This window comes from Lactuca sativa, chromosome 4, assembly GCF_002870075.4.
Source record: "Lactuca sativa cultivar Salinas chromosome 4, Lsat_Salinas_v11, whole genome shotgun sequence".
Taxonomy (NCBI): Eukaryota; Viridiplantae; Streptophyta; class Magnoliopsida; order Asterales; family Asteraceae; genus Lactuca; species Lactuca sativa.
In genome coordinates this window covers 176197300-176269388 of record NC_056626.2, presented here as the reverse complement: position 1 = coordinate 176269388, position 72089 = coordinate 176197300, and the positions used below count along the sequence as shown (strand labels likewise).

The following is a 72089-nucleotide window of genomic DNA, read 5'->3' as shown; positions in this document are numbered from 1 at the left end:
GTTCATCGACAAGGTCTGAGATCGACAGAAGCTTTTGAGAGCTACGATTGCTAGTTGGGTTCTGAAGTCATACTTGCAATAATAGTTTTAGACTTATCCAAGTGGGAGACTGTTGGATTAATATCTAAGTCCATAACTATAATTGGTAAGACTTGACCCGACCCGGCATGGTCCATTTGGGTTGCATGGCATCATGCACTTGGATAGACTAAAATGAGAGAAATAACACTTAAGGTTTATTAATATATTATAAGTTATAATATATTAGTAAGATTCTTTAATTAGTATTGATCAATAATTAATTTAGAATTAATTATGTGATCAAACGAAGACTAATTAAATATATGGGTTGATTGTGTAAATCATCCATACTTATATAGTGGGCTAATGCTCCATGGATTATCAAGTTGGGCTCAAACCCATTGGATGCTCCATGGTGTATTTGAACCCATGGATCCATGGAAATGGATAGCCATGACAATTAGGGTTTACCCTAATTGTAACACACTATATAATGATCTCTTTCTTGGGAAAATTGGCGACTATGATATGCATGAAGGGAAAGCCGATTCTTGAAGTGTTCTAATTTCTCTCTAAGTTATTCCAAGTGCTTATGGTGTTGTGGGAACCATTTGAGGTGTCACACTTGGGGCACTAGGCACTCAAGCTTCATGAAGACAAGCACCAACAAAAGGTATGTTATTTTAACTTGTGTTATTCAAAGTTTTGTATGCTAGAATAGAATAATACCTTGGAAAGTTGATATTTGCATGTATAATAGAGAAAACATAGATCCAAGGTATTTAGGGTTGCATGTACACTTAGGAGTGTTATATTGCTCAAAACCCATCAGGTTCATCTAAATTTATTAGTGTACCATCACTAATATACGTGTCCCCTTTAACAGTAATATGAAAACCATAAAACTGGGGTTGAACTCTAACTATTTCGGAACGTCTATGAGGTAAGGACTCGTCAATTCATTCAATCGGAGTTTCCTCCTCGGGTTGAGTGCCAGCGGTAGAGGCTCTTTCATCACTCGATTCTTGAATCTCTTCAAGATCGATTTGCCTCCCACTGTCTCCTTGGATTATGAGTTCTCGTTCTCGGAAAACCCCTCTCCTCGCAACGAAGACAACATTGTCATTCGGTCTATAGAAGAGATATCCAAAGGATCTCTGCGGGTAGCCGATGAAAATACATCGCTCACTGCGAGGTTCAAGCTTGTCGTGAGTTTCTCGTCTTACGAAAACCTCACAGCCCCATTCCTTGATATGTGCCAACGAGGGAGCCTTCCCTGTCCACATATCGTGAGGTGTTTTGGCAACCTTCTTTGTAGGGACCAGGTTAAGGATATGGGCGGCAATCTCTAAGGCATACCCCCAGAATGAGATAGGTAGTGAAGCACGACTCATCATAGAACGAACCATGTCTAACAAGGTTCGATTACGCCTTTCTGCCACACCATTTAACTGCGGTGTCCTAGGTGGCGTCTATTGCGAAACTATTCCGCATTCCTTGAGATACTCGTGGAATTCAACACTTAGGTACTCTCCTCCTCCATCGAATTGAAGCATCTTGATTTTCTGTGACATCCCCAAAATCTCGGCCAGAAAAGACCGATTTTATTTATGCTTTTAAATATTTTCAGAGTAAATCCTTTTGATTTGAAAGAGTTGCGGAATTTGTTCCCAAAACAAAACATGATAAAATAATATTTATCAAAGCATTTCATCAAGAGATGCATTTCATTATATAATCAAAACTCGGGATGTCATGTTCCGATACAGATCATAAAGCATAAACGATAAACATTACAAGTCATTCAACAAATATATACATATACAGACTTGTAAACAAAACAACAAGATGATCCATCCATCTTACGCCCTTTTGCCACTTCCTGTAATACAAATAAAACTGAGTGGGTCAGGCTTGGGAGCCTGGTGAGCATATAGGGTTTTCAACCCACAATAAATAAGTTATATTTAATTTCACCAACCAATCACTATCCCGATTACCCATTCCCGTTATCCTCACTTTACGTCCCTAAAACAACTATCTCAAGGGACCTAATCTAGGATTTTCATCGGGACGGACATCACTGCGAAGGGGTTTCCTCAACAATAGATATCCTAAAGGCAACCATGAGGGGGATAGAGTACACCGGTGAACACATCGTTCACAACACCTACAGGTTATGAACCTGCTAGCGTTCCACTGGACTGTCTAGAAAGAGTCCGTGGTCGTTATCCATACTCCGCTGAATAACTAGATCAACAACAATAACAACATCGAGGCCTCTCATCTGTTTATTACACACCAACTATCTACCCATGTTCTACCCAACATATTAGTAGATAAAAATATACATTTGTATACGTAGTTTAAAGAAAACATGTATAACATGCTTGAATCAACACATATATCACATAACAGACGAGGCACACACACACATAACACATATTTCATAAAGAAATAAGCAGATCTATAAGATAGAAGAGAGTGAATACTCATTCACACATAACACAACCAAATATATACACATAGCACGTATTTTTTTATATAAAATACTTCGTATTATTGTATTAGAAGAAATAACTACACACTCACTTGATCAGAAGACGATCTGACAGCACTACGGCTTATAGAAGTAGTATTCCTCAGCAGATCTGGAAGATCTCCTCGAAAATCGAACTTCTCGCGGGCAGAGCTTCGACTCGGGAACCGCGCTTCTCGGGATCTTCGGGGTCTCGGGACTTGCCTCGGGGCTAGAGTATGATACCGGGACTTCGGGGTAGCTTCGGCACGAAAAACGATGCAAAAGTCTAGAGAGAAGAGAAGAAAATGAACAAGAAATGAGGCTGCCTTCGGATCCTTTATATAGAGGCTGGAACCTCGGAGTACGCGGGGCGTACAGGCGTACGCAGCGCGTACGCGTCCGAAATCGTCATTGCATGCGTCATCCGAAGTGTCGACACTATCGGAGTTACGCGATAGCGTAACCTCGTACGCGGGGCGTACTCCGGATTACACCGGTGACACGGCTTCGGATAATACCTTCGATTTTGAATTAAAAATAAATACAAAATGATTAATAAACTTCGGAAATTCATAACTTCTTCATACGAACTCCGTTTTCGACGTTCTTTATATCCACGCGAAGGTGAGACTACGCTCTACGACTTTCGTTTAGACTCCGTCGGCTAATTTTGAATTTATTTTTATTAATTATTTTTAATAGGCCGCGACAGAAACTTTCGTTATAAATTCATAACTTCTTCGTTTGACGTCCGTTCTCGCCTAACTTTTTATCGCTTCGATACCAACAATGAGATCTTCGGTTCTCATTTAGATTGCTTCGGCTAACAACCACTCGATCTCAATTCGAGTATAACAGGCTGTATACCGCTAAGCCGGAACTTCGATAAATCATAACTTCCTCATACGAAGTCAGATTTGGGCGTTCTATATATATACGGAAACCTCGTTTCGACTACTACAACATTAACCCAAGATATTAAGTTTATTTTACACTTAATTTTTGACGCTTATTTTTATTCTTAATTAATCAGACCACATAATTAAGCAATTAAGCACAAAACACATAATACTCAAATAATACATTCTTATTATTTCAAAACGGGTTACAAAGGTTAACCTAGACTATTACATTGCTAAAAGTGGCAAGCCCGGAAACACAGGCGTTACAATTCTCTCCACCTTAGAATGATTCCGTCCCCGGAATCACACATCAACAAACAAATGCGGATAGCGACCCATCATGTCACTCTCCGTCTCCCAGGTGAGATTCGGCCCATTCGTGTGTTTCCATCGGACAAGCACTAACCCAACCATCTTGCGTCGCAATTTCTTAGTCTTTCGGTCAACAATTGCCTCTGGTTCTTCAACCAACCTTTTGTTCTCATCAATCCTCAATTCAGAAATTGGAATTATATCGGGAACTTTTCCCGTGAACTTCCTCAAATAACACACATGAAAAGTGTTGTGAATTCCATTCAGCTCTTCGGGTAACTCGAGCATGTAAGCTTGGTTCCCAACCCTCTGAAGAACTTTAAACGGTCCAATAAACCTTGGACTCAACTTTCCCCTTTTTCCAAATCTTATAAGTCCCTTCCATGGCGAGACTTTAAGCAAAACCGAATCTCCAACCTCAAAAGTCATCGGTCTTCGCTTCTTGTCAGCATAGCTCTTTTGACGATCTTGAGCTGCTAACATTCTTTCCCTAATTATTTTCAACTTTTCAGCAGTTTGATGAACCATCTCCGGTCCCATAAACTGCTTTTCCCCAGCCTCAAGCCAACAAGACGGCGTACGACACTTCTGTCCATACAAAGCTTGGTAAGGTGCCATCTTAATGCTCGAGTGGAAACTATTATTATAGGAAAATTCTACCAATGGTAAATGTTCATCCCAATTACCTAGGAATTCCAAGGTACATGCTCTCAGCATATCTTCAAGCGTTTGTATCGTTCGTTCGCTCTGACCATCAGTCTGCGGATGGTAAGCTGTACTTAAACACAACTTGGTACCCAATTCCTCTTGTAGACTTTTCCAAAACCTCGATGTGAAACGGCTATCACGATCCGAAACAATCGTTAACGGAACACCGTGAAGCCTCACAATTTCCTTCATGTAAGAATTCGCAAGCTTCTCCATAGACCATTTCTCCCTGGCCGCTATGAAATGCGCACTCTTAGTGAATCGATCAACGACCACCCAAATCATGTCGTGACCATTCTTTGTTCTGGGCAGTTTAGTGACAAAGTCCATAGCAATGTCTTCCCACTTTCCCATAGGCACAGGCAAAGGTTCTAAACTCCCGTAAGGTTTCTGATGTTGTGTCTTGACTCTCGCACAAGTCACACACTCGGCCACATACTTTGCAACATCAAGCTTCATCGTCGGCCACCAGTAGTAGGGTTTCAGGTCCTTATACATTTTAGTGCTACCCGGATGAATTGAGTACATGGTTTTGTGAGCTTCTTCCATCAGAAGATCTCTGACTCCTCCTGTCTTAGGTATCCAAATCCGATCTTGGAACACCTTCAGTCCATGACTGTTTACACCGAACACCAACGTTTTGCCCAAACGTTCCTCCTTTCTGTCATTCTTCTCGGAAGCTTCGCTCTGAGCTTTCTTTATACTTTCCAAAATAGTTGAGACAACTTCAATTCTCAACGCTCTTGGCCTTTTCCTTTCGGGGTTGACTTTCCGACTGAGAGCATCAGCAACAACATTAGCTTTACCGGGGTGGTAAAGTATCTCGCAGTCATAGTCTTTAAGTAATTCTAGCCAGCGTCGTTGCCTCATATTCAATTCTTTCTGATTAAAGAGGTATTGAAGACTCTTATGATCAGTGAAAAGTTTGCACTTCGTGCCATAGAGGTAATGCCTCCATATTTTCAGAGCGAAAACTACCGCTGCCAACTCCAAATCATGAGTCGGGTAGTTCTTTTCATGCTCTTTCAGCTGTCGAGACGCATATGCTATCACCTTTTCTCTTTGGGTCAAAACACAACCCAAACCAACACCAGACGCATCGCTATAGACAGCGAAGTCTTCAACTCCATCAGGTAGAGAAAGTATCGGTGCCTCGCATAGCTTCTTCTTTAGCTTCTCAAATGCTTCCTGATGCTTCTCACCCCAAGCATAAGTAGCTCCTTTGTGGGTCAAAGCTGACAATGGACTAGCGATCGAAGAAAAGCCTTGGATAAACCTTCGGTAATATCCGGCTAATCCTAAAAAGCTTCGAATCTCCGTGGGACTTTTCGGTTGTTCCCACTTCGTCACAGCTTCGATCTTCGCTGGATCAACCATTATCCCTTCTTGGTTGACCACGTGACCCAAGAATTGGACTTCACGAATCCAAAAATCACATTTGGAGAACTTTGCATACAGTTTCTCCTTCTTCAAAACTTCCAACACTTCTCGCAAGTGTCTGCCGTGCTCCTCCTGGCTTTTCGAGTAAATCAAAATGTCATCTATGAACACTATCACGGATTTATCAAGAAAAGGATTACAAACCCTATTCATCAAATCCATGAACGCTGCCGGAGCATTGGTTAGTCCAAACGACATAACCAAGAACTCGTAGTGTCCATATCTTGTTCTGAATGCAGTCTTCTCGATATCCTGCTCTCTTACTTTCAGCTGATGATATCCTGACCTTAGATCGATCTTCGAGAAATAGCTCGAACCTTGCAATTGATCGAACAGGTCATCAATCCTCGGCAACGGATATCTATTCTTTATTGTTGCCTTGTTCAGCTCTCTGTAATCGATGCACATTCTCATACTTCCATCTTTCTTCTTTACAAATAACACCGGAGCTCCCCAGGGTGATGAACTAGGTCTAATGAAACCGTTGTCCAATAACTCCTGAAGTTGCATCATTAGCTCCTTCATCTCCGTCGGTGCTAATCGATAAGGTGCTTTTGCAATTGGCGTCGTTCCTGGCAACAAGTCAATACGGAATTCCACTTGTCGATCAGGCGGTAATCCAGGAAGATCTTCGGGAAATACTTCCGGATAATCACACACCACTGGAATATTCTGCATCACCTTCTTTTCCTTCTTAGCATCAATCACGAATGCTAAATACGATGTACACCCCTTGGTCAAACATTTCCTGGCTTTTATCAATGAAATGATTCCAGAATTCACTCTGCGTTTATCTCCATACACCATAAACGAATCTTTCCCAGGCGGGTTTACTTTGACTATTTTCTTCTTGCATAAAATTTCGGCGTCGTTGGCGCTAAGCCAAACCATTCCCAATACGATGTCGAAACCATTAAGTTCGATAGGCAATAATTCCTCGTGGAACTTATTCCCATTCAGATCAATTAAGATGTTTTTCATGCAATAGCTAACAGGTACAAACTTGCCACTAGCAACTTCGACTAATAAAGCATTATCTAGTCTATCAACAGGCAAAGCTAGCTTTCTACCAAATTCATGCGATATAAAGGAGTAGTTGGCTCCAGAATCAAATAAAATTTGGGCAGGCAATTCGTTAACGAGAAAGGTACCTGAAGCGACATCAGCTTCATCTTTAGCAGCTTCCAGTGTCATCTGGAATGCTCTCGCCTTTGGCTTTGGTGGAATGTTGGGTCTAGCTGCCTCCTTCTTCTTCGGGCAGTCCCTCGACATATGACCCTCCTCACCACAACCATAGCAAACTTTCTTTGTGAGGTTACACTCATTGGCATAGTGCCCTGGCTTTCCACACTTGTAGCATGTGTTCGCCACCTCACATCTTCCATGATGCTTCTTCTTACATTTGTCGCACCATTTCGCTTCACCTCCACCTCCCCTCGAACCAGACTTCGAGAACTTGTTTTTCTTGTTGGACCCTGAAGTTCCATCGAACTTCCTCTTTTCTCAAACATCTATCCTTTCCAGACCCCTTTCCTTTTGCTGGGCCTCCACATTCTTAGCTGCACGAACAGCCGTTTTCAGAGTGGTTGCCATTTTGACTGTCGGACCAAAGTCAGCAGGCAGTCCGTTAGCAAACCTCTCAATCTTGGAGAGTTCCATCGGCACTAGGTACGGAAACAACTTCATCTTCTCAGTAAATGTAGTAGCATAGTCATCTATGCTCATCTTTCCTTTCTTCAAGTTTTGGAACTCATTGTTCAGATCAATCAGATCTATCTCCGAACAATACTGCACCCTTAACTGTTCCAAGAACTCCTCCCATGACATTTTCAGGGCCTCTCCTCGTGGCATAGTATCTGCCAACAACTTCCACCAACTCAAGACCCCAGTCTTCAGTTGTCTAACCGCAAAGACGGTTTTCTGTTTGTTGCTACAGTCGCAACTTTCAAATACCATCTCCATTTCGGAGATCCAATCCATTATCTCAACAGGCTTTGGGCTCCCAGAAAGACTTGGCGGTTTAGCGCCCAAGAAATTCTTGTACATTCGCCCATCCTTGTTGTTTCTCCTTTCTGGATCGTTCCTTCATTCCTCTTGAGTCCCAACTTGACTCACCATGCGACTATTGTTCCCTTCCTCCGATTGCTCGGGAATCAATTCCGGTTCCTCAATAGGTATGATAGGTTCATCCCTATTATTATGCAACATTTGTCGCATCTCCTCCCTTTGTTCGGCTAGCATAGCCCGAATCATGGCTTGCACCACAACCATTGTTATTGGTTCTGGTGCTGCTGCTACAACAGGTATCTGCTCAATCACTGGCGGTTGATTCCTGTTTTCATCCGCGTTTCCAACGCCACTCCTTGTTCTCACCATTTTTGATCTACACACCGAATAAGGTGAAATTAGATCCTCATTCACGATAGATATTCAAATCACCCTTATCACTCCGAAATGTTTACATGCTAGTTCTAATAACGTAGGCATATGCTTAGAATCCTACACACATAAGGTTTCCAGATCCGGTCGGCAACAGACCGTAGATCCAAACAAATAATATCATATATGGCAACATATAACATTTAGCACATAAAAGCATTTTAGGCAACTTTCCTAAAATAAACTAGTGCTCGTGTCTAAAATCCAACCGACACACATCTCAAAATTCCACTTAGCATTCTAAGTTTAAGTCTAGAAATCCTTCAAATTTCCTAGTTCGCTTAAACTAATGCTCTGATACCAACTGTGACATCCCCAAAATCTCGGCCAGAAAAGACCGATTTTATTTATGCTTTTAAATATTTTCAGAGTAAATCCTTTTGATTTGAAAGAGTTGCGGAATTTGTTCCCAAAACAAAACATGATAAAATAATATTTATCAAAGCATTTCATCAAGAGATGCATTTCATTATATAATCAAAACTCGGGATGTCATGTTCCGATACAGATCATAAAGCATAAACGATAAACATTACAAGTCATTCAACAAATATATACATATACAGACTTGTAAACAAAACAACAAGATGATCCATCCATCTTACGCCCTTGTGCCACTTCCTGTAATACAAATAAAACTGAGTGGGTCAGGCTTGGGAGCCTGGTGAGCATATAGGGTTTTCAACCCACAATAAATAAGTTATATTTAATTTCACCAACCAATCACTATCCCGATTACCCATTCCCGTTATCCTCACTTTACGTCCCTAAAACAACTATCTCAAGGGACCTAATCTAGGATTTTCATCGGGACGGACATCACTGCGAAGGGGTTTCCTTAACAATAGATATCCTAAAGGCAACCATGAGGGGGATAGAGTACACCGGTGAACACATCGTTCACAACACCTACAGGTTATGAACCTGCTAGCGTTCCACTGGACTGTCTAGAAAGAGTCCGTGGTCGTTATCCATACTCCGCTGAATAACTAGATCAACAACAATAACAACATCGAGGCCTCTCATCTGTTTATTACACACCAACTATCTACCCATGTTCTACCCAACATATTAGTAGATAAAAATATACATTTGTATACGTAGTTTAAAGAAAACATGTATAACATGCTTGAATCAACACATATATCACATAACAAACGAGGCACACACACACATAACACATATTTCATAAAGAAATAAGCAGATCTATAAGATAGAAGAGAGTGAATACTCATTCACACATAACACAACCAAATATATACACATAGCACGTATTTTTTTATATAAAATACTTCGTATTATTGTATTAGAAGAAATAACTACACACTCACTTGATCAGAAGACGATCTGACAGCACTACGGCTTATAGAAGTAGTATTCCTCAGCAGATCTGGAAGATCTCCTCGAAAATCGAACTTCTCGCGGGCAGAGCTTCGACTCGGGAACCGCGCTTCTCGGGATCTTCGGGGTCTCGGGACTTGCCTCGGGGCTAGAGTATGATACCGGGACTTCGGGGTAGCTTCGGCACGAAAAACGATGCAAAAGTCTAGAGAGAAGAGAAGAAAATGAACAAGAAATGAGGCTGCCTTCGGATCCTTTATATAGAGGCTGGAACCTCGGAGTACGTGGGGCGTACAGGCGTACGCAGCGCGTACGCGTCCGAAATCGTCATTGCATGCGTCATCCGAAGTGTCGACACTATCGGAGTTACGCGATAGCGTAACCTCGTACGCGGGGCGTACTCCGGATTACACCGGTGACACGGCTTCGGATAATACCTTCGATTTTGAATTAAAAATAAATACAAAATGATTAATAAACTTCGGAAATTCATAACTTCTTCATACGAACTCCGTTTTCGACGTTCTTTATATCCACGCGAAGGTGAGACTACGCTCTACGACTTTCGTTTAGACTCCGTCGGCTAATTTTGACTTTATTTTTATTAATTATTTTTAATAGGCCGCGACAGAAACTTTCGTTATAAATTCATAACTTCTTCGTTTGACGTCCGTTCTCGCCTAACTTTTTATCGCTTCGATACCAACAATGAGATCTTCGGTTCTCATTTAGATTGCTTCGGCTAACAACCACTCGATCTCAATTCGAGTATAACAGGCTGTATACCGCTAAGCCGGAACTTCGATAAATCATAACTTCCTCATACGAAGTCAGATTTGGGCGTTCTATATATATATGGAAACCTCGTTTCGACTACTACAACATTAACCCAAGATATTAAGTTTATTTTACACTTAATTTTTGACGCTTATTTTTATTCTTAATTAATCAGACCACATAATTAAGCAATTAAGCACAAAACACATAATACTCAAATAATACATTCTTATTATTTCAAAACGGGTTACAAAGGTTAACCAAGACTATTACATTGCTAAAAGTGGCAAGCCCGGAAACACAGGCGTTACATTTTCCTTCCCAATTGATTCTCCACTTCATGCTTGAACTCTTTGAACTTTTCAAACGTTTCTAACTTGTGCTTGATTAAGTAAATAAACCCATATCTACTATAATCATCGGTAAAAGTCACATAGAAGCGGTTTCCATCCTTCATGGTGGATCTAAAGGGCCCACATACATCGGTATGTATGAGATCCAATAAACCCTCACCCCTCGCACAAGTGCCAGTGAAGGGTGACTTGGTCATCTTTCCAAGCAAACAAAATTCACATTTGTCATCTTCCCCATGGTCGAATGAATCCAACACTCCATCCTTTTGGAGTTGGGCTATGCGCTTCTTGTTGACATGTCCAAGACGACAATGCCACAAAGATGCTTTATCCATACTATTGGAAGAATCCATACACAACACATCATTTCGTAGGTTATCTACAACCATAACAGTTTCATCAGTTCCATTGCAAGGTATTGCTTCAAAGTATAAGACACCATTTAGATAAGAATAAATAGAACCATTCTAATTATTAAACGAATATCTAAATCCCTGTCTAAATAAACCATGAAATGAAATGATGTTTCTTGCCATATCTAGCGAGTAGCAACAATTACTCAAATCTAAATTCAATCCATTACTAAGCACTAAAGAATACACTCCAATCTTGGTGACAGCCGACGTTCTTCTGTTCCCCATGATTAGATTTATTCTTCCATGCTCCACATCTCTATTTCTTCCTAGTCCCTGCAAATCAGAACAAATGCGGTAACTACATCTTGTATCAAGAACCCAAGAAATAGCATGTGATGAATCATTAGATTTAATTGTGTATATACCTGCATAAGACGGCTTGATCTTTCCATCCTTGATGGCTTGCAGGTATTCCGGGAAACTTCTCTTCCAATGCCCTATTTTGTGGCAATGATGACACTCTGTCTCCTTCGGGTTAGGGTTGGGCTTAGCAGGATAAACCATGGCCCCACTAGAAGAGGAACCATCTTGGAACTTTCCCTTGCGGTGGCTCTTTGACGGAGCCTTCCTCTTCTTGCCTCTTCCCTGCCAATTGCCAAAATAGGAGTAGTGGATGGATTGGGAGTTGGCGCAACAGACTTGTCCTTTAAGTTGCTCTCAGCAGTCCTTAGGAGCCCTTGGAGTTTGCTTAGAGTGACCTATTCCTTGTTCATGTGGTAGGTCATCCTGAATTGGTTGTAGCATGAAGGCAAGGAGTGAAGAAGAATGTCAATAGCCAAATCCTCCCCAAAGTTAACATTTAACTTGCGAAGACGATCGACATATCTCTGCATCTTTTGCAAGTGCACGGTAAGAGATTATCCACTTCCCATCTTAGCGATGATCATATTCATAATGATCTCATAGCGCTCTTGCCTCGTGCTTTGATGATACCTCTCCATCAAGTCTTGATGCTTTTTATACGGATACATGTCCTCATAGGACTTTTGGAATTCTTGGTTCATGGTGGCTATCATGATGCAATGTACTTTCGTTGCATCACGTTCGTGGGTCTCAAAGACAGCCATTTCACCGGGAGTGGCGACTTCTGGATTGATCTTCTTGAGCTTTTCGTCGAGGACATACTCTTTGTCCTCGTAGCGCGCAATTGTGCGAATGTATCTTATCCATTCACTAAAGTTCGTTCCATCAAAAGTCACCTTTTGGCAAAGACTCATTAACGTGAATGAGTTAGCAGCAGCGTTGTTTGCGTTCGACATCTACAAATAGAAAAATTAGGGCTAGGACCCAACAACATTATTCACATATTAGAAAAGGGATGCCGTAATCTAACACGCAAATAATTTGGAGGTAAGTGAATGACGATTCACTAATTCTTCACCATAAAAACATAACCTTAAGTTTTAAATGCATTGAGAATTCCTAGATTTTCTTTGAGATTCATTGAACTTTTCAATGGCATGTTTAGATCTCGATATGCCCCTCTCGTTTGTGACTGGGATGCTGAGGATCACAAAGTGCATGTGAATAACCATGCAAATCTACATGGTGCCTTCATTGTTACAATCACCTATTCGATGTGTCGGTAAACCACGCACGCTCCATCAAACTATGACAAACAATGAATCATCCTTTGCCACCTTTACCTAGAACCAATTAGTGTGCCGGTAAACCACACACGCTCCACTAACTTCTTAGCGAGGGTGCAAAGTGTAATTTCATGGGATTGCATCAATTCATTTTTCCTAAAGTAACTAGGATTGGGAATTTGAAAAAATTGTTTAGTTACTTTGTATAGATTCATTATACTTATTAATGAAGAGAGGATTTCCCTATCCTATCCGTTCGGCTAACAACCCTCCACCAGTCAAGCAAGCGGTGGGCGTGAGTGTACACCCATTAAGCGCCATTTTATAGGCAACAACCTTATACCCACCTTATAGATCGGCTTCGTGAATGAGGCCTACTAACGGTAAGACTAGCATTTTAATTATACATATATATTTATTAAGCTTGTAATAATATAATACTATAGGGTGTATTTTAAACATTTCAAAATACTAGGGTTTTAATCTTCACTTTAAAATTTTCGAAATTTAATACAATTTAATTTAAATTTTAAATATTAAAACTCTTGATTTAATAATTACCATAAATTAAACAATTAATTTGAATTATTAAATCACAAGGGATTGATTAAATCATGAGGATAATTACCATTTATACATTTAAAATATCCTAATCCCTTGAATCCCTCTCTAAATCTCGAAAATAAGGGATAGGATAATGCAAGATCTTCAATTACCATATTTAATAATTAAAGGATAATTACAAGATATGGGATTATCCAAGTCCCTAAAATTTAGGATCTTATCTTGGGGAAGGAGGTTAATCTCGAAATCTAAGGGTTTGCAAACCCCAGATTTCGAAATCTTGGATCAAAGGAAAGGATTCACAAAACCTTTCATGATATTTTTCGCAAATTAGGGTTAGGAAACCCTAATCTCGAAATCTATAGCCTCCTACGGTTTATTGGCAATAGACCCTAATTTGTCAAGTTCATACATTTGAATATACTAATTGAAAACAAGTAAACTAATGGCTCTGATACCACTGATGGGTTTTATACAAACAATCCTATGTGTACATGCAACCCTAGCTTTGGATCTATTTTTTCACTATTAGATATACAACATTATGAACACAAGAATAGAACCCTAATGTAGAATGCTATTTTCTAAATTCTCATATAAGGTTAGATCACATACCTCTTTTTGTTATATTGTAATAAAAAATCAAATCTCCAAACCCTTTGTCTTGAAAGCAAGCACCACAAGTGTAGTGCCTCTGATGGCTTACAAACACCACAAGCAATTGGAGAAACTATAGAGAGAGAGGGGAGGAATAGAAATCGGCCTTGGTATCTCTTAGATGCATGTGGGACGATTTCTCAAGGCCAAGGGATCTTTATATAGGGTTGTGATTATGGTTTCAGTCCTTATCTTTATCCAATTACTTGCCCACCAAGCAATCACAAGATAAGCCTTGAAAAGCCCATATCCTCTATCCCTTGGACGATTTCAAGGATATCTTATCCTTGATTTCGTCTAACCTATAATAAGGACAATCAATGCCCGAATTTGTAACTATCACATAATTACAATTCAGTCCCTCTAGTTTAATTAATTACACTTGATCACAAAATTAACTCCTAATTAATTATTGACCAATATTAATTAAAAAAATATGATTTCTCCTTTAATATATTATTCTTATAACATATTAATAAATCATAATAACCTCTCTCTTCAACTATTTCACCAGTCAAGTTGCTTTGGTGATGGCAACCCAAAAGGACCATGCATAACCGGGTCGAGTACTTACCAAATATGGTTACAGCCTTAGACACTAATCCAACAATTTGCGCATTATTTTTCCTTTTATTTTATGCACAAATTTTGGGGGAGAAAAATCCAAAAACATTAAATAATTAGCAAATTCAAAAACAACAGAAAATTAGAAATTCCAAAAACAACAGAAAATTAGAAAATCCAAAAACATTAGAAAAACTAAAAAAAATAAAAAATAGATATCTGTGTTTTATGATATGATTTGGGAAGTGATATTAACAAGTGATAATGGGCAATCTAAGTTTGTGTAAAGTACCAAAACTGGATTGTCTAGGCTCTGTATTCGATGCACTGGTAGGCACGGAGAATTTAATAGGACTTCACTAGGTGCAGATGAACTTTAGGAATCTAGAGACTTGATAAATACTGACCTAGATAGTTCCGTTTAGCCTGACAATAAGACGCTTGGATAGGTTGAGCAGGGAGATATACATGAGAATCCATCAGTCACATTAAGAGAACCTGTATCTAGAACTGTGGTTTAACTTTTCCTCGATGTACAGATTTTGTCCTTAATTCTGGTATTGATGGAGCGACTGGGGAATTCTGAGAAAGTAGTTCTGTAGAAAATTATTTTCTTTCTTACTTACTGCTAGTCATATGTTGCCTCCTTGACGTGATTGGAAGAGATCCGACCTGGACTGCAACATATGCAAATCTATTTCTATGTATATTATATCTATGAAATTCTTCCTGTCTGTTAGCCATATGCTGTCTCCTTTGCGCGATTAACAATCCGACCTAGTACACAACATATACAACCTTCTACTTCTCAATCCCTCTAATTCTATAATTAATTATAATCCAAATCTCTTCACTCTATGAATAATAGTCTGCTCATCTAAAGTAAGTAGTATCTCAGAAGTTCTTGATTATTGGGGTATATCAGGAAGCGGGAAACATGGTCTAGTACATCTAAAACTGAACAATTCTAGATTGTCTGTAGATCTCGCTGCTCAATTTAGGTGGACAACGATATCCTTGGTCGTCGTCAGATAGATGGTGCTTAGGAATTTTTATCTAGTAACTTAGGGTCAATTTGTATTGTCACTTATAGCATGTCCACATTTGTCATAAAGATTTTTCGCGTTTAAATGGACCACAATACCGGCGATCGACCAGATCTATTCATGAAGGAGAAGGAACTGATAAATGAACAACGATTGTTTAACAACTTTGATCCCTCATCTCAAAAGGTTAAAACAATTTATATAGGATTAAAATTAAAATTTAATTTTTTTGTCGTTAATAGTATTTCCATTTTATTTTATTTTAGTCTATTATATTTTATTTTTATTTTTATTTTTATTTTTATCTTAGTTGTAAGTTTACTTTTAGTTTTATTTTTTAAAATCCTTAGGAATAATAAATTTTAGTCCTTTAATCCTCAAAATGGTTTGTTTTTGAAAAATGCTTGAGTATGGGTATCAGTTTTTAATTATTAAAAGGTTGAGGGGGAGAAAATGAAAATTCTTTGTGTATATAAAGGTTGTGTGCGGTGAGACAATTCACCAGCACTGTTTCCATTTTTTTCTCTCAACCGAACACACAGCTCTCTCTCTCTCTCTCTCTCTCTCTAAAACTTTGAATATTCCATCATTTCTCTTGAAATCAAAGCACTCTTCTGGTAATTCTCGTGAACGTGACTCTCATATCGATTTTTTTATGAAAAATCGTTCATTGTTTTCTACTTAATCGAAGGAACAAATGTTTCATCCGCAAGTGCGACCGCACACGGTGTATACGGCCGCACACGGGCGTGTGCAGCTGAACCGTGTGCGGCTAAACTGAGTTGTGAACGGCTGAGCGTGTGCGACTGCGGCTGCACACTTGCACGTGTGCGGTGTCACACCCCCAAACCAGAACGGCGGAAACGTTCGGGGGCGGAGGACGTCATATTCAGTATCATAACAGTTCATAGAAAGGAAAGTACACACCACCATATATATTAAAGTTTCCAAAATGTTCGTATTCGTTACATGTTCAAAAGTTAAATACATAAACATCTTTCAAAAGAAGTAATTAACGTCAGCACATTAATCTCCAAAAGTTGATTTCCAAATCTGCTTAGCGGTTCCCTGAGAATACAAGTTATTTCAAAGAAAAAGTGTCAACAATTAAGTTGGTGAGTTCATGAGTAGTGTTTTGAGAAAATGTACGCCATTCGAAAGTTCGTGTATGTTTTCCAGAAAAACGCAGTGTTTCAAATGTAAAGAGTTATGATTTGTTGTGTTCACAATGAATGTATTAGATCCAGAAAATCCCATATTTTCCCTAATGGTTGAGATATGAATTGTTGTGTTTTCCAAGAAAAACCCTTATTTTCTTCTAAAAGTATGAAATGCATATGAATGTTCGTGTTATAAGTTGTAAGTAATTGCACCAGGAAAATCTCTTATTTTCCTATTAGTTGTTTGGTTTGTATCCAGGAAAAACCCTTATTTTCCTAACATAACTGGCAGCCTCTAAGACCGAAAATCGCAAGCAACCGACGTGCTTAAAATTTGTGGCATAGTTTTATATAATAAAGCTATACGAAGATCGCACTTGTTAGATGAAGACTAGATTTAATAGCTACTCGTTCATAAAAACATAACACCATAATAATTGTATATCCGATGAGTTTTATAACCATACTAAACATAATATGCCTGTAGCGACGTTCTTCAGGCGTCGTAGCGTTATGACAAACTGTCACCCCAAAGGACGGACTGTAGCTAACAGTCAGGGCGCGGGATCATGACTTCCCGTATAGATCTATACACATTTGACACGTTCTCCGAACAGGAGACTCTGGTTATAGACATGACTTGTAGCGATACCTTCTAATAAAAGACAGTATTTAAAGATGTACACGTCTCACGGATTCTTAACTAAGTCTGTATTAAAGTAGTAGTTTTGTATGCAAAGTTTATCCTTTTTCACAATGTTTGACAAAGCATAAATCATAAGTTCTTTGAATGTATAAAACGGTTTAGTAAAGAATGTTACCCTCGATATGGTGTATTTGTATGTAAACGTATAAATAAAACATTATTTCTATTTATAAAAACATATTGTATCCCAAGAGGGTAAATCTGTGTTGTGAGGTGCTTTGCATGATAATAACTTCATAAGATAGTTAAAACAACAGTATGAAAAGTATATCAAAAGATCGATGTTTCACACGATTTTAGTCGTGTGTTTACTTGTATTCCCCCCCTAAAAGAGTATAAAAAGTATTTAAAAACGTATTTAAAGTGTGTTTGTAAGGGTATGAACTCACTTGAAAGTTTGAAGATAGCGAGATGGAAAACCGGGCAGAGTTTCGTCTCAGGAAACGGATTTTTCTCGGGATTCTCGGGAATCTCGGGAGTAAAATCGACCATCGGGACTTGAGCAAAATGACCAGGGCTTCGGGTTTGAACGGGCACGGAAAACGAGGCAAAACGCAAGAGAATTGAGAAGAAATGAGCAAGTTTTCCGGAAACCCTCGCATCCCTTTTATAGGGGCTGAGAGGCCTCGGTACGCGGGGCGTACGCTCGTACGCAGCGCGTACTCGTGCGTCACCCGTGACCGAGGCCTCGACTACTTCGCTTCGGATGGGACGGGTCGGGTAGGCTCGCATAGGGGCGACGTGGACGGACCGAGACCAAAGCCCTCGGGTACGCGGGGCGTACTGGGTTACACAACGCGTAACTCGGATGAGGACGCTGACTCCTCCCTCGGATATTACCGGATTTTTGATTTATTTTTATATATAATTTATTTAATAAACTTCAAAAAATCATATCTTCTTCGTACGAACTCCGTTTTCGATGGTCTTTATATCCACATGTAGGTGAGACTATGCTCTACAACTTTCGTTTAGACTCCGATGGCAAATTATGAAATTATTTTTATTATTTATTTATTAAAATGACGTGATTAAGTAATTTCTTTAAAAATTCATAACTTCTTTATCCGACGTCGGTTTTTGCCAGACTTTTTACCGCTGAAATACCATTGTCGAGACCTTCGATTCTCGTTTAGGTCATTCCGGCCAAAAGTCGCTCGATCTCCGATTCGAGTTTTTACGTAACTTCGTATTGCCGGTTTTTGTCGGAAAACTTAGAATGGTCATAACTTCTTCGTTATAACTCGGATTTTTGTGTTCTTTATATGCTTGGAAACCTTAAGACGATATCTATTACATAGCGTACTCCAAACAGAGCCTTTGAATACTTCATTTTTCGATGATATTCTAATTACTTTTTCAAAGAGGTTACAAGACTCGAATTTCAAGGACCTGAAATGCCGGGTTGTTACATCATCCCCCCGTTAGAGGGAATTTCGTACCGAAATTCGAGTTCATGCTACGGATAGAAGTTTTATTTGCTCCTCATGTTCTTAATTGAACTCGGTTCCTCGCTTGGCATTCCCGCGAACCTTTCACTATCGGGATACGACTTTGCTTCCTTCGTTTGACTTCACTGGCATGATAACTCTTCTTGGTCGAACGTATGTTGAATGTTTTTTTGGACTGTGAGAGTAGTACATCTTGTACCCTACAAGTAGTGTCTCCAGATCTTCGAAGTAATTACCGATGCTCCTGACTCAAGATCATGGGTTGTATAGTTAACTTCCTGTGTCTTAAGTTGTCTTGAGGTATAGGTAGTGACCTTTCCTTTTGCATGAGAACACAACCATTTCATACTGATTATGATGTCAAAATCTTGGAAGTGGATTAGATGTCATGAAGATCTAAAAGAAAGAATAATTACTCCCGAACTAAGGAAAAAGGATGGGTAATTTTGTTCTATCTGTCTCTCTTGAACCAATCGACAGAAAGGGGCATGTATTGCGCTTCTATGTTTATTTGTATGGCAGCACGATCACTCGTAGTCTTAGGCAGTCTCCGTCCTGAAGTTCATATTAGAAATTCATACATGGTTCGACGATCATAATCTCGTGTTTACGAGTTGTATATAATTAAGATTGAAAAGGTAGTCGAATAACTGATTCTTCTTTAAGATCACATCCCATCGAGGAAAAAGAATTTAAAGTGGAATCGTCAATTCTAAACCTGTAGAACCTTGATTATATATCACCCCTACGTGTACATTCATCAATGACAGATCAACCGTATGGATCTTTGGATTTGAACTTGACGTATTGTACGAGTGGCACTTCAGGGGCTTCTTCGGAAAGGAAAAGAATTATGAGGTACTCCATTCATGAGTAATTGGTGTTCTGATATGACGGTTTCGCTGGAAAGGCGATTTCGAAGAAAGAGATGTACGTATGAAACTGTTTTTGTGAGAATCAAATTGAATCAAGTCGTATGATAACGTTGGAATCATAAGGAAACTTAAAGACATTAGATTTGAACATAAGACGTTTACCGACAAAACACAACCATGCAACCATCAATAGAGTTACAGTACTTTAGACTACTACAAGACTATTGCTGCGAATAAGGGATACTACAAAGGCATGTATACGCAGCATGAGTATCCCTATACTGACGGGATCCCGCAAAAGACAAGGCTCTGGTTGCACTAGTTTTGGATGGTTTATAAGTCTGTTACAATGAAACGTCTAAATTACATTAATGTGGGTTCGGAGTAGGTTCTCCTGCAACCGTGGTCCTGAGAATCCTACCGTCTATGCCAGAATTCTTTGTGATAGGGCAATCCTTCTTGAGGTACCCTTATCTCCTCGCCTTGGCAGCATGACTGGCTAGTGCTAGCCTTAGTGGCGGGAGTGAGGTGTTTAGCCAGTGTTAAGTGGACACGAGTGCCTTCCTCAATACCCCACCTTGGAAATTGCTTCCTAAGGCGTTCTGCAGGAGTTGCCACTTGTTCCTTTATGAATCTAGATCCTAATGTGCGTGTTTCAGCGGACCTTCATTACTCCGCCTATCACTTCGATTGATCGGGATCGTGTGGTTTTGGGTTTAATTACTTACGTTCTTCTAAATGTTAGCATATTCACTCGATGCATTAGGGTAGCTACATTTTGAAGTTCATGGTTGAATTCACTGCTAGTTTCTGAGCTTGGATTTGACTTGTTGTATGCGTGGTATTTCTAAATGATTTGTTGGGGGATACTACGGGAAGGTTGTAAAGATTCCTCATATGAGTACTTCGGGGTTTTGAAACTAGAAACCATTTGGGGTTTGTGTCGGGTTTGTCATTATGAATCGATCGTGTCTCATTAGTTGATGGTTAAAGTGAAAGGGTCTTTTATAACACATGGAACTGGTATGGGTAGGGCCACACCAATCCACGTCGAATGCCAATGTCGGTACTTCTCATTGTAGGACGTTCGTTAGTGGGATAGGGCATTCTACGTTTGTGTTTTCAGTGCTTTTTAGTCTATCTCTATTATTACTACTATGAAAGTTTTGTTTAATGATTAGGGTGTTTGTTCGAGTAGATTTTTAAACTTGTGACTCACGGAACTCTTCTGCGTTCCTACTATCAATGGAATGTATGCAAATAAGTTATCAAGGAGAAATGTACCCAGAATAACCGTGGGGTCTGCAATAGCCTCCTCTTGGCCCATTGCGAATACTTCGCCTTCTCCACCAGCATTCATGATGCTTGACTCCAGGCAGTCCCTTCGGAAGTGTCCCATTACTCCGCACTCATAACAAGCGCGGTCTACTCCTACATTTGTGGCTAGAGCAGTTGGTTGGGCTAGTTCTCTGCAGTAGCGGACAGTGTGTCCCTTTCTATTGCACCTAACGCAATACATTTCACGGCAGGATCCGTGATGATGAAAGTTGCATCGGTTGCACTTAGGCTGGTTGCCGTTGTGCAACCTTTTGGGTGTAGGGGTATGGTTTGTTGATTGCTTTTTGGCGTTTCTTTGAGTTGATTTGTCTCCCCTCTTGCTCCAGGGTTTTCGTTTCATGTTCTTGTGTTTGCACCTTGCGGTATTCTTGTAGGTGGCTACTGGTAGGTGACTTCGATTGTTTCTTTGATTAGGATTTTTGATATCGTTTCCTTCCCTGCTTGAGTTGACAGAGTTATTGTATGCTATAATGGCTGCCACTATGGCTATAACTATAGCTTGCAAAGTGGCGGTGTCCAAATGTAGGAATGGGGTTGCGTTGGTAAGTTGATTATTTCCGACCCTTGCTGTGCCGCTAAAGTTTGCTTGAGACAATGCAGCTGTTACTGCTGCAGCGATAACAGATTGCACTATGTTGGGGTCATATTGAGGAGGTGGTGGTGGGGTTGCGTTTCTACGTGTTGATCTACGAGGAGACATTGTTCTGATAGGGAAATAACATGAAAAACTATAAGTTTTAATGATTCGAAAGTCGCGTATTAGTGATTTGCTATATCAGAAGTTTGGCTTACCCCTGAATAGGGTTTTGAGTTCGAATCATGAGGAGAGTAGATAAACTCATGAATTTGAGGGGTATGCAAGGGTTTAAATAAAGGAAATACATCATATATTATAAAACATGGTGCGTTACATTTTGTAGTTAGGAAAATTGTGACCTATCTAAAGGTCTCCGATTACAAGGTTTAAGAAAAGAAAGGACTTTATCCGAGGTCTTATGCAATGACAAAATTTTAGAAGTCAGACAGGTATTATTTGTTACGCGAGCTGGCTACATGGGCCTTAGATTCTGCCAACTGATGCTCCATCTCGAGCATACGTAGTTCATGTCTTGCCTGGCGTGCCCGAAGTTTTATCACTTCGGTTTGAGTTGCTGTTAGCTCTCTCTGTAACGCTTCATTTCGATTTACGATTCTCCCGTGAGCTAATCCTAACTGTCAGATGCGAACTGTGTTGACTCCAGTGTTCCAATCATTTTCCTCAGTTCGATGGATGGTTGACCGTCCTTGCTCACCAATGCGAGAAATCCGACGAACCAATATAGGAAGGGCTCTGTCTGCTGAGCCTCCCTCGCTTAGGTTGTAGAAGCTTCGGTCTCCGTTGAATGGGAGAGGTTGATCTTGTTCGCGGCTCCACCTATCCAGGTAAGTTGCCCAAAAGGGCGTCGAGCCATGAAATTCCGTCAAGGATTAGGATTTTGAATTGGAGCCGTTAAGGGTAGGCTATTGTTCTCTGGATCTGAGTCTGATTCTTCTTGCATTCCTTCTTCAGGATCATTCTCTATCCCTTCTCCATTACCTTGGTTGGGGTAGTAGGGGTCACCGGGGTGATGGAATCCAGCCATTTGAGTCTATACGAGAATAGGGTTAAGAATTGACTATAAGCTAAAGCACATGGAATTTACTCTTTAAGTTTAAGGGTTGAAGGAACTCGAATACTCCCTTAGTATTCTTTAACGATATGCTTTTGGTAAGTTTTAAATTTGTTGTCCATTGCAGACACTCCTTGGCATACGTTAGTCGGCTCTTGGACAAATATAGTTGATCAGGCTATATTCTTCCCAGTTCCGATTACATGTCCCAAGGCATACCTGCACTGCACAACTTATTTATAATACTTCTATATTGTTTTAATTATGATACTGACCATGTTATTAATATGAAATGAATGCATGCCTACTTTACAAAAACTAAATAAATTTAATTTTAAAAGTATGACTCTTACTCAGAGTGTTTTTGCCCAGCTGTGTTTATAGTTGTATACCAAAATGGTTTTGATATACTTAATTCACTATAAACAATGCTCTAATACCAATATGTCACACCCCCAAACCAGAACGGCGGAAGCATTCGGGGGCGGAGGACGTCATATTCAGTATCATAACAGTTCATAGAAAGGAAAGTACACACCACCATATATATTGAAGTTTCCAAAATGTTTACATAATTGTATTCGTTACATGTTCAAAAGTTAAATACATAAACATCTTTCAAAAGAAGTAATTAACGTCAGCACATTAATCTCCAAAAGTTGATTTCCAAATCTGCTTAGCGGTTCCCTGAGAATACAAGTTATTTCAAAGAAAAAGTGTCAACAATTAAGTTGGTGAGTTCATGAGTAGTGTTTTGAGAAAATGTACGCCATTCGAAAGTTCGTGTATGTTTTCCAGAAAAACGCAGTGTTTCAAATGTAAAGAGTTAAGATTTGTTGTGTTGAAAATGAATGTATTAGATCCAGAAAATCCCATATTTTCCCTAATGGTTGAGATATGAATTGTTGTGTTTTCCAAGAAAAACCCTTATTTTCTTATAAAAGTATGAAATGCATATGAATGTTCGTGTTATAAGTTGTAAGTAATTGCACCAGGAAAATCCCTTATTTTCCTATTAGTTGTTTGGTTTGTATCCAGGAAAAACCTTTATTTTCCTAACATAACTCGCAGCCTCTAAGACCGAAAATCGCAAGCAACCGACGTGCTTAAAAGTTGTGGCATAGTTTTATATAATAAAGCTATACGAAGATCGCACTTGTTAGATGAAGAATAGATTTAACAGCTACTCGTTCATAAAAACATAACACCATAATAATTGTATATCCGATGAGTTTTATAACCATACTAAACATAATATGCCTATGGCGACGTTCTTCAGGCGTCGTAGCGTTATGACAAACTGTCACCCCAAAGGACGGACTGTAGCTAACAGTCAGGGCGCGGGATCATGACTTCCCGTATAGATCTATACACATTTGACACGTTCTCCGAATGGGAGACTCTGGTTATAGACAGGACTTGTAGCGATACCTTCTAATAAAAGGCAGTATTTGAAGATGTACACGTGTCACGGATTCTCAACTAAGTCTGTATTAAAGTAGTAGTTTTGTATGCAAAGTTTATCCTTTTTCACAATGTTTGACAAAGCGTAAATCATAAGTTCTTTGAATGTATAAAACGGTTTAGTAAAGAATGTTACCCTCGATATGGTGTATTTGTATGTAAACGTATAAATAAAACATTATTTCTATTTATAAAAACATATTGTATCCCAAGAGGGTAAAGCTGTGTTGTGAGGTGTTTTGCATGATAATAACTTCATAAGATAGTTAAAACAACAGTATGAAAAGTATATCAAAAGATCGATGTTTCACACGATTTTAGTCGTGTGTTTACTTATATTCCCCCCCCCCCCCTAAAAGAATTAAAAAGCATTTAAAAACGTATTTAAAGTGTGTTTGTAGGGGTATGAACTCACTTGAAAGTTTGAAGATAGTGAGATGGAAAACCGGGCAGAGTTTGTCTCGGGAAACGGATTTTTCTAGGGATTCTCGGGAATCTCGGGAGTAAAATCGACCATCAGGACTTGAGCAAAATGACCAGGGCTTCGGGTTTGAACGGGCACGGAAAACGAGGCAAAATGCAAGAGAAATGAGAAGAAATGAGCAAGTTTTCCGGAAACCCTTGCATCCCTTTTATAGGGGCTGAGAGGCGTCGGTACGCGACACGTACGCTCGTACGCAGCGCGTACTCGTGCGTCACCCGTGACCGAGTCCTCGACTGCTTCGCTTCGGATGGGATGGTTCGGGTAGGCTTGCATAGGGGCGACGTGGACGGACCGAGACCAAAGCCCTCGGGTACATGGGGCGTATTGGGTTACGCAGCGCGTAACTCGGATGAGGACGCTGACTCCTCCCTCGGATATTACCGGATTTTTGATTTATTTTTATATATAATTTATTTAATAAACTTCAAAAAATCATATCTTCTTCATACGAACTCCGTTTTCGATGGTCTTTATATCCACGCGTAGATGAGACTATGCTCTACAACTTTCATTTAGACTCTAATGGCAAATTATGAAATTATTTTTATTATTTATTTATTAAAATGACGTGATTAAGGAATTTCTTTAAAAATTCATAACTTCTTTATCTGACGTCGGTTTTTGCCAGACTTTTTACCGCTGAAATACCATTGTCGAGACCTTCGATTCTCGTTTAGGTCATTCCGGCCAAAAGTTGTTCGATCTCCGATTCGAGTTTTTACGTAACTTCGTATTGTCGGTTTTTGTCGAAAAACTTAGAATGGTCATAAATTCTTCGTTATAACTCGGATTTTTGTGTTCTTTATATGCTTGGAAACCTTAAGACGATATCTATTACATAGCGTACTCCAAACAGAGCCTTTGAATACTTCATTTTTTGATGATATTCTAATTACTTTTTCAAAGAGGTTACAAGACTCGAATTTCATGGACCTGAAATGCCGGGTTGTTACATGCGGCCATGTGCTCTTTCATGTGCAGTTGCAAAATCTCTGTTGTAATCAAAATTATTTTTTCCCTAATGATTTCGTATGTTTCTTTTCAGGTTAAGATGGGTGATCTGGTATTTGCTAAGGTTCATAACTCTGCCATTTTTCTTGAAGACCCTCCTGCAGCTCACAATGACTTAAAGTTCATTGTTGATGGTTTGAGGAAGTGTTGCCTGGTCCATGCATTAACAACATGCCCTGCAATTTACCAGAATCTGATCAAGGATTTCTGGAGAAGCGCAGATGTGAAAAAGGATAATCATGGTGAAAAGTTCATTGAAGCGACAATTGAAGGAAAGAAAGTTCAAGTGACAGAGAGTATCATTCGGGAATGTCTCCAAATCGATGACAGATTTGAGTACTCTATGGAGATTAACTTTCATCAAACCCAAGATGTCTTAGACCATATGGAGTATGAGGGAACTTTTCCCCCTACCATCAAGAAATTGCTTCCTCCTTGTTGGAAATATATGGCTCATGTGTTCGTGAGCTGTATTTCTGGCAGGAGATCCGGTGCAAATGAAATCTCTCTGGCTAACACAGGAGCAATCACAGCCTTGGCTGCAGGATTTGAGTTCAACTTCTCCAAGTTCATAATGCATTAGCTGGTTCTAAACCTTGAGGGGAACAAGAGGGATAAGTTCTTGATGTACCCAATATTTCTACACATCATGTTCAATGTTATGCATTCCGAGCTGCGGAGAGGAAACGAAACCTTGGATCTCAAATCTGTTGGTCCAAGTGCTTTCAGGCTAATGAAACAGAAGAGAGGTGGGAAATTCGTTTTTGAAGGAAAGTTCCCTTTGATAAAATTCAGAATTTTTGAAGAGAGTGATCGATCAGAATCTGAGGATCAATCCATCCCTATGGAATCTAAAGATATTGTACATTCAACCTCTAAGCCAGAAATTGAAGAAGTTCATGATTCTCCTACAGCCACTATGGCTGAGGAACATGATTATCAGAAAGAAGATGAAACACTATCTGCTCAAGAGGAAGATGATGATGATCTTTATGGTGACGTAGAGTTTTTGAAGGAAATTGACTTTACAGGGATTAGTGATTACATCCTAACAAATATTGAATTTGATCTTGATGATGAAGAATTTGGTCCTTTTCTTGGAATCTCCAGCAGCTATCTTAATAAAGTCAATGAAGTTGCTTCTTCAGCAACCAAGACTAGGGAAGATGGAAACGTTCTCAAAATTTTGCTCTTCACATCAAAGCCCATGGAGGTCGCATCAAGTCAAGGAGATGTGGTATCAGAGATTCCTCCCTTTGTATCATCTATCTCAACATCTGCTCCTTTTGTTCCTGAATTAATTCAGCCCCAGACCTCCCAGTCCTCTATGGAAACAAGTCAATCAATTGTGATTCTGGAGGTACTTATTGTGAGTAGTGCACCTCAAGTTTTCTCCACGGTCACTGCTACTACTACTTACACTCCACCAACACAACCTGATGAAGGTCCGAGTACTATGTTTGAGACTGGCGGCTCATCATCCATCCCGGAATATTCTCCCACTAGACCTTCAATGGATGAAGCTTCAATTAGACCGGCGAAACACCTGGCCCAACACAGTCCAACCTCCTCTCGTGGCAAAGGAATATCATTTAGAGAGGATTACACAAGTGATGACAAATCTTCCTCGTATGATCTTCGTGAAGAAATTGGTATTTTCCGTCAAGAACTCATTGAAAAGACCATTCAGATGGATCAAATATCTTCTTACATTGAAGAGCTCAGAGCAAAGGATGAGGAAAAGACAAAGCAGATTAAAGATCTACAAACGAGTCTTGGTTCAGTAACAGCTAGCTACTTCAATCTCAAGAACATTTTGTATGACGCATTTGGAGACAGATTCAAGGCCCTTTTCCAACAGCCACATGGAATCGATGATCCTCCCATAGCCCACTCACATTCTGCCTCTGACGATCTTCCAGTCGATCCACCTGCTCCTAGAACAACCACTGTTGTCAACAGATTTGAAAAGGAGCCAGAAGGAAGCAGAGCCCGAATAACGATAAAACATGGAAAGAGAACCGTAACAGCCAACCAGAGCAAAGGTATACTACTCATGAAAAACGCAAATGAGAATCGCAAGGCAAAAGACCCTGTTTTGACCGTGACTGATCTAAAGAAAAGAAACTCAGGTGTTCCTGAGTATTACAAGAGCACCAACGATTTCAACTCATGGACCAAAGTTGATCTAGCCGAATTATCCAGGGCCCTATTCCACAATCCATCAGAAGATCCAAGTGCTTCAAACTTCAAGAGGTTTCTTGACAGGCAAGTCAAAGAAAATTCTCCCAAGATGAAGACTGCAAGAGCCTTATACCAAAAAGATAAAGAAGTTCTTGATCCAGAATCAGGTAAACCCATGAAGATTATTCTTTGGCCTGCTACAAAAAAGCAGAAGGAAATTCCTATCCCTCAACACTTTCCAGGAGGGATATCTTGATAAAATGGAATTTTGGGCTTATGATGATGAAACTGCAACTGCTGCTATTAAATTCAAGGATCGAGAACAAGTTCTGAGGTTTATAAGTGCCAAAGATCTTCTTCGATTCAGAGAGAGGAATATACGGACTCTGGCTCGTCACCAGATTATTTGCAGAGAAGATGTTATGGAGGCTGCTGCCAAAGAGTTTACTGCAATGGCGGCTACAATCATTAACGTAAGGATGTGGATGGGCTCCATGTATAGATCAGATCTTGTGACAACCCGATATTTCAACTCTTTGTAATGACCTAAAAGGGTCAAGTATTGTAACCACTTTTGAGTAATAAAATTAACTTTCATAATAAAATGTCCAAATAGTTCTATTTAAATTCCTTCTATGTTTAAATGTCTTTAAACCATGATCGTACGTAAAAAGAACGCCCAAATCCGACTTCATATATCGAAGTTATGATTTTTCCAAATTCAGCTTAGTAACAGACAGCTAAAAACTCGAATCGGAGATCGAGCGACTTTTGGTCGGAATGACCTAAACGAGAATCGAAGGTCTCGACAATGGTATTTCAGCGGTAAAAAGTCTAGAAAAAACCGACATCAGATAAAGAAGTTATGAATTTTCAAAGAAATTCCTTAAACACGATGAGTTATAATATAAATAATAAAAAAATAATTTCGGAATTTGCCGACGGATTCTAAACGAAAGTTGTATAGCGTAGTCTCACCTACGCGTGGATATAAAGACCATCGAAAACGGAGTTCGTATGAAGAAGATATGAATTTTTGAAGTTTATTAAATAAATTATATATTTATTTAATTCAAAATTCGGGCCTTATCCGAAGAGGAGTCAGCGTCCTCATCCGAGGTACGCGCTGCGTACCCCTGTACGCCCTGCGTACCCGAGAGACTTGGCCTCTGATCGTCCACGTCACCCTATCCGAGGCTTCCGACCCGTCCGACCCGCTGTCCCATCCGACCTGCCGTCCCATCCAACCCGCCTCCCCATCCGATCCGTCCCATCCGAAGCCGAGGCAGTCGAGGCTTCGGTCATGCATGACGTACGCGTACGCGCTGCGTACGAGCGTACGCCCCGCGTACCGAGGCGGTTTAGCCTTCCTATAAATAGAATGCGAGGGCTTCCGAGAAAAATGCTCATTTCTCTCCTTTCTCTCACAATCTTGCCTCGTTTTCCGTGCCCGTTCAAACCCGAAGCTCTGGTCTTTTTGCTCAAGTCCCGAGGGTCGATTTTACTCCCGAGATTTCCGAGAATCCCGAGGAAAATCCGTTTCCCGAGACGAAACTCTGCCCGGTTTTCCATCTCGCTATCTTCAAACTTTCAAGTGAGTTCATACCCCTTAATTTACCTTTTAAATATTCTATAAAATCTTTTATATGCTTTCAAGGGGGGATTACAAGTAAAACACACGAGTATTATCGTGTGTTACATAAAGAACTCTTTTATATGCTTTCATATATTCAAATCACATGCGATTTACAAACTTTTAAGGAACTTTCATATATATAACATATGTTAAAATAGCATTCTATCTTTTGAAATATAAATTGTTGTAATGCATGTATAAACTAAACTTTTCTTAGATTATTCTTGTCTATCTTAGACTCTACACCAAAAATCTATGCTTTCATAAACAAATGATTCCTTTTCTAGGTATTTCTAAACAAACGAGACACACTTTTAGAAAACTATAATAGGTATAGTTTTACGAACAAATTTCTAACTCTTATGTACTAGAAACATGAATTTCAAGAAGTTTACTTTCGTATACAAGAACAAACGTAACATTTTAACAAGTATATCTGTTTTTATACCACGGTTTTGTGAGACACTAACTTCATGTACGTTCGAGTACACATTTCAAGTCCTGTATTATATACCAGAATCCCTTGGAGGGGGAGCATGGTGTTTGTGTATAGATCTATACGGGCTTGACAACCCGCGCCCTGACTGTTAGCTGCAGTCCACCGTTTGGGGTGCCAAACGTCATAACATTCCAACGCCTGAAGAACGTTGTGTATAGGCATTCCGAGTCAATAGTATGGTTATAAAACTCACATGGGGTATTAAAAATGCATTGATTTACAAGGTTTTCAAAACACATTGGTTATTTTACACTTACATACATTTTGGAAACAAACATTGGTCTTGAGAGAAGGCTACTTTTATACTAGTAGAAAATATAGGATTTTCTGAATACAAACAAACAAAGACAAAAAATTTCATTTCATACAAACATTGTCACTTAAATACTTATGAAACTCACCAGCTTAAATGCTGATATACTCTTTCAAAATTACTTGTATGTCCCAGGAAATCAGTAATTTCAGGTATTCATTACGCTTTTGATGAAGGGATGCTGCGGCATAAGTTTAATCTCGTATTTTTGACATCATATTGTAATTGGTTTTGAACATGTAACTTTTGACAAATGTAAACTTTCAATTATATATATGATGGTTGTATTGCTTTCTTTACTATGTATTCATTTGTTACGTTACCACATGAAGTCATCCGCCCCCGAACGTTTCCGCCGTTCAGGTTTGGGGGTGTGACAGATTGGTATCAGAGCAATGTTTATAGTGAACTGAGTATATCGAACCACATAGGATATACAAACTATAAATGCTTAAGGGACTAATACTCTCTGACAAAACAAATTTTCTTTTTACGCTTAAGCAGCATTGCGTTCAACTTAAATTGATAGTTAATTTAAGTACAATTGCATGCATACCACAAATAATTTTCATGTTATCCAACTATACAAGTATTTAGACAAGTTGACACTACGATTGAGACTCAATATATGTTATCAGATTTTGGACAAATATAGCGTGATCAACTATATTTGCCCGAGATTGGACCAATGTATATCGAGGAATGATCGTAGCAAGCAACAAGTCAAAACTTACCAAACCATTACTAGAATCAAACACAAGAAGTTAAAAACTATAGGAGTATTTGCTATCTAAACTAGTTTAACTTACATGTTTTGCATGTTTCAACTTTATTCAATTCTTATAACCCTATTTCTCATATAGTCGCATGGCTTGATTTCACCACCCTGGCGACCCCTATTTTCCCAACCAAGGCAACGGAGGATGGATCGAAGATGATCCCGAAGAGGACGAGGAACCCATTGAAGTGGGTGATGACTCCGGTACCGACTTAGAGCCGGAAGTTATCGATCCACCACCCATTCAACCTCCCGTCTTCGTAAGGAACTTTCAAGGACCGACTCCCGTCTGGGGAAGTCACCTCCACCATTGGAGCCAACAGCAAAAGCTACGCCCTCCCTACGGCATGTGTCGGGACTTCTATGATGTCCGCGGCGGAGGTTCGGCTGATCGAGCACTCCCGGTAATGGTTGGTAAGTTAGCCAATCAGTCCTATCAGTCCGGAGTTCAAGCTAGCCGACTCCAAGATGTCAACGTGGAAGTGCAGGTTCACACTTCTGACATCCGTAGGCTGGACAAGATACAAGACAATGCTCAACTCCAAACCGAAGCATTTCAAGCGCAAATGATTGCAGCCCTCGCCGAACTGAGGGAACAGCAAGCCGCTTTTGATAGGCGTCTAATGGAGTCGAAGCAATCAGAGGCGGAGTCAAGCTCCAAGCGCAACCTACGACGCAAGTAGTGCTTGTCAAGGACTCAAATTTTGTTATAGCTTAGGGCATCGGCTAAAAGTCTTTAAATTTCTCGAACTTTGTAATCGGAGACCCTTATAGGGGTCAAATTTTCATGATCGTTGTAACAACTTTTATATTAATATAAGTGACACTATTACTACTATGTTAAGTATTTCGTTCGAACCTTGAATGGTCTTTGTGAAACAAAATACTTGTTTCATACCTTCAGTCTTACAAATAACTTTCATTCTTCCATTGTAAGACTCATACTATCATCTGTTGTTGAACTATAGCGATTTAGTTCATGAGACACATACATTCTCTATTCTATGAAATTATTATCCTTGTCATTTCAACCTATAGTTGAAGGATGCCTCCGCGTAGAAATCCAAGGCGAAACAACGGTGGGGAAGCACCAGTACCACCTCCACCACCTCAATTTGATGCTGTTATGTTTCAAGCAGCAGTCACCGCAGCGGTGGCAGCTGCCATGTCACATATCAAAAACTCGAGTGCTAATGGCTCGGGATCTGGCGCACACCTATCCAACCATTGCGAGAGTCATGGACCACCTCGAGAATGCACCTATAAGGACTTCACCAATGCCAAGCCCCGGATGTTTTATGGAACTCGTGGTGTGATGGCCCTGAGGCAGTCTTTGAAATCTGCTCCTGTCCCGAGCACAGCAAAGTCATATTTGCAACTTTCACCCTTATTGATAAAGCTTTAACTTGGTGGATTGGCCACGTTAAAGTACTTACCCTAATCGTGGCAAACTCCATAAGCTGGGAGAGCCTGAAAGCCATGATGATGAGAGAATACTGCCCACGGGGAGAGATTCAAAAGCTTGAACACGAGCTATGGACTCTCGGAATGGTTGGTACCGACATCGCTACTTATACCAACAGATTCCGCGAGCTGGCAATCCTTTGTCCAGATATGATTGCTCCCGAGAGCAAGAAAATAGAAAGGTACATCTGGGGACTGACGCCCCAAATTCGATCAAGCGTGTTAGCTTCCAAACCTGACACCTTTGAAAGTGCTAAGGAACTGGCACAATCTCTGATTGACTACGGAGGTCATCAGAACTCAACCACTTCTGCACCAGAACCACAGAAAGGAAACAACAACAACAACAACAACAACAACAACAACAATGGCAGGAAGAGAGTGTGGAATAAAGGGAAGGGTGGGTCTTCCCAGGAATCCGCAAAGAAACAACTGGTTTCAGTGAATGCTGCCACTGTACCTACTACAACTCCTACAAATACCTACCCAACAAAGCCTTATGTAGGTAACCTCCCAAAGTGCACTAAATGCAATTACCACCACCATGGACCTTGTCGGGAAATGCAGTGCGCCAACTGCAACAAGAAGAGACACACAGCCCGTTTCTGCAAGGACCCCGCAAAGCTGATCACTCAAGTTCCCGGTGCGGGTGTAGGGCAGACTTGCTACGGTTGTGGCGAGGTGGGCCACTACAAGAGGAACTGTCCTAAGGCAGCAGGCACCGGAGGTGTGGGACGAGTTTTGGCAATAGGCCACGACGAAGCTGTGGCTGACCCAACTATAGTTGCCGGTACGTTCCTTCTCGATAATTCATATGCATGCATATTATTCGATAGTGGAGCGGAGAGAAGCTTCGTGAGTCAAAACTTTATTCATTTACTTAAACCCAAACCTAGCAAGTTAGAAAAATCATTCACTGTAGAGATGGCAAATGGAAAATCCGAAAACACTAACTGCATATACATCGGCTGTACGTTAACTTTAGACGGCCATTCTTTCCCAATCAATCTCATGCCGGTCCAAATTAAAAGTTTCGACGTCATAGTCGGCATGGATTGGTTGAGTCTTCTTTGCGCCGACATCATGTGCTTTGAAAAAGCAGTTCGTCTTAACCTCCCTAACAACGAAACATTAGTTATCTACGGCGACAAATCTAGTACAAACCTTCGCATCATTTCGTGCATCCAAGCTCGCAAGTGCTTGCGGAAGGATTGTCGAGCATTCCTAGCACACATCGTTGATACAAGTCAAGAACTGAAGGACATCAAGGGCATCTCGGTAGTACGCGACTTTCCCGATATCTTTCCAGAAGAACTACCAGGATTACCACCGCAACGCCAAGTCGAGTTCAGAATCGACTTAGTTCCAGGAGCTACCCCAGTAGCGAAGTCGCCTTATCGCCTCGCACCAGCAGAGATGCAGGAACTTTCCAGTCAACTTAATGAACTCCTTCGAAAAGGATTCATAAGACCAAGTTTCTCACCTTGGGGAGCACCGGTCTTGTTTGTAAAGAAGAAGGACGGATCGTTCCGTATGTGCATCGACTACAGAGAACTGAACAAACTTACTGTCAAGAACCGTTATCCTCTACCCCGTATTGACGACCAATTCGATCAACTTCAAGGAGCGAACTACTTCTCAAAAATAGACCTACGATCCGGATATCACCAATTACGAGTTCTAGAGGGGGACATTCCAAAGACAGCTTTCCGAACTCGTTATGGACACTACGAATTTGTAGTGATGCCGTTCAGATTAACCAATGCACCAGGAGTATTTATGGACCTAATGAATAGGGTATGCCGCCCTTACTTGGATCAGTTCGTCATCGTCTTTATCGATGAAATACTTATCTACTCTCGAAGTGAGGAAGAGCATAGTCAGCACCTACGAAAAGTCCTAGAAACACTGCGAATGGAGAAACTCTATGCGAAGTTCTCTAAATGCGAATTTTGGATTCGAAGAGTCGAATTTTTAGGCCACGTTGTTAGCGAGAAAGGTATACACATGGACCCCTCCAAAATTAAGGCCATTGAGAACTGGTCGGCACTCAAGACACCTACAGAAATTCGTCAATTTCTAGGTCTCGCTGGCTACTATCGCAGATTCATAAAGAACTTCTCTAGCATTGCGAAACCTCTTACTACATTAACCCAAAAAGGCGTGGCCTTTGACTGGGAAGCGAAACAAGAGAAGGCATTCCAGACGCTAAAACAGGCCTTGTGCACCGCACCGATACTATCCCTCCCCGAAGGAATAGAAGTCTTCGTAGTGTATTGCGATGCGTCGAATCAAGGACTTGGTTGTGTTCTTATGCAGAGAGGGAAGGTTATTGCTTATGCCTCCCGGCAGCTTAAGACACACGAAGTGAACTATACAACACACGATCTCGAGTTAGGAGCAGTGATATTTGCTCTGAAGATCTGGAGGCACTACTTATACGGAACAAAGAGTACTATTTTCACCGATCACAAGAGCCTTCAACACATTTTCGATCAAAAGGAACTCAACATGCGACAACGACGATGGGTTGAGTTACTAAATGACTACGAATGCGAAATTCGTTATCATCCTGGCAAGGCCAACGTAGTAGCTGATGCCCTCAGTCAAAAGGAATACACTGGTCGGAGGGTCAAATCAATGACCATGACTATCCACTCCCACTTATCCATACAAATTAAGGAGGCACAAATGGAAGCTTTGCAACCTGAAATTGTGGCGGGTGAATCCCTGCGAGGAATGGAAAAGAATCTAGAAGTCAAGGGTGGCGGAGCCTACTATCTCATGGACCGAATCTGGACCCCGAAACATGGTGGTTTCAGAAACGTAGTCATGACCGAAGCTCACAACTCAAGATATTCCGTTCACCCGGGTTCAGATAAAATGTATCTGGATCTTAAGAAACTGTACTGGTGGCCTAACATGAAAGCAGAAATTGCTACCTTCGTGAGTAAATGTCTTACTTGCGCTAAGGTTAAGGTCGAGTATCAGAAACCGTCAGGATTACTACAACAACCAGAGATACCAGAATGGAAATGGGAGCGGATTACTATGGACTTCATAACCAAGTTACCCAAGACGACAAGTGGAATCGATACCATATGGGTCATTGTCGACAGATTGACCAAATCCGCGCATTTCCTACCCATCAAGGAGACTGACAAAATGGAGAAGCTTACAAGAACTTACTTAAGGGAAGTAGTGCGACTGCATGGTGTTCCAATATCCATTATCTCCGATCGAGATAGTAGATTCACTTCAAGATTCTGGCAGTCACTACAAAGTTCCCTGGGAACTAGGCTAGACATGAGTACAGCCTACCACCCACAAACAGATGGACAAAGTGAGAGAACAATACAAACTTTAGAAGATACGCTGAGAGCCTGTGTGATTGACTTTGGAAAGGCATGGGATATCCATTTACCCCTTGTCGAAGTTTCATACAACAATAGTTATCATACAAGCATAAAGGCTGCTCCGTTTGAAGCCCTCTATGGTCGAAAGTGCAGATCCCCTCTGTGCTAGACTAAAGTTGGCGATACCCAGTTAGCTAGAGGAAGAGTTCCTGAAAGCGCTCTCACCGGTCCGGAAATCATACGAGAAACGATAGAGAAGATCGTTCAGATTCGTGAACGATTGAAAGCCTCTAGAAACCGACAGAAAAGCTACGCTGACCAAAGGAGGAAACCTTTGGAATTCTAGGTAGGAGACCACGTCTTATTAAAGGTCTCACCGTGGAAGGGTTTAATACGCTTTGGAAAGCGTGGGAAACTAAATCCAAGATACATAGGGCCTTTCGAGATTCTTGCCAGAATCGGCCCTGTGGCTTACAAGCTTAACCTACCGCACGAACTTAGTAACATCCATCCAACCTTCCACGTCTCAAACTTGAAAAAGTGTCTGTCTGACGAGACTCTTGTTATTCCACTCGACGAGATCGAGATCAATGAGAGCCTCAACTTTGTGGAAGAACCAGTAGAAATCATGGACCGAGAGGTCAAACAAACAAAACAAAGTCGCATACCCATCGTGAAGGTTCGCTGGAACGCCAAGCGGGGACCTGAATTCACATGGGAACGCGAAGATCAGATGAAACAAAAGTACCCTCATCTCTTTCATGTTCACTAGTATCTTTACTACGTTAAATTGCGGGACAAAATTCTCTCTAACAGGGGGATGATGTGACAACCCGATATTTCAACTCTTTGTAATGACCTAAAAGGGTCAAGTATTGTAACCACTTTTGAGTAATAAAATTAACTTTCATAATAAAATGTCCAAATAGTTCTATTTAAATTCCTTCTATGTTTAAATGTCTTTAAACCATGATCGTACGTAAAATGAACGCCCAAATCCGACTTCATATATCGAAGTTATGATTTTTCCAAGTTCAGCTTAGCAACAGATAGCTAAAAACTCGAATCGGAGATCGAGCGACTTTTGGCCGGAATGACCTAAACGAGAATCGAAGGTCTCGACGATGGTATTTCAGCGGTAAAAAGTCTGGCAAAAACCGACATCAGATAAAGAAGTTATGAATTTTCAAAGAAATTCCTTAAACACGATGAGTTATAATATAAATAATAAAAAAATATTTTCAGAATTTGCCGATGGAGTCTAAACGAAAGTTGTAGAACGTAGTCTCACCTACGCGTGGATATAAAGACCATCGAAAACGGAGTTTGTATGAAGAAGATATGAATTTTTGAAGTTTATTAAATAAATTATATATTTATTTAATTCAAAATTCGGGCCTTATCCGAAGAGGAGTCAGCGTCCTCAACCGAGGTACGCACTGCGTACCCCTGTATGCCCTGCGTACCCGAGAGACTTGGCCTCTGATCGTCCACGTCGCCTTATCCGAGGCTTCCGACCCGCCCGTCCGACCGACCCGTTCGACCCGCTGTCCCATCCGACCCGCCTCCCCATCCGATCCGTCCCATCCGAAGCCGAGGCAGTTGAGGCTTCGGTCATGCATGACGTACGCGTACGCGCTGCGTACGAGCGTACGCCCCGCGTACCGAGGCGGTTTAGCCTTCCTATAAATAGAATGCGAGGGCTTCCGAGAAAAATGCTCATTTCTCTCCTTTCTCTCACAATCTTGCCTCGTTTTCCGTGCCCGTTCAAACCCGAAGCTCTGGTCTTTTTGCTCAAGTCCCGAGGGTCGATTTTACTCCGGAGATTTCCGAGAATCCCGAGGAAAATCCGTTTCCCGAGACGAAACTCTGCCCGGTTTTCCATCTCGCTATCTTCAAACTTTCAAGTGAGTTCATACCCCTTAATTTACCTTTTAAATATTCTATAAAATCTTTTATATGCTTTCAAGGGGGGATTACAAGTAAAACACACGAGTATTATCGTGTGTTACATAAAGAACTCTTTTATATGCTTTCATATATTCAAATCACATGCGATTTACAAACTTTTAAGGAACTTTCATATATATAACATATGTTAAAATAGCATTCTATCTTTTGAAATATAAATTGTTGTAATGCATGTATAAACTAAACTTTTCTTAGATTATTCTTGTCTATCTTAGACTCTACACCAAAAATCTATGCTTTCATAAACAAATGATTCCTTTTCTAGGTATTTCTAAACAAACGAGACACACTTTTAGAAAACTATAATAGGTATAGTTTTACGAACAAATTTCTAACTCTTATGTACTAGAAACATGAATTTCAAGAAGTTTACTTTCGTATACAAGAACAAACGTAACATTTTAACAAGTATATCTGTTTTTATACCACGGTTTTGTGAGACACTAACTTCATGTACGTTCGAGTACACATTTCAAGTCCTGTATTATATACCAGAATCCCTTGGAGGGGGAGCATGGTGTTTGTGTATAGATCTATACGGGCTTGACAACCCGCGCCCTGACTGTTAGCTGTAGTCCACCGTTTGGGGTGCCAAACGTCATAACATTCCAACGCCTGAAGAACGTTGTGTATAGGCATTCCGAGTCAATAGTATGGTTATAAAACTCACATGGGGTATTAAAAATGCATTGATTTACAAGGTTTTCAAAACACATTGGTTATTTTACACTTACATACATTTTGGAAACAAACATTGGTCTTGAGAGAAGGCTACTTTTATACTAGTAGAAAATATAGGATTTTCTGAATACAAACAAACAAAGACAAAACATTTCATTTCATACAAACATTGTCACTTAAATACTTATGAAACTCACCAGCTTAAATCCTGATCTACTCTTTCAAAATTACTTGTATGTCCCAGGAAATATGTAATTTCAAGTATTCATTACGCTTTTGATGAAGGGATGCTGCGGCGCCAGTTTAATCTCGTATTTTTGACATCATATTGTAATTGGTTTTGAACATGTAACTTTTGATAAATGTAAACTTTCAATTATATATATGATGGTTGTATTGCTTTCTTTACTATGTATTCATTTGTTACGTTACCACATGAAGTCATCCGCCGCCGAACGTTTCCGCCGTTCAGGTTTGGGGGTGTGACAGATCTAAAGTTGTATAAGAAGCCAATTGAGAATCCAACTGAATGAAGATCAAGACTATGCTAACCTCAAACCAAGGGGGAGATTGAAAGTCCATAATATTGTGGTTTGAGCTAGGCATTAATTTTGTATAGTTCTTATTAGGGTGGCAGTGTATGTAAGGCAGTGTAGTGGTTAGACTTGATGTATGTGTGCAGCCTCACTAGTGTGTGTGGCCACACACAGTGTGTGCGGCCGCACACGCGTGTATGGCTGCACATTTGTGTGCTGGTGAGGGTATTATTTATAGGGACTGATTTGTGTCAGATTGTACTAGTGGCTGAACAGTGCAGTGGGTGTACTTTCTCAAAATGTACTTGACATTTATGATATAGATGTGTGCATGCTTGATGTTATCTTTCTTCTACTCCTTCTACACTTCATTTTGATTGCTATTTGCTTCATTGATTACTGAATTGGATCCATATTTGGGGACTAATAGAGAATAATATCAAAGTTGGGCAAGGAGATACGAATCAGAATAGCAAGAAAATTGTAGCTTTCAACTTCTGTGACATAATCCCTATAGATTTTATCAGCAAGTAATGATATACTTCCCGCAGTTTCTACGTGAAATGGTTGTGCGAGTGCATGGCAAGCAATTTGAAAAACAATGTGCAAATTCATGACACAAAAGAATCTGAGGCACCAGAATCAAATAAGATGTGAGCAGGTCTAGAGTTGACAAGAAACGTACCCGTCACAACATTCGGGTCCTCACGTGCCTCCTCTATGGAAATCTAGAATGCACGACCCTTAGGTTTTCGCACCTCCTCCTTTTCAGTTAGAGTATCTTTTGGTTGTTGAACGGAAGCTTGACTTCCTGCCATTTGGCTAGTAAGAGTATTACAAAAATTCTTCATGTGGCTAGTAACACCACAAGCAAAGTATGTAAAACTCTTCATAGGACAAACGGGCATTATGTGACCCACTTCTCCACATCCATAACAGATCACCGCTTTTTCTGTTCTGAATTGGCTGTGACAACCCAAAATTTCTATCTTGTAAACCCAGTTAATTCAACCAAATGTCAGACTTGTTTTTGCTATCTTTTAGCTTTGTTAAGGGTCTATTTAAGTGTTCTAAGCCTAGTACATTCAAGGACCGGGTGTTAGGAAGTGTCTGATGGAGTTCATTGTGCATTATTCAAGCCAGAAAACTCCAACACTTGGAGTTTACGGTCGTAAACTAGAGATTACGGCCGTAATCTCTTGGCTGGTCGTGAACTCCTCTCATATACATGACATTCCTTCATTTTTCTCCATTTCTCACAATCTCAAGACAAGGAACTCGATTCTGTCTCAAGTATCATCAAGAAATTTCATCTTGATCTTCAAAAATGTAAGTTATTCTTCCATTTGTTATTTGATACCTTGCTTAATCTAGTGAAACTCTATTATTTCATCCATGAAATTATCTATTTTGGATAGATCTTCAAATCTTCATCACTTACACCAAGAACACCAACTAGTTCTTTCGGTCGTGAACACCCGCTTCAAGCTTCAAAACTTAAGTATCCCTCCATATACTAGTTATCCTTTAGAATCTCTTGACATAAACCCTTGAAAACAACCATTCCTCAAGAACAATAAGAGTTTAAGGCCATAGCATCTCCTTTGGCTGTAAACCCCTATGAACAACATCATTGACCGTAAACCCTCCTCAAGATCATCTTAGGCTGTAAACTCAAGCCATTTCATGTGTTGTCCGTGAACCTCTTTGGTCGTAAACACCCATGGCCATAAACACCATGGTCATGAACACACCTACGTCGTAAACACACCTTTGTGTGACTGTGAACACCTTTAGAACAATCATATGTGATTGTAACACTTGATTTCAAGTGTTTCCTAGTCCATAAGGTGGTTCCCTATCATGATTAGTTGTTATATACGCTAATTATTTACATATATTTGTCATTATATGCTTAATAGGATCCGTTTGGGCTCGACACTTCACTTGACACTCAGCTTCTGTGACAACCCGAAGTTTATTCAGTCGCTGTAACCCGTATTTGTCAATAAAACTCGTCCTTATCGAATTGATCCGTTAACATTTTGGATTAGGTTATTTAATTTGAGACTTTTATCATAACTTCATGAGTGTCCAAACACATTAGAAACTCATTAAACACCCTCGGATTCTTTTAAAACGATTGCTAGTTCACGACCACGTCGGGTTACGACAACTTAATTGGGTATGACAAAAGCTCCGTTTAACGTCGGTATCGGGTAGATTCCCATCGGGCCCCAAGCTCAAACCATATATAAGGGTGAATGGACCTCCATTTGAAGCTTTTTCACCCTCTTAACACTCTCTCTCACTACTCTCTCTCTACAACTCAAACTTTGATCCAAAATCACCCCTTTCAAGCTCCAAATTGGTAAGTAATCTATCTTAGCTTATAGTTTAGCTTGTTTAGCCTTCAAATCCATGTTTAAATCATCCAAATATGTGAAAATGATGTGTTATGCCCCTGGAATAGCCTCAAACCGTAAACACCCATAAATGGGGTTTTGGAGCCCCAAAACCCTTCCAAATCACTTCTAGTGCTTAGTTATGACTTAGGGGCTTGCATGAACGGACTTAGAACACCAAAATCTTACCATTTGGGGAGTAAACATGAGTTTACGGCCCAAGAACATTCTTGGACCGTAAACCCCTCTTCATAGGTCGTGAACACCTTTTAAGGTGTTAAATTGCCCCTCAAACACCTCCTATGGCTTGGATTAATGTCTAGAAGCAACCACCATCAATGTAGGGAATTAAAACATCAAGGAAACCACAACCTTAGGATATTACGGCTATAAACCCCCCCAAGGATTGGTTCCTTAGCCGTAAACTCCTCTAAGGAGGTCAAATGGTGCCCTAACTTCCTTCCATGGCTTGTACATTGGACTAGAGTCATGTGTGCTTAACCTAGAACCATCAAAACACAAAAGAAAGGGCCAAGTAAGAGTTTACATCCGTAAACTCTATGTTTACGGTCGTGAACTCCCCAAAGTGGTCCATTTGAGGACTTAACCACTTCTTATGCCCTAGAATTGATCCTAGCTTAATTCCACAAGTGTTGTATGACCTTTGAACATCCAAGAACACACCACCCATGAGTTTACGGCCGTAAACTCATGGGGATATGGTCATTGGGCCGAAAACGCCCCTAAGAGTTTACTCTTGATGAGCAAACTCCATATCTAGGCCCTATACCCCCTTAGATGTCACCCGGATCCTTCCTAACACTTGAGATAAAGTGTTTTTGTGCCTCGGAATGTACTATCCTACTTAATTAGTAGTTCAAAGTCTAATTTGATACAATTATGTATCTCTTCATGTCACGTAGGATCCTTGCGCGTATTCAAGCCCTAGACTGACACTTAGCATCTAACCGGTACATTTCTTGTCTGGTGAGTTCATACCCCTACACCTTTTTCCGTGTTTTCATGTTTTCAGAGGGGGGATACAAGCAGAAGTACAAGAAAATCTTGTACTCAAACTTATTATTTCGTATGAAATGTAAATACGACAAAATTTTTTATTTTATTTATAAAATTGCATAAACAACTTGTCCATAGAATGTAATATCAAATGAAAACTATGTTACTAAATATTCTTAAGCAATCTATCCTAACTCTTCTAAGTAGCAGCTTAAAATCCGATCTTTGAACCATGCGATCGAAATCCATTTATTCATGATCAAACTCAACCCACTCTTCATTTTAAGCTTCCTTTCTTTTCTTCGATCCTACAAGACATCAAAATGCAATCTTATCACATGATGTATTAAGAATCTACAAATAGGCTATTAATAGAGTTAGATAGTGGATTTACCTGAAGCTGAGTCATACATCTTGACTCTCCCATCTTCGCGATCCTTTAGATAGATACGGCAGCTTCGCATCCAATGCCCCTTCTCTTGGCAGTAAAAAACAAATGGACTCTTTTGGAACAGCACTTGGGACAATCTCAGATTCAACCTTTCTCTTGACCATTTGGTCAAACGGTTTGACCTTGGCCAATCCTTTTTCCATTGGGAAGAGAAGACTTTTTTGGACTTCCAATGTTGCCATTGCCAATGTCCATGGAAGTTTGGAAGGTTGATCATCCCAACAAATTTTCTTGACCAGTGCGCCAAATCATTGTTGATTCAGCAGCAATAAGCAAATAGGTAAGATCAATGAGGGTCATGTCATGGTCCATCATAAAGTACTCTCTAATTAACTCACTATATGATTTGGGAAGTGATTGAGGAACCAAGTAAACAACCAACTTCCTTTAGACAATGAAACCCAACATTCCCAACTTGTCAATGTGTGACTTCATCTCCAAGACGTGTACACACACAAACTTTCTATTTTGTGTTTAATCACCAATAGGGCTTGAGTGACCTTGAACTTTTCAAGTATTCGAAAACGTGGGTCAGGGAGAACTATTAGAGGAGGTGGAGGAAGTGAAGCATGATTTCCATTTCCACGATCCAATCGTGAAACATCACCTTCAAGTGGAAAGCTTTTTCCAAAAGATTCGGGAAGACCATAGTCATTTGACATCTACAAAACGGGATAAAATTCGAGTTAGTTGATAATAGTCCTTGATATGACACCCAAATGAAATATCAAGGCTAGGACCCAACACAATATTCTACAACTCGGAAGAGGGATGTCGTAATCTAGCTGCGGAATATTTGAAGGTAGGTAAATGTCGATTTACCAATTTCCACCATGAAAAATGAAAATTGAAAATTAGGTTTTAGATGAATTGAAACTCCTAGATCTTTTGAGATTCATTGAAATTTTCAATGGCATGTTTAATCTCGATTACGCCCTTCAAGTTTGTGATTGGGATGCTGAGGATCACAAACAAGGTGTGGATAACCATGCAAATTAGCTTGGTACTATTAATGTCGATAACCACCCAATCAATGTGTCGGTTAACCACACAAGCTCTATTGATCAATGATATTCTTACGAAAAACCCATTTCCATCCTTTATTGGTCCCATATTAGTGTGCTGATTAACCACGAACGCTCCACTAACAACCAACAAGGTGCAATGTGCAATTTCATGGATTAGCACCAATTCCACATTTTTCCTAAAGTAACAAAGATTTGGGAATTTGTAAAAGTGTTTAGTTACTTCATATTTCATTATACTTTTAATGGAAGTTTGTGTCCTATCCTACCCGTTCGCTAACGACCCTCCACTAGTCAAGAGTGTGCTGGGTAAGACTGGATACCCAATGAGTCATTTTATAGGCCGCTTCCTTAAACACCCCTTATAGACCAGCTTCGTGAATGAGGCCTACTAGCGGTAAGACTGAACTTTACTTATACATATAAAATATTAAACTTTTAATTCTATATAGTATAAGGGTGTAGTTTACACTTTTAAAATATTAAGTGGTTTAAACTATTAATAAATAAGACTTTTAATTTTATTAATCTTAAACCATATAATCATGGACTTATTAATTATCTTTTAATTAAACACTTAATTAATTTAATAAAACCATAATGGTGTAATTTGAACTATTAAAATACTAGAGTTTTAGAATTTAATATTTCAGAATTAATACCTTTTAATTAAATTTAAAATTTTAGAACATGAGGACAAATTTTGAAATCTTTCAAAATATTAGGGTTTAACTATTTAAATTTCAAAAACTAAAACTTTTTAAGTTCAAATTTAAACTATAAAACCTAAAGGGTGTAAATTGAAACTTTTCAAACTTACTTGGTCCAATATTTGAATCGTAATAATCTTATATTATCCATATTTAACCAAATCCACCAATTTTGATAAGGATAAACATATCGATCATGAAAAAACGGTTTTAGGCAAGAAAAACGAGTTTAGGTAATTATCCTCATCAAAAACTGCTCAAAAAATCAAAAATCCCGGAAACAACACCCTGGACTCGCCGAGTTCATGAAACTTGCCGATACCACTGATGGACTCGCCAAGTTGGCTTCACAGTCAGCAAAAATTCGACTTTTTGATCCTTTGGCAGTTCACTTTTGCATCTATTCAACTAGAAAAACGACCTAGGCTCTTATACCACTATTGGGTTATGAGCATAACATATTTCCTATGGTGTACATGCAACCCTAATTACTTTGATCTAGGTTTTTCTAATTTGAACATACAACATTGAATACCAAAGTAATAAACCCTATGAACTAGCATATAATTTGAAATTGACATATGATTAGGTTTAGAAACAATACCTTGATTGTTATGTAGCAATAACAATCATAATCCTTCTTGATCTTGACTTATGAAAGCCTAGTGCCTCAAATGTTGCACCTCTAATGAAGTCACAAACATGACTAGCAACAAGAAAGAACAAAGGAGATAGGAGAGGCTTCAAAAACGCCTAAGGGTTCTCTTAGAAGGGTTAGACACGTTTTTGGGAGCCTTCAGGGTTCCTTTTATAGTTAGGCTTCTAGGGTTATCAACTTCGAAACCCTAATTTCCTTGCTTAGGCCCTAAGCAACATATGGACCCCTTATTAGACAAGCCATGGAGGAAATCCTTATGGAATCTCATAGAGATTTCGTCCACCCCAAACTAATATGGTCCATGAGCCCAAACTATAAATATTACTGATTTACATAATCAGTCCCCGCCAATTTAATCAGTCTCTTTTGATCACCAAATTAATTCCATATTAATTTCTAATCAACACTAATTAAATAATATGATTCCTCAATTAATATATTATTCTTATAATATATTAATAAATCATAATTAATCCTCTTTCCTCATAATTCATCCTATTAGTTGCTATTGTGAAGGCAATCCAAAAGGATCATGCTCATAATTGGGTTATGTACACACCAAAATAGTTATGGGATTAGACAACTAATTCAACAGAAATGTGTATTCTGCTTGGAGGAACATCGATATCTTCGATTTTATGGTTTCGTCATAATAGGTCACATGTATATGTGGTTCGAGTATGTGAGGCTTTGATTCAATATTTGATGAAAATAAGGAGCAGGGAAAGTTACCATCAGATGTATCTTCTTAGAAATGTGTGAGTTGTCTTTGCAGCAGGAAGTTGTTGGACAAGGAGCTCGTTGTATCCGGTAGGTTTTTTTGGATCGCCAATGTTTCGGTCATGGGGTGTTGGTTTGCTTAGGTTGAGTATTGGTTTTTGAGGTATTTGTTAGCTCGTTGTATAGAGTTCTATCTATAGTCTAGGATAAGCAGGCGATGAGCTGTCAATCAACTTCATAAGTTGGTATGTGTAGTTCCACATTGGCTTTTTTCAGCGGCATATATGATCAATGGATTAGTTGTGAATGCATACTCGGTCGTGGGCCATTTCGTTCGTCGTTAAGGGATGAGGTTTTCCAAAAAAAAATTAGTTGCACCAATGGAAGTTCAAGGTATGCGTCAATCTATTGTCAAAATTTGTACATTGTACCTTTTTGTTTATGGGAGTGGGTACCCTTAATTGTTGGTTAGGGAAGTGTTGTTCATAGTAGGCTCAGGTTTGACAACTGTCATTGGTTATTCAGAGTTCGGACGTCGGAGCGATATTGTTTACTTTTTCAGGTGTGGCTTTAGATATATGTGGAATCCAATTTTGGCATGTTGTGTTGACAGGTTGGTAATTGAATTGATCTAACTTGGGTTTTAGTAGCAAATATGGTTAACTTTGGAAGTTTTATCAAGCTAATTACATGTTGGTGGAATCTGTTCAGTTCCAGTCAAGGGGTAGGACCTTGTTTCAGACATTTATGAGTATGTTTCTGTTAATGATTGAGATTCATCATTTCATTAGATCTATTCGTACTTCACCCTTTGGGTAATGTCGTGAGGAAAAAGGAATGTAGTAGATCTAGGGTTGGTTTTGGGTTCTCTTGAGGGTGTATATTGTAGTAATTTCATTATATATTTTCGGGAAGGGTGTATTTGGACTGAAAAAGATAGAAAAGGAGAACTTGATTCAAATTATATGCATGGATCTTTTGTGTTATAGCCTTTAAGTTAGAATAAGAGTACAACAACCTATCTCATTCTATGATTGTGTGTGACCATGTTTTCGTCTGAATTTGCATTGATAGAAGCCAATTCTATGAAACGAATTGTTTGTTATAGAAGAGTATGGCTCTTGTGGTGTTTAGTTAGTATTGAGAGGGATGTTAATTGTGCTCCTACAAGTCAGTGGGTTAATGATTATATATCTTTAGGCCCATGTGGTGTTGGTCATGAGTCTTCAGGGTAGTGATGGAATGTTAGCAAGATCGGTGTAAAACCGTGTGCCTATCGTTTTAGTGGTTAGAATGATGTATCATGAACCTATGGTTGTATGATTCATATGGGTAGACCTGGTAATCATTTAATTGATACTCTTAAGTCTCGAGTTTTTTGTCGGGTGGATGTACACTTGAGCTTATGAGAGATTTAGATGCAACATGAGAATTTTTGGGCATAATTTCCAGATTTGGGATTGAGTTAAATTCACGATCATAATGTTTGAGTATTCTTTCTACATGGTTTAGTGGTGTTCCTAGTCAGGGAGCTAGGGGTAGGTTCAACAATTGGATGATCGCCGGTCTTATGAAAAGCTTTCTGTGACAACCCGAAGTTTGTTTCATCGTCGTAACTCGTTTCCGTCCATAAAACTCGTTTTTAGCGAATCGTTCCGATTACGTTTTTGGATTAGGTCATTTAATTTAATACTTTTATTTTGACCTCGTAAGTATCCAAACACGTTAGATATACAAGAAAACACCCCAAACTAGTAATTAGACAAATTTTAGTTTCGACCATATCGGGTTACGACAGCTTAATCGGGTAAGACCAAAAGCCCCGTTTAACGACAGTATCGGGTAGAATTCCATCGTGTCTCAAATTCAAACCATATATAAAGTAGAGTGAGCCTCACTTGAAGCTTTTCTACTCTCTCTCTACTATCTCTCCTTAAATCCAAGTTCTTGATCCAAAATCGTTCAATTCAAGCCTCAAATCGATAAGGTAACTATCCTAACTCATAGATTAGCATCCTTAGCCTTCGAATTCATGTTTAAATCATGGAATAGGACCAACATCATGTGTTTACGGCCCTAGAACAGTCTTGTGCCGCAAACACAAATAAAAGGGGTTTTTGAGCCCCAAAACCCTCCCAAATCACTTATGGAGCATAGAAATGGCTTAAGGACTTATTTGGATGGACTAGGAACACCATAAACTCAACATTTAGGGGGTAAATATGATTTTACGGCCCAAGAACATGCTTGGACCATAAACACCCATTCATAGGCAGTAAACACCTTTTAAGGTGTTAAGATGCCCCTTAAACACCTCATAAGCCTTGGAATAAAGTCTAGAAGCAACCACAAACAAGTTAGGGGCCTTAAACTTAATAAAATCACTCCCTTAGGAGTTCACGGACATAAACCGCCCAAGGATAGGTTCTTGGGCCGTAAACTCCTATATCTTAGTCAAATGATGCCCTAAATTAATTCCATGGCTTGTATAATGACTTAGAATCACATGTGATTGATCTAGGACCACCAAATCATATAAAGAAAAGGTAATTAGGAGCTTACAGCCGTAAAATCCTAGTTTACAGCCGTAAACTCCATTAAATGGTCCCTTTGGTGGTTTAATTCCTTCCTATGCCCTAGATTTAATCCTAACCAAATTTCCTAAGTGATGTGTGACCTTTAAACACCTTAGAACACATCACCCATGAGTTTACAGCTGTGAAATCATGGGGACATGGTCTTAGGGCCAAAAACTCCATTAGGAGTTTACTCTTGAAGAGCAAACTCCATATCTATGTCCTATACGTCCGTAGATGCCACCCGAGTCACTCCAAACAATTGAATTGAAGTGTTTTCGTGCCTCGGAGTGTTTATTCATCTTAATTAGTAGATCAAGGTCTAATTAGGTACAATTTATGTATCTCTTCATATTACATAGGAACCTCGCACGTTTTCAAGCTCTGATCCGACGTTTAGCATCTAAACCGACACGTTTCCTGTCTGGTGAGTTCATACCCCTACACCTTTTTCCGTGTTTTTCTATGTTTTCAGGGGGGAATACAAGCTAAAGTACAAGGATATCTTGTGCTGAAACTTATTATTTTATTTGAAATGATTCATATTTCATATGCTTTTAACAATCGAAACAGTATTAATCAACCGTTTGACTTGCAAAGTTAGTTTACAAACCGATTTCAAATCATATTATATAGTGTTATATCATACAATTTCACAAATGATTTTCCATTTCATTATTTTTAAAGGCATTAGTTTAGTACTTTTGATTTGTCCTCGGTAACACTCCACAGAGATACGCGAGTGGAGGATCGTCTTTGTAATTAGAATTTAAACAAGATTTTTCCGCATTATTACTTGTAAAATTGTTATTCTTAAGATTGGAGACACGTCCTCGGAAACACTCCACAGAGATACGCGAGTGGAGGACCATCCCTGTAACCAGAATCTCTTAGTAGGAGAGCGTGACTTGAGTGTATAATTCTATACGGGGTTGACTACCGCGCACCTAGCTGCTAGCTACAGCCGGACCGAAAGGTCCAAGGGTGACGAAATTCATAAATGATATTGGCCTTCCTTTGCCCTATCTAGTCTATCGTATGGTTATAGAACTCGCAAACTTGAATAATAGAGATTTACTTGTTAGTAATAATGAATATAGTAAATTAATAACCTTTGAAATTAGTTTACTATGTTGATAGTTTTATATACGTGTTAAAACTAACATACATTTCAAGAATAACCAGGCTTTCAGGAAACTTCACACAAACACTTTAAGTATGGTAGATACTTGTACATTACATTCAGATTCGGTAACCAACCACAAACTTTTAAAGGAAAATAAGGGTTTTTCCTAGGATAACAAACTGTTCTTAATCAGATTTTGTAACAAACGGATAACTAAACACTACTTTTAAGAAAATATGGGATTTTCTTGGATAACAACTCTTTCAGTAAACCAAAGGAAACTTGCTCATTTTCAGAAAACAAACCACTTATGAACTCACCAGCTTTATGCTGATTTTTAAACTGCTTGTATTCTCAGGTTCTCCTTAGACATGTATCCCGCGTTCTTTTGCAGAAGACGGAGCGTATGGAAGTTACGTCTTACTTTTGTTTAAACTTATGTATCTACAAAACTTGTATTACTTTACTTTCAAACAAATGTAATGAATCTATGTAACGTAATGTTTTGTGTTTACTTCGCTTACTATGTACATTGGTTGTGATACTTAACAAGAAGTCACCTCCGCCCCGGAACGTTTCCGCCTTCGGTTTCGGGGTGTGACACTTTCTAATGTATATATTAATGGGTTCTCGGTTTTGGGGAGTATAGTAATGAATTTGGTTTACGGATTTAGTTTTGAGAGTTCCCGGTTTGATTGGTTTTCTCTAGAAGTTGGTTCATATAGTTAAGGAGAGAAAGATAGTTGTTGCGATTGAGTATTTTCAAGTTATTAGGTTATTTGTTAGCAGTTGTGGGTTTTTGAGTGGTTTCTCGTGGTTTCTTTATAATATGCCTTCATTTTGAAATGATTAGAAGGATCTTATGGAATATGTTTTCGTGGTTTAAGAGAACCTAACCAAGACGAATTTCGAGAACGAAATCCTATTTAAGTAGGGGGAGAGTTGTAACATTCTGATTCGAAAAGTTTCTTATTTCGGGATTGTGGGCAATAACTAGATCAATTAAAGGCCTTGGGATTCAAGAGAATAAGTTTTAGACCCTATTGGATGTTGATAATACTGGTAATGAGATCCAAGCCTTCATTTTATGTTTTGGAGTCAAAGTGTAAAAAGGGGAAAGTGATGTTTCGTACTTATTTCATGAAATAAGGATGTTAGTTCGGTATGTTTTAAGTCAAAATTAATCAGATACGATTGTGGAGCTCTTCAATACCTTTCTGTGCATATAAAGAATGCCGAAAACGGAGTTGAAACGAAGAAGTTATGGTTATTTGAAGTTGAAGGGGAAATGGGGATTTTTGATTATGCATGGCGTAAGTTAAAGTTACCCAGGGCATAACGAGAGTTTAATGAATTATGCAGGGTGTAATTTATGTTATGCATGGCGTAATCTAGGTAGATCAAAACTTTAAATCTTCAGTTTTCAGCTCTAGTTAAGGGCTCTAACTTATAGGAAACCCTCTCACTACCAGCCTCTATCACCTAAGATCACTCCTTGGTAAACGTTAGCCTCCGCTCTTTAGTTTTTTATCCTTAGCATCATTTATGATCTTATTTCTCCATTGGAAGGTTGAGTCTTGAACAACAAGGTGGTGGAAAAGTGTATAGAAGAAGAGTTCAAATAGAGATCCAGAAGGATTACATCATTCCTGGACCGTTGTAAGTAAAAAACTTCTAACTTGCTCATTGGTTTCATAGATCTAGTCATTTTTTCATATTTGCCACTTTTTGGTCATTTTAGTGCATAAAGTTTAGATCTTGAAATTTTGTGACCTTGCTATGGATAAGTTTGAAAACTTTATCCATCTAAACATTATATTGATTCAGATATGAAGGTTAGAGAATTTTAATTAAATGATTAAGTTAAGAATGATGCATTTTTTGGTCCCTTTAAGACTTAAACACTAGATCTTGGTTGTTTGGATCATCCTAATCGATAAAGTTGGAAACTTTATCCATTATTGAGCTATTAGAAACCTGACCTAAGCTTTGAGTGAAATATCTTAATGTATTAAGGGCTTAAAAATGGATTTTGGCAACTGCTTGGTTACGCATGGCATAACCTTGGATTACATAGCGCCTAGCGTGACCTTGCCCCATTTTTTGTGAGAAGGCTTTATGCATGGCGTAGATGTAGAGTATGCATGGCGTACGATTAGAAGGTGTTATTAGTCATTTTTGAGCACTAGTTCAAATTGGGTGGGGGTTTAGCTTTGGAAGGGTAAAATGGTCTTTTACCCTAGAAAGAAAGAATATGAAATGGAACTTTGATTATGGGTTATCACCTTAATTGTTAATTAGGGTTGTTTGAATATTTCGAGTGTTAGGAGCTTTTGTAGCAGCAGTGAGTGTGAAATTTGGTTATCTTCAAATTGAGGTAAGTCTTCTCATTATATTGTAATGAGTGATCATCGCTAAAATTGCGTTTGTTTGTTGTCTCCGTTAAAAATGTTCGTCGCTCCTAAATGGGTCGTCGCTGTTGTCTGTAATTTTTGTAGTGACATAAAATCGTTGAGTTTGATGGTATTAACAATGATATGTTAATAGGATTGTCTTCAAAATTAAATATGAAAACTTGTGATGAACAGTTATAAGACATTGAGTAAGATTTTTAAAATACGTGTGATTTTGGCATTAAAGTTTAATATTATATTTGCTTTATATGGTATTATTAACATCTCGATTTGATAATCAAAACTTTTTGACCAATTAATTTTTAACTTCAATTAAACTGGACATTAATAAATTTGAATCGTGAATTCGTCATTGGTGGCGGTGGCAACGAAGACCATATGGCGGTGGCATCTGTGACGGAGAAGGTATAGTAGATGTGAAAGAAAATTGCTAAATAAAAAGGTGTAATAAAATAAAATTATTTTTTCAGGTTTAAGGTCTATATTTAAACGTCCGTTTTCATGTTTTTTAGAATAATAGAACGCATAAACTTTTTTAATAGAAAACAATATTGTGATTACTAAAAAAGTTTTCTCCATCAAGAAGAGCTCAAAAAAATTTCCAATATACATAACATCTCCTATATTCTTCTATCTTGTCGTCTTTTAATAGGCATATATGTGTTTTTTATACTTTTAGAAAGGCTTTTTTTTTCTTTTAATAATATATTTTGTTATATTTTTTTAATTAGACAAAATTGCAAAAATGGTCACTGTGGTCAGTGGCGGACCTTAGTTGAGTCTGGGGGGTCCCGGGCCACTGCTCCGATTCCGGCACGTAGTGTAAAGAAAAATTATGTTTTTTTATATTTTTTCTATTAGGTGCATCGACTTAAAATACGAGTGTCACTAATAATTTAGATTTCTTTGGAATTTTTTTTTAGTGACACCCCTTTTAAAACGTTCTGCGTCTGCCACTGCCTGTGATATGCACATTTTTGGGGTTTTAGTCCAAACCCCGACTTTTTTGGATTGACGATCATTTTGTGCTACTTTGCTTGCAGTTTTGGTCCCTATCCAAACTAAAAAGATTATTATACCCTTAATGAATTTATTTTTCATTTTTCTTTCACTTTTTAATATTATTATTATTAAATATAAAATTAGGCTCACTTATCCACCCCACCTCTCTCTCCCTCTCTCTCTCTCTCTCTGTGTGTGTGTGTGTGTGCAAATTCGCACACACACCTACACTTCTACTTCTACATTTCCTCATCTCTTCTCTTCTCTCCTTATCGTCAATTGAATCTAGAATCTGTGATAACAAGAAATATTGACAAGAAAGTGAATTCTAAGAAACATACATCCAACAGAGGCGACAATTTCTTCTCTGAATTTATATGCAATCTCTTCTTACCTCATCAACGATTTAGGAAGGACTTACACACACACACACATACTTTTTGAAATTGATTGAGAAGTTGAAGACATATCATGGGACGAAATTGATTTCAAATATGTCAAGATTCAACCACCGTCGATATCTCAAGATTCAAACCCAGTAAACCCTACTGAAATATTAAATCAATTTTGTATCTGAAATCAATTTTAAGGGTGAAATCGAAACCATGATTATCTTCTGTTTATCTCAGCTGACTCGACTAATACCTCCTCTGTAGTGAGGCATCTGGGTTTTTTTGCTCTTGAAGTTTAAAGTGAAAGATTCGGTATTCAGGAAGAGAAGAATATTAATGAAGAAGATGTGGGTTTCATTGGAGGGATCGCCGGTTGCTAATGGTGTTGGTTGCGATTTAGGTGAAAGGAAAACAGGTATGGAGGAAGATTGGTATTTTTTTAGGGTTGATTTGTTGTCGATTTCATCATCAGAATGAAATGGATCGGAGGTGGGTTGATTTGGGAATCGAGGTTTGTGTTGATTGGGATATTGTTTCCTCAAAAACTTTTAACATAGAAAAATCGATGCAATTGGAGGTGGGTTGATGTAGGAATCCCTGATTTGTTTCTCCATTATCATCTCCATCATCGAGTAAAGCGTAGGTGATGGCGAGGGTGAGAAAGAAGAAGAAGGAACGAAACACTTGGGGCAGATGGTGGGAGGAAGAAGATGGACACGATAGGGTTAAAAAAAGATAGTAATAGGTTTGGAGAGAGAGAGAGAGAGAGAGATAGAGAGAGAGACAGGTGGGGTGGATAAGTGGGCCCACTTCTATATTTAATAATAACAACAATAATATTAAAAAGTGAAAGAAAAATGAAAAATAAATTAATTAAGGGTATAATAGTCTTTTTAGTTTGGACATGGACCAAAACTGCAAGCAATGTAGTTCAAAAGGACCACCAATACAAAAAAGTCGGGGTTTGGACTAAAACCATCAAAAAAATACATACCACAGGGATCATTTTTGCAATTTTGTCTTTTAATTATTTTTATTAGTGTATATTATTCTTTATTTTAAATAACAAAATAAAATTCATTACTTTTTAATTTAACGTAAAACAAATTATGAAAATTATAACTTTTGTGACAACAAAATATAAAATATAAACTTTTCCTTTTATTAAAAAATAGAAATTTGAAAACATTTAGGAAACTATATTTAATAAAAATTAAAGTCTTAAAACAAAATAATATTAGGTAAGGTTTATCAATTTAATTTTAATTTTTTAATAATAAAATTATATATATATATATATATATATATATATATATATATATATATATATATATATATATATTATTTACATATTTTAATTGAATTCAAATAAGTTGATTTATGGTAAAAATAAAAATAAATAAATAAAACTTGAAAGATTTTTTTTATCATATAGAAGAATACATTGTGGATTTGCTATCTAGCTTACATGAAAAAACTTAATGGAAATGTTTTATTATTGCATATCTACTTTAATAAAAGAAGATTTTTTTGGTCATATGTCACACTATCATTCAATTTGCCAAATGTTATTTTGTGGTTATTTTGAATTAATTTTTTTTTCTACATGTCATTTTATGGGTTTTTTTTTAATTTTAATAAATTTAACATAATACTTTAATGTAATAATTACAATAAATATAGTAATAAATGAATATCAATTTCATTAATGTAGTTACTTTCTTATTTCAAAATTCTCAAATTAAAACTCATTAGTTTATCTTGTTTATTTATTGACATTTAAAATATAGAAAAATCAATTTTAATAATTCATTATTTTTCTTATTTTCTTATAAATCTAAATTTTTTAAATATTTACACATTTATATTTAATTTTGTAACACCCAAAGTTCAGAAGTGCATGTTCAGGGTTCTTGGTGTAATTAAGGAAGTCGCGATTGGTCACGTGTTAAGTGACTGACTCGGTGAGTCGGCGGCTAGACTCGGCAAGTCAGTGCTGGAATGAGAAACCCTAATTCCTGGGGTTTGCACCCTATATAAGGAACCTTAAGTCCCACCCCAGCCTCTTTAGCACTCCCTCTGACATCCAGAAGCTTTCCCCGTCGATTTTAAACCCTAAATTAAGAGTGAAAAGGATTTAAGTGTGTTTTGAAGCTTGGAGAAGAAGGATACTTGAAGCAAGAGTTGGTGGGATCATAGTGGAGCGAAGTGGATCTGATTTCCTTGCTTGTTGGCATCAGATTGAAGGTAAAAATTTGTTGCCTTGACTTTTTTGTGCTTAGATTGTTCATGAATGAAGTTCTAGTGCCAAATTGTCTTGTATGAGCCACTTTTCGAGTATTGGGTCCAGATCTGTGGTTGCTACTACAGATCTAGACTGGTCCTGACTCCTGAACCTGGAAAGTGATAGCTTTGGGGCTTTATTGAGAGTGTCCTTGCCTTAAACCTCCATTTTAGCTCGAGTAGAGCTTGTTGTGCCTTGCATGCACGTAAAGTTGGAAACTTTACGTGTGGATCTGGACCTAGGAGTCCAGATCTATGTATTCGAAGAAATGGATTGGCATGTGATCGTCTGAATAAAGGTATTACATATGGACTCGGCGAGTCTGGGAGATGACTCGGCGAGTCGGACTAGAGATTAGACATGAGTTGCGTAGTGACTCAGCGAGTCACATGGGTATACTCGACGAGTTGCATGAAGATAGGCAGGAACTCGACAAGTTGGAAGAACAGCTCGGCGAGTCTGTTGAAGATTGCCTTGGACCCGGCGAGTCTGTTCTTGGACTTGGCGAGTCCGGTCATGGAACCCCAACCTTTTCTGGTTAAGTTGTGAATTGGTGAGTCGAGGGATGACTCGGTGAGTTGAGCATGAAGGGACTCAGAGTTCGTTGGACTTGGCGAGTTGATTCGCAATATGGGAGTTTTCAGAGCATGGGGACTTGACGAGTCAGAGGGTTGACTCGGCGAGTAGAGTCAGTCAGGAAGTTGACTTTGACTGAGGATTTTGACTTTGACCAAGGGTTGACCAGTTGTCATCCTGGGGTACTTTGGTAATTATTGATCTTGGTTATTTGGTATTGACCAGTGGTGAAGTTCGAGTCGGAGGTTGGAGCAGCGTGATCTTATCTCTTCAGTCAGCAATTGCGAAGTGAGTTATCCTCACTATATCAACAGGGTCTACGGCACCAAGGTCGGCCCTTTATCGGATGGAAATCTGGGTAGTTATTGGTTATGTTATTGCTTTGCTATGTTTGTATCCTTGTAGTTAGGGTGGTATATGTTAGAGATCTGGTTAGGGTCGGTATCTTGGGTTATAGGATGATGCTATGCTAGTGACCGGTCAGGTCGGTATCCTGGTAGGGATGTGCTACGTATGTGATCGGCTAGATTGATTGATTAATTGTGAATTGTTATATGATTATATGTTTATGTGCACATGGTTGTTAGACTGGGGTTGGGTTGAGGCGGGTCCTGCTTTGTGCTCTAGGCCAACATACCCAGGGCGGACCGGTTATCCCAAAGGCCCAACGAGCGGTCCGGATAGGCTGTAGGCCCCAAGAGGGCGGACCAGATGTACCGAGGCTCGGAGAGTGGAACAAGTTGACTGAAGGCCCGGTGCGGGCGGACCAGTCATATTGTAGACTCAGAGAGTGGACCAGGTGGATTGAAGGCCCGGTGCGGGTGGACCAATCACACTGTAGACTCGATGTATATGGCTAGACCCGGAGGGTGGACCAAGTCGACTGTAGGCCCGGTGCGGCGAACCAGTCACGAAGTAGACCCAAAGTGTATGGCTATTTTGTTTTGTGTTTATGATATGGTATGTGTATGGTATTGTGGTTGGTATTTTGGGGGTAACTTAGTAAGCTTTCGGGCTTACAGTTTTCAGTGTATTGTTTCAGGTACTTCAGGAGATCGTGGCAAGGCGAAGTCGTGATCGTACCGCTCCTCATGTTTTATGTACTTGTGATGTGGTTCTGGGAAATACTCTGATAATAAATGAATTGAAAACCTTTTTGTAATGAATTAATGAAAGTGGGTTGTTTTTGAAAAGTTTAAATTGGTTTGAATTTTTGAGTGTTATAAGTTGGTATCAGAGCCTTGGTTTGACTGAATTGGAGGAACATTCGTGTGAATCCAGTCTCAAATCAAGGAGAGTTTTCAAAAGAGAATTTAAAATGGTTTTCAAAAATGAGTAAAGGAAGACGCGGAGGTACGATCACCCGGAGCCAGTAAGTAGCCCCAAAATACTATACAAGTTATTTGTTTCTGAAATATGATAGAATAGCATGCTAGTATTAGGCTAGGGATCTTCAGGAATTGCATGACAGAGTTGCCTGATTTATGATGCCTGCTAGCCTAGGGTTCTTTCTGTATGAGATTTTCAGTGTTCCTCTAGGGGTGAGGGTTGATTGCTTGTTATGTATGTTCAGCATTAGGGTGTTATGGTGATACTTGATATAACTATGGGTAGGTGTGGAAGGTAGTATGAGCCCGTACTACTGAAAGCACAGGACCCATACACATATCAAGGAAGTCACAACCCCTAGGGTTGGGTTAGGAGTTGGTTCCCGGGTTACTGAGAAATATCTGATGTTTTGCGGTGTTTTCAGTATGGTGGTTACGAGGCATGATGGGAGTGGATCCGAGTCAGGATCGGGAGCAGGAGAGGGCGGTCAGGGTGGGTCAGTACCACCCGAGGTTATTGGTCAGATGAGCACAGACGAGTCGGATGCTAGGATTCGCGAGATCCTGCATGATGAGGTTGCTGCTATGTTCCGAGCCGAGTTGCCGGAACTATTTGGGTCGATCAAGACCGCTATGGTTGAGTATTTTGATGAGCGCTATGCGGCTCTCGCAGAGACAGTGGCCGCGGCAGCTGCAGCGGCTGTGACAGCGGCAGGGGGAGGAGCCAGTCGGGGTTTTCAGTATCAGGACTTCGATAACACGAAGCCCCCTACCTTCGATGGAGTTTAGGATCCGATTGTTGCTATGAGATGGTTTTCAGACGTGGAGGGGTGTTTCTTCACGTGTTCATGCCCTGCTGATCAGAGGGTGAGGTGTGCTCTCAGAGGGTGATGTGCAGTGGGCTGCGGTTACTTGGGATCAGTTCCGAGACATGTTCAGTACTCGTTATGTTCCGCGGGTGGAGCGAGAGAGATTGGCTCAGGAGTTTTTGGAGCTGAAGCAGGGTTCTGAGTTGGTGACGGAAATCACCAAGATGTTCACGGAGAGGTCGATGTTTTGCCCTGAATTTTCCTCGGAGCAGGCTCAGATGACCTGGTATCTGAGTATGCTCAAGAGGGATATTAGACAGTTTGTGTCTACGCAGAGGTGTGGTACCTTGTTAGAGTTGCAGGAGGCCGCCAGGCGGCGTGAGTTGGAGATTGAGTTGCAGTTGCGAGAATAGAGGCAGGCCCCAGTGCAGTCGCAGTCGGTGCAGAAACGGTCCAAGACCGTTGATTCTAGGTTGGGAGATTAGGGCAGCCGCACTTGTGGGAAATGCGGGAAGGGTCACACCGGAGTTTGTAGGTCCGGTGGTGCGTGCCGCAAGTGTGGAGGGAGGGCCATTATGTGAGGGATTGCCGTCAGTCAGCCCCGGTTCAAGATATGAGTATTTGTTATCAGTGCCATCAGGTTGGTCACATGAGGGCCATCTGTCCACAGCTTACTGCAGGACCGGTGCAGGCTCTAGCACAGGCCACTTTGAGGAATATGAGTGGAGGTCAGGGTGGAGCAGAGCCCTCGAGGGCTCAGGGACGTGCTTTTCAGCTTATAACAGAGGAGGTCAGGGCAGAGCCGGACATAGCTGCGGGTATGTTTCCTTCTTGATATCTTGTTATCTTGTGGTTATTATAGATTATGGTATATCCGCTAGTCTTGTTTGCATGATTCATGGTATTGTGCTCTTTCGTCCTTTTTTCGGTTATCATATGATCGAGGGTTTTGGTATTGGGAGTGTTAGTAACTAGGAGTTGTAGGCGGTTAGCATCCAAGGGATTAATGGTCAGAATTTGGTTGTATGGTCCTGTTGTCGGGTATAGCAAGTGTGTTTTGAGAAATGTTCAGCGGGGAGTCAAACTCCCTTAGAGTTCATAATCTGCGATGTCGGAATGTGATATTTTGGAGGTTGCTCGTTTCAGAAACGGTTCGAGTATAAGAGAATTTGTTGAGTAGGATTATTTAAGTGATGTCGGTTGGGTCACCGGTGGTTGGTAGTCAGTGCTCTAAGTGGGGAGAATTGGAAAATTCTCCAGGGGACCGACAGCATGAGAGGTCAATTAGCTGTTTGGGTTTCAGCAGTGTTCATTCAGCCGAGAGTGTGGGCTAGAATGAGTGAGTGATAGGCAAATGGGGCGGGATACAGACCAAGGTTTGCAGAAAAGGTGATTGGTTGTTGTAAAGCCTAGGATTAGGCCGGGATTTGAGTAGATGGGATGGAGTTAGAGTTCGAAACCCCTAGAGGGCTAGAACAGTATGTTCATGGAGAGATTTCCAGGAAGGATAGTTTGGGATGATGTATGATAGTCTGAGCGGTCCGGGGAGACTGAAGGCCTGTGGGCGTACCAGTCAGACCGAAGGCTCGGGGAACGGTCCAGACAGGCTGAAGGCCCAGGAGGGCGGTCCAAATATGATGAAGGTTCCAAGAGTGGTCCAGATAGGCTGAAGGCTTGGTGAGGCGGTCCAATCATGTTGAAGACTCTGTATGTGTTAGTGGATCAAGTATGAGGAGATTGAGGAAATGCGTCACCAGGGGGTGATAATTGTTATGATCTGGCCCCAAGTATTGATCATGTTAGTGGAAAGCAGTGCATGGACCCGAGAGTCCTTGCGAGCAGATTCAGAGTATATGGAAGTTCGAGGATAGCGGTTTCTCTACATGGATAATGTAGAGTGATGTGTAGCTTAGTGTCACGTGCCGGTGCGGTAAGGGTGGATGAGTGGATTTCCTGATAAGGAAAGGCATGTAGCTCTGGAAGGAGTGTGGGTACTTCAAAAAGAGGAGGAAGTGGAATAAGTGGATTATTGTCGGTGCTTCAGCTATTGGTAGTAAGTACTGGGACTGTACCAGTGGTATGGAAACACATCCGGGTTGGGTGTCTGTTGAGGTTGCGGAAGGATTTCCGGTAGTGTAGAACCAGAGGAGTTCGGAAGGGATGTAACGAGGGAGCCTTGGATTTTCTGTATGGTTGTGATCACGAGGTGATGTATGTAGTCGTAATTCATCCTAGGGATGTCTGGAGGTATCGTCAGTGTGACGGGTTTTCCACCCCAAGGATGTTAGAGCAGGTTTAGCATGTGTATGTGATTGTTGAGGAGAGCACATGGGAGTTGCTCAGGAGCTGGAGGATGTGTCATTGTTTCAGCACAAAAAGAAAAGAGTTGGATTCGGAATGAAAGCGGGATGAGTCCCAGCGGTGAAATTCGATAAAAGTTATGTCAAGCGAGGTAACGGATAGCAGTTGGTACCGGGTCAGGACCCGGTGGTTCAAGGTGTTATCTAGCTTTGCAAGAGTCGAGTGATTGTTGTGATTTGGAGTGAGGAAAGTATCATCGGGTGATCATTGGTTAATAGGGGTTGTTATTAGGGGAAGAAGCCGATGGCCGGCTTGAATTAGTTGCCGTAACTTTGTGAGGGAAGAGTTGGACTCTATAGAGGTTTGAGAGCAGTGCTCGATGGAACCCAGGTCGCTCGATACCAGGAGGTGCATTGTGGGAGTATCATCTGGAATGGTGTGCTGCAGCAGGCTTCGAGGACGAAGCCTAATTTAAGTGGGGGAGAATTGTAACACCCCAAGTTCAGAAGTGCAAGTTCAGGGTTCTTGGTGTAATTAAGGAAGATCGACTCAGCGAGTCGAGTCACGATTGGTCACATGCTAAGTGACTGACTCGGCGAGTCGGCGGCTAGACTCGGCAAGTCAGTGCTGGAATAAGAAACCCTAATTCTTGGGGTTTGCACCCTATATAAGGAACCTTAAGTCCCACCCCAGCCTCTTTAGCACTCCCTTTGACGTCCAGAAGCTTTCCCCATTGATTTTAACCACTAAATTGAGAGTGAAAAGGATTTAAGTGTGTTTTGAAGCTTGGAGAAGAAGGATACTTGAAGCAAGAGTTGGTGGGATCATAGTGGAGTGAAGTGGATGTGATTTCCTTACTTGTTGGCATCAGATTGAAGGTAGGGATCATAGTGGAGCGAAGTGGATCTGATTTTCTTGCTTGTTGGCATCAGATTGAAGGTAAAAAGTTATTGCCTTGACTTTGTTGTGCTTAGATTGTTCATGAATGAATTTTTAGGGCCAAATTATCTTGTATGAGCCACTTTTCAAGTATTGGGGCTAGATCTGTGGTTGCTACTACAGATCTAGACTGGTCCTAACTCATGAACCTGGAAAGTGATAACTTTGGGGCTTGATTGAGAGTTTCCTTGCCTTAAACCTCCATTTTATCTTGAGTAGAGCTTGTTGAGCCTTGCATGCACGTAAAGTTGGAAACTTTACGTGTGGATCTGGCCCTAGGAGTCCAGATCTATGTTTTGGAAGCAACGGATTGGTCTGTGATCGTCTGAATAAAGGTATTACGTATGGACTCGGCAAGTCTGGGAGATGACTCGGCGAGTCGGACTAGAGATTAGACATGAGTCGCGTAGTGACTCGGCGAGTCACATGGGTGTACTCGACGAGTTGCATGAAGATAGGTAGGAACTAGACAAGTTAGAAGAACAACTCGGCGAGTGTGTTGAAGATTGCCTTGGACCCGGCGAGTCTGTTCTTGGACTCGACAAGTCTGGTCATGGAACCCCAACCTTTTCTGGTTAAGTCATGAATCGATGAGTTGAGGGATGACTCAGTGAGTTGAGCAAGAAGGGACTCAGAGTTCGTTGGACTCGGCGACTCTTGGGGCGACTCGGCGAGTTGAGTCGCGATATGGGAGTTTTCAGAGCATGGGGACTCAACGAGTCAGAAGGTTGACTTGGCGAGTAGAGTCAGTCAGGAAGTTGACTTTGACTAAGGATTTTGACTTTGACCAAGGGTTGACCAGTTGTCATCCTGGGGTACTTTGGTAATTATTGATCTTGGTTATTTGGTATTGACCAGTGGTGAAGTTCGAGTCGGAGGTTGGAGCAGCGTGATCTTATCTCTTCAGTCAATAATTGCGAGGTGAGTTATCCTCACTATATCAACAGGGTCTACGGCACCAAGGCCGACCCTTTATCGGATGAGAATCCGGGTAGTTATTGGTTATGTTATTGCTTTGCTATGTTTGTATCCTGGTAGTTAGGATGGTATATGTTAGAGACCTGGTTAGGGTCGGTATCCTGGGTTATAGGATGATGCTATGCTAGTGACCAGTCAGGTCGGTATCCTGGTAGGGATGTGCTACATATGTGATCAGCTAGATTGATTGATTAATTGATAATTGTTATATGATTATATGTTTATGTGCACATGGTTGTTTGACTGGGGTTGGGTTGAGGCGGGTCCTGCTTTGTGCTCTAGGCCAACATACCCAGGGCGGACCGGTTATCCCGAAGGCCCAGCGAGCGGTCCGGATAGGCTGTACGCCCCAAGAGGGCGGACCAGACCTACCGAGGCTCGGAGAGTGGACCAGGCCGACTGACGGCCCGGTGCGGGCAGACCAATCACACTGTAGACTCGATGTATATGGCTAGACCCGGAGGGTGGACCTGGTGGACTGTAGTCCCGGTGCGGCGGACCAGTCACGTAGTAGACCCGAAGTGTATGACTGTTTGTGTTTATGATATGATATGTGTATGGTATTGTGGTTGGTATTTTGGGGGTAACTCACTAAGCTTTCGGGTTACAGTTTTCAGTGTATTGTTTCAGGTACTTCAGGAGATCGTGGCAAGGCGAATACGTGATTGTACCGCTTCTCATGTTTTATGTACTTGTGATGTGGTTCTGGGAAATACTCTGATAATAAATGAATTGAAAACCATTTTGTAATGAATTAATAAAAGTGGGCTGTTTTTGAAAAGTTTAAATTGGTTTGAATTTTTAGAATGTTACAAATTTTTTTTAATTAACCCATATAATATATAAGTCTTACACCTATCGTTCTGTTATTTAAAGTTTGTTAAATCGGATACTAAATAATAAAACTAATACCCCTGTATACTAAAAGGTAGATACAAGAATAATTTAGGTTAAACAATAAAATCAGAGGCGGAGAAAATCAGAGTCGGATGCTTTGCCCCCTTAATCTCTTTTAGAAGTTCAACTAAAGTAAACATAAAATGAGCCTACAAATAAATTTATAGCCCATCTGGATGAATTACCCATATTGACCCCTCCCAACCTTTTTTAAAAGAATTATTATATGTATAGTATAAAAATAATCTCACTATGAGAATTGTAACCAAAATTAAGGCCCAAGTTTGATTTAAATATCACCGACTTCACTCCTATTTCTTTTATTTTAGTTGGCAATTGATTATACCCCTATTTTTATGGATTATTCACTAGCTATTTTGCTGTAATTGATGATTAACCAATATTGTTGGTAGTTATTTATTCCTCTATTATTTGAGTTAAAAAATTGTTTTTAGCTATACTACTATATCTACACGATTTCAATTCTCTAAAAAAAAGAAGGTAAACTTTAATTTTTATTGCATATTTCATTTTATGTAACTTGTAATTAATAATTTAATATCATTGGTTTATTATAATCACAAGGGAAATCAACAATCGATTCCTTTTTTAAACAAATAGAATATGTGTGACACCTAAAATTACATCCACTTAGTGATAAGACTAAAAATTGATTAGTTCCTATACAGACAAATTTTTTCTTTATGAATTTCTTTTTAAATTTTATGGTTTCTTTATCATATTTTGGATATAAAAATATTTTAATATCTTATTAAAATGTATATCGTAAAATCCCCGCCGAATAAAATGATCATGCCTCTGTAATCTCCCTCCTATCAACCAAAAATATCCAACTACACCAAGACAAAATCCAAATGGCCACCGGAAGATTCTTTAAAGAAGTAGAATTACCCGAGCAAAAATCTCACGACGATGGCGTTCTCTTCCCGGCGGTGTTATCTCCAATCTCCAACACTGATCTTACAGGCTTTGAAGACGCAATCAGAGCTCATAAACCATGGCTGGATTCTCTTCTCCAAAAAAGAGGCGTCATTCTCTTTCGAGGCTTCCCTGTTACCTCTCCTTCCGACTTCAACAACGTCGTCGAAGCTTTTGGGTTCCCTGAAGCCTTCTACGTTGGCGGCAGAGCCTCCCGAACTCAAGTCGTCGGCCGGATTTACACCGCAAATGAAAGCCCGCCGGAAATGCAAATTCCTTTCCATCACGAGATGGCTTATGTAAATTCCTTTTATTTTTTAAATCTAACTATTACCTTAGAAGTACCAATCCATTAAAGTAATATTCTTGATCTGTATATGATTCTGTCAAACAGCTTCCAGACTTCCCCTCGAAGTTATTTTTCTTTTGTGAAGAAGCAAGCCGGAGGAGAAACTCCGGTAGTTTTAAGTCATATCATATATGAAAAGATGAAAGAGAAACACCCAGAGTTCGTTGCAAAACTGGAGGAGCATGGAGTGAAATATACAAAAATAATGAGCGAAGACAATCAACAATCATTTTTCACTGGTAGTGGTTGGAAGTCAGCATACATGACCGATGACAAGAATGTTGCAGAAGAAAGGTTTGTGTATATATACTTCTGCTACAATATCGAACCTAATAAAGTGCATGCATGTTATTATGTTAAACGCATTTACATAATCTAAAATTAATATATAGCTCATGATTGATAGGGCAGCGAAGCTGGGAACAAAGCTTGAATGGATGGGGAGTGATCATGATCATGTAAAAGCTATTACAGGTCCGATGCCAGGGATAAGGTTTGATAAGGAAAGTCAACAGAAGATTTGGTTCAATGGTTTGGCAGTTAGTTATAGTGGAAGATTATCATTAAACAAACACCAACACATACAAATATCTCATTACATTATCATGGGTAATTTTCCAAATAAAATCCCCTGATTTCATCTAATGTCCAAAGCTCTGCGAGTTCATAGAAGGGAATTTCTACCCTCTCAACATGAACTTGAGCAGAAAAACTTGGATCTTTCTTAGCAAGAAAAAACATCAGCTTTAAAGTCTCTTCACTCATAATAGGCGAAGACTTAGATTTGCCACAGTATTGAAAATACAAGGTGTTCTTCAACGTAAATAAACGTCCATCAATCCCAGAGTGTTCATAAATCAGTTTTTCAAATTCTTCATACCCCATTTCATGCGTAGCTGGAACTGTAAAACTCGAAGTTGATTTGTCTCCCTTGATTTCTCCATTCAGAAAATTAACTTTACCTCCATAATAAAAATTCATAAGAAATGGAGGATCTAGAGTCATGTCTTTTGATGAACTTGCTCGTAACTGCACACTCAATAACAACATTGCATGCGTCAAATCTTTTAAATAAGTGCTAACAAGATCGATCTCAAACCTAATAGCTACGTTTATTGATCTAAATGAAACAATAGGTGAGCAAACCAACAAAGATTGTTTTGGTAAATATACATTGAAATGTTTGCAAAGCTCGTTTGAAAATCAAGTCGTAAAATAGATAAGGGAAAAATGGGTACCTCGCTTTTCATGGATATTCGAGAAGAAAGGAGGAGTAAGTGTTTAAGCAAACGAAGGATTTTTCTTTTGGTTCGTGATATGTATCCCTGCAGAAACAAATATTTATAGGCTGATTACACTTGTTGAGGGGGAATTTTAAAAGCCAAAATTAAAAGACCTTTAGGTTCCCTAGAAAATTGTGTATCGTCAATAAAACACATACTGATGGCTACTATATCTAGTTATCTACTAAAAAATACTAATAATTATGGTGAAATTATGCGAGTTACTTTAACGGATGAGAACTTGAGATGTTGAATTAATCTTGTAAAAGCAATAGAGTAAATTAAGTGCACCAAATTTTGGTATATCAAATAACAAAACTCGATCTTCAACAAAAGGCAAAAATCCAATGGTTAGTTGATGGTGATGAAAAGTCCCACTTTTTTCATGGCGCTGTAAAAAATAAGAACAGAAAAAACAGAATGCATGGTTTGATAATCAATGGTGTATGGAATATTGAACACGAAGCGATCAAATGGGAGGTGCATCAGTTTTTGAAGACAAGGTTCATGAAAAATGGCATGTCATGCCAAAGTTTATCAATCCTGGTTTTAAAACTCTCTCTCCCCTTCATTGCTCGATCCTCGACTCCCCAATTTCACCCGAGGAGATAAAACAAGTGATCTGATGTTGTGGGGGAGACAAATCTCCTGGACCGGATGGATACACATTTAAGGTGCTAAAAAGGAAATGGGACCTCATTAAACATCATCAGGTTTGTTGGCCATTTTGAATCAATGGGAAGGCTCGCAAGAGGACGTAATTCCTCATTTATTACTCTCATACCAAAGATCAAGGACCCAATAAGCTTGGGTGACTATAGGCGATCAACTTAATCTGATGTATGTATAAAATTGTTTCCAAAGTCCTAGCTTCACAGCTAAAACATGTGATCGGTGAGGTCATGAATGAGGATCAATCTTCATATATTGAAGGCAAACATATACTTGAAGGCCCCTTAGTAATCAACGAAGTTATAGCTTGGGCTAAAAAAGACCAGGAAACAAAACTTTCTTTTCAAAGTTGATTTTGAGAAAACATTTGATTCAATAAATTGGGGTTATCTTGAATCTACAATGGAACAAATGGGATTCAGTCAGAAATGGAGAAATCATATTCACGGTTGTTTATCGTCATCAGGGGCATTTGTACTTGCCAATGGATCCCCAACAGAGGAATTTGCCATATCAAAAGGAGTTCGGTAGGGCGACCCTCTATCACCTTTTCTATTCATAATCGCAATGGAGGGGCTACATATTGCGATCAAAATAGCACATGAAAAAGCACTTATCTAGGGCCTCTCGTTACCACATAATGGTCTTACCCTTTCACATTTATTTTATGCAGATGAGGCCATATTCCTTGGTGAATGGAATATAGTTAGCATTAAAAATCTGGCCAGAATATTAAAATGTTTTCATATATGCTCAGGGCTAAAGGTTAATTATCATAAATCACGATTATTTGATATTGGAGTTTCGGACGGTGAACTGCACTCACAGGCTCAAATATTGGGCTGTCAAAGAAGTTCACTTCCATTTACATACTCGGGGGTCCCAGTTGGTGCTAATATGGCATTGAAGAAAGATTGGAGGCCAATTATCGACAAATTCCAAGCACACTTATCAACTTGGAAAGCCAAAACCCTTTCCTTTGGAGGGCGACCCACCCTTATCAAACCAGTCATAAATAGTCTCCCAACTTACTATCTTTCCTTATTCAAAGTTCCATCCACCATTATAGATGATCTTGAAAAGCTGAGAAGAAGATTCATGTGGGGTGGGGACGAATCCAAAAGCAAAATTCATTGGGTCTCATGTTCAAAAGTAGTAGCTTCTAAGAAGGATGGTGGCATTGGGCGGGCTCATTAAAAGCTCAAAATTTAGCACTGCTTACAAAATGGTGGTGGAGATTGAAGGCAATATCGTGGGGGGGGGGGGGGGGGCTATGGCAAAAATGTCTCATCAGTACACATAATTTATCAAACAAGTCAGTCAGTTATAATGCTAAGGTCTCACTAAGCATCACCTGGTGTAATACTGGTAAGGCAATGAAATCTCTCCCTGGATTTGACATCAATCATCAGGAAATCTTCACTCTTATTCTTGGCTCAAATGTTAATATATTGTTTTGGAAAGACCGATAGTGTAGCTCTCTAACTTTACAGGAGCATTTCCCCAGACTATATGCTATGGAGTCAAAAAAAATCATGTAGGATAACAGTTAGAATTGATCAAACAAGTTTCAAATGGAGGTGGAAATCAGCGAATATGGAAGGGAGGTTCTAGATGATTTCATGGAGTTATGTTCCATCATTCAAGGAGTTAATACAAATCCTACACCAATTAGACTTCGCTTTAACTTAAATCCAGACGGAAACTACATGGTCAATACCCTGAGACAAAAGATAGACTCCTCCATAAACCCTCACACTGGCACAATAATCGACTGGGTAAAAGCAATTCCTTTGAAAGTTAAATGTTTTGTTTGGAGAACATTAATGGATAGGCTGTCGGTAGCAACAAACTTAGTGAACATGGGCATTAATATGGCAAACACAAATTGCCCCTTATGCAATGACGAATAGGAAACAGACGATCATCTATTTGTTAAATGTCCAATATCAATTGAGGCGAGATCTTAGATCTTTAAATGGTGTGGTATTCCAGCTACTAGCTTTGACACAATTAATGAATTTCTCAATTTCGCAGCTACATGGGGGAACTGTCCAAGAAAAAGGGAGAGATTCAAGGTGATACTTAATGGGATGCTTTGGTTTACATGGCTGGTCAGAAACAACTCCATCTTTAAGGCGTTGAAACCGATACCAACTATGGTTGCAGACGAGGTGATATCACAAACGTATGCTTGGTTCAAATATAGAACTTCAGAATTGAATTGTAGGTGGCTAGACTGGAGTATATCTCCATTTTGTTAAAACTCTGTACTCTCCTGTAACTGCCCACAAATAGTCGCTTGTTACTTGTGTTGGTCTCTTCATTTATAATACAATATTCGCCGTTTCCAAAAAATCAAAAATAACAATTAAGTCTACCTACTTCACTTTGTTTAGACCAAACATTGATTTTCCTTGTGCTTTTAAGAAACTCAAAGATGAAATTTCAAAAATAAATAAATAATAAATAAACTAACATAAAATTGACGTGATGGTCTTGTCGTTTCACAAAATTTGTATTGATGAAGTTTACTTTTTACCCTTTTTAATATATTTTATCTTTTTTACTTATTTAAAATAATTAATTTGGAAAGAAATTACCATGTCATAACACACACCCTTACAAAACAAAACTATATTTAATTTATTTAGGGCTAAGGTATCTATCGTTAAACATAAATATTGTTAATGTGTCGATAAGTAATATATAAAAACCATTGCATGATAATGAGGTAGAATGCGTAACCACCACATTGTTGTGTATGATGTATGCATACGAAATAGTACAATGTTATAATGGGAAAAAAGTAAGATGCTATAATGTATTTACAAAATATGTAGGATGTATGTTTCAGCATATTTGTATGTATATGCATGTGTTGATTGGAATATCACTTAACTTTTAAGAGCTTATTAGATGGCACAATGCTATAATGGAAAAATATATAAAAAAAGTAGGATGTTATAATGTATATGCAATATGTTTAGGATGTCTGTTTATGTGTATTTGTATGTATATGTATGTATGTATTGATTGGAACATCACTTAACTTTTAAGGGCTTATTTGGAAAGTACAATGCTATAATTGAAAAAAATGAAAATAAAAAGTAGGATGTTATAATGCATATGTAATATGTATAGGATGTATGTTTAAGTGTATTTGTATGTATATGTACGTATGTACTGATTGGAGCATCACTTAACTTTTTAGGTCTTATTTTGAAAGTATAATGCCATGATGGAAAAAATGAAAACAAAAGTTGGATGATATGATGTATATGCAATATATGTAGGATGTATGTTTCAGTGTATTTATATGTATATGTATGTATGTATTGATTGGAACATCACTTAACTTTTAAGGGCTTACTTGGAAAGTACAATTCTATAATTGAAAAAATGAAAAAAAAAAGTAGGGTGCTATAATATATATGCAATATGTGTAGGATGTATGTTTAAGTGTAGTTGTATGTATATGTATGTGTGTATTGATTGGAACATAACTTAACTTTCAAGGGCTTATTTGGAAAGTAGAATGCTATAATGGAAACAATTAAAAAAAGTAGGTTGCTATAATGAAAAAATATGATACTATAAACAAAAAAGTATATGCAAAAGTACAATTCTCAAATAAGAAAGATAGTGCTTTTTGTTCCATACAAGTAGTGTCTACAGATCTTCAGAGCGAATATCACTGCTCCTAACTCAAGATCGTATATAGTGTAGTTAACTTCGTGTGTCTTTAGCTATCTCGAGGCATAGGCGATGACCCTTCCCATTTGCATTAGAACACAGCCAAGTCCTTGATTGGAAGCGTTGCAGTACACTATGAAATCTTCCATGCCTTTAGGGAGGGATAGTATTGGTGTGCTACATAGGGTTTGATTGAGCGTTTGGAACATGTTCTCTTGTTTTTCTTCCTAGCTAAAATTCACACCCTTTTGCGTCAGGGTGGTATGTGGCATACCTATTCTTGAGAAGTTTTGAATGAACCTACGGTAGTAGCCAACTAGGCCTAGAAATTGACAAATTTGTGTAGGAGTCCTTGGTGCTGACCAGTTCTCTATTGCCTTGATTTTGGAAGGATCCACATGAATACCTTCTTTGATTACCACGTGACCTAGAAATTTGACTCTTCAAATCCAAAATCCGCGTTTAGAGAATTTTGCATAAAGTTTCTCTGTTCGTAGTTTTTTCAAGACTTGTCGTAGATGTTGACTATGTTCCTCCTTAATGCGCGAATAGATAAGTATATCTTCAATGAATACTCTCACAAACTTATCTAAGTAAGGATGACACACTCGGTTCATTAAATTCATGAACATTGCAGGCACGTTTGTTAATCCGAAGGGCATCACTACGAACTCGTAGTGACCATAGCGAGTTCGGAAGGCTATTTTGGGAACATCTTCCTCTAAAACTCATAGCTGATGGTACCCGTATCTTAAGTCAATTTTAGAAAAGTAGCTCGCTCCTTGGAGTTGGTCAAACAAGTCGTCGATGCACGGAAGAGTATAGCGGTTCTTATTGGTTAACTTGTTAAGCTTGCGGTAGTCGATGGACATACGGAACGATCCGTCCTTCTTCTTTACGAACAAGACTGGTGCTCCCTAGGGCGAGAAGCTTGGTCTTATAAATCCTTTGCCGATGAGTTCATTCAGTTGAGTAGATAGCTCTTACATCTCCGCTGGTGCTAGACGATACGACGACTTGGCTACAAGGGTAGTTCTAGGAATTAAGTCGATCCTGAACTCGACTTGCCGCTGAGGGGTCACCTCTGGGAGATCTTTAGGAAAGATGTCGGAGAAATTACAGACATCCGGGATGCTCTTCAAGTCTTTTACCTCCTTGCTCACATCAACAACGTGGGATAAGAATGCACGGTACTCCTTTCGTAAGTACTTCTAGGCTTGAATGCAAGAAATGATTCGAAGGTTTGCTCCTGTTTCTCGTCATAGATTAATAGGGTTTCGTTGCTTTGCAAGTTTAGACAAACGACTCTCTCAAAGCACAGAATGTCAGAATGATG

General features: G+C 39.4%; 1 protein-coding gene and 1 pseudogene across 1 annotated transcript; one reads left to right on the top strand and one right to left on the bottom strand.

The window, feature by feature from the left end:
• The first annotated feature begins 64542 nt into the window (after positions 1–64542).
• Positions 64543–65747, top strand: LOC111877085 (clavaminate synthase-like protein At3g21360; annotated as a pseudogene).
• On the bottom strand, positions 65706–66399 carry LOC122197372 (uncharacterized). Its single transcript, XM_042901233.1, has 2 exons — positions 66341–66399; positions 65706–66131 (listed from the first exon to the last, which is right to left on the bottom strand). Exons 1-2 carry the CDS (start codon positions 66350–66352, stop codon positions 65706–65708), a joined length of 438 nt encoding a protein of 145 aa, XP_042757167.1. The 5' UTR covers positions 66353–66399.
• Positions 66400–72089: the final 5690 nt, after the last annotated feature.